The sequence below is a fragment of the Coffea eugenioides genome, chromosome 10 (genome assembly GCF_003713205.1).
Source record: "Coffea eugenioides isolate CCC68of chromosome 10, Ceug_1.0, whole genome shotgun sequence".
NCBI classification, from domain to species: domain Eukaryota; kingdom Viridiplantae; phylum Streptophyta; class Magnoliopsida; order Gentianales; family Rubiaceae; genus Coffea; species Coffea eugenioides.
The window spans coordinates 28,371,825-28,443,913 of record NC_040044.1 but is presented as its reverse complement, the minus strand read 5'-3'; the positions used below and the strand labels follow the sequence as shown (position 1 = coordinate 28,443,913).

The 72,089-nt window shown below is 35.4% G+C and overlaps 3 protein-coding genes across 4 annotated transcripts; 2 read left to right on the top strand and 1 right to left on the bottom strand.

Moving 5' to 3' along the window:
- Positions 1-36,284: 36,284 nt before the first annotated feature.
- Positions 36,285-38,783, top strand: LOC113750615 (G-type lectin S-receptor-like serine/threonine-protein kinase SD2-5). The gene has a single exon (XM_027294573.1). The coding sequence runs from the start codon at positions 36,285-36,287 to the stop codon at positions 38,781-38,783; it is 2,499 nt and encodes an 832-aa protein (XP_027150374.1).
- A 4,619-nt stretch (positions 38,784-43,402) lies between these two features.
- On the top strand, positions 43,403-46,410 carry LOC113749710 (pathogenesis-related protein 5). The gene is made up of 3 exons (XM_027293537.1): positions 43,403-43,512; positions 43,947-44,610; positions 46,072-46,410. Exons 1-3 carry the CDS (start codon positions 43,452-43,454, stop codon positions 46,208-46,210), a joined length of 864 nt encoding a protein of 287 aa, XP_027149338.1. The 5' UTR covers positions 43,403-43,451; the 3' UTR covers positions 46,211-46,410.
- A 1,872-nt stretch (positions 46,411-48,282) lies between these two features.
- On the bottom strand, positions 48,283-53,186 carry LOC113750001 (splicing factor U2af large subunit B-like). 2 transcript variants are annotated; one of them, XM_027293898.1, is made up of 13 exons: positions 53,065-53,186; positions 52,311-52,555; positions 52,073-52,183; positions 51,287-51,363; positions 50,606-50,679; positions 50,479-50,523; positions 50,301-50,360; positions 50,115-50,175; positions 49,919-50,031; positions 49,289-49,735; positions 49,058-49,193; positions 48,797-48,864; positions 48,283-48,681 (listed from the first exon to the last, which is right to left on the bottom strand). In XM_027293898.1, exons 1-13 carry the CDS (start codon positions 53,128-53,130, stop codon positions 48,544-48,546), a joined length of 1,641 nt encoding a protein of 546 aa, XP_027149699.1. In that variant the 5' UTR covers positions 53,131-53,186; the 3' UTR covers positions 48,283-48,543. The 2 variants fall into 2 exon arrangements, with proteins under 2 accessions (XP_027149699.1, XP_027149700.1); XM_027293899.1 differs by lacking the exons at positions 51,287-51,363; positions 52,073-52,183; positions 52,311-52,555; positions 53,065-53,186 and adding an exon at positions 50,908-50,992.
- Positions 53,187-72,089: the final 18,903 nt, after the last annotated feature.

Below are 72,089 nucleotides of genomic sequence, written 5' to 3'. Positions count from 1 at the left end.
GGTAAGGGTGATATTAAATTGTCTCGGGAATGCATTACGGTGGCCTATTATCGAGGAAGACCTAAGAGAGCATTGGAGAGATAGTCCAATTCACAGAATTAGGATTTCATGTGATTTTCAAAGGACTTACTCGCGCCCAAATAATGGGGTGTTAACAGTGGTCGATCATTAAAAGTGGCTATTAGAGGAAATTAGGGTGATTTGAGGGGATAATCGAGAACTGAGGGTAATTGCGGCCTACTAGAATTTCTAAATGGAGATTGAGATACTTAAGGAGCGAGGAAAACAAAGGCCCCTTGTGAGAAGTTTTTTTTTTAAAAAAAAAAAAAAAAACTAAGAATCGACTTGTTAGGGTAGTGCCCGAAATTAAAGACAGGATAGATAAGTCGATGGTTGGGTGTGTTATCTTGGTTGATCAAGTGGAGAATGACAAGATATTCGATAAGGGACATGAGATCTAAAACTCCTAGTGCTGGAAATGAAAATGATCCTACGGAGGTAGTGAAGACTTTTGGCCCCGCCAATCACTAAGTTAGTGATTTAAACTATTTTAATAGTTCTGCCAAAGATAGACGGGGTGACGCTCGCTTAAAGGCCATTGCATCTTGTATCTTGTTTCACTATGTTTCCTATCTTTTGAGGCAATTAAACGTTACTTATGACATGCTTGACTTTACTGCTTTATGAATTCAAATCCATGATTGGGTTGTACACGTTTGCGATTATTTCGGTGTCTTCCCTTTTATTCTTTGTTTGGCGTGATAAAGGTGTCACTTTTCAAACTCCGTTTATGTGCACTCACTTTATGTCATGCCTTTAAATATGTTAAATTTATGGGTGACCAAAAGAGTGAAAAAGGATCGAGAGCGAGGGCTTAAGCAACTCCAAATTCAGGGGGGCAATTATAGAGCGACTGCTAGACCGAACCAAAACCCTAGAAATGAAGGAAAATAATCGCGTAGTTATTACTATTAACTAGATGATTGATGCCCTAGCATGATTAGTGGAGCACTAAAGCTCTAACCAATCAACCACTCTGGGGACCAAGAGAGATGTGAAAATGGAATGATTCTTGATGTCCGCCTATCTAGGTTTTACGGAGAACCTAATTTTGAAATAATAAGATTGATTTGAAAGGATACAATAAGGCACTAATGAGACTAAGAGATTATGATATCTTCTCGAACAACTTCATAGACAAGTATGGGAGAGAGAAGTAAGACATGAAAACCCTATATCAAGGAATAGAGTCCCCGTATCTAGTTGTATTCGTGAGTAATGGTAGTAATTTTATGGAGACTTAAGAGCTCACCCATGTTTAGCAGAGAAGAGCTAAGATTTATCTTTCGGGACGACCTCTAAGCGAAAGAATGAAAGAGTAATATGGCTTGAATTTTCATTATGAGCAGCTACTCATTTTGATCCTTTGATTTGCCTGGCAGGCTAGCATCTAAGCTAAGCCAACTGGTGAGATGACAACTTTGGAAGAAATGCGTAAGGAAATGGATATTCTTCGAAATGAGGTAGAATTTCAAAAGAAATTTGCTAACTATTGGGAAGGACGGTGGAAACAAGAATACGCAGAGAAAACTGAGCTGCTACGTAAAAATATAGAACTGGAGAAGGAATACAAGGAAAATTCTCAAACTGGTCAAGCCGTCACTTCTCACACAAAATGTGGATACTGTGGCAAGATGAACCACACTAAGGACAAGTGCTAGTTAAAGCAAGGAAAGTGTCTGTGGTACGGTAGTATCAAACATAAGATTTCGAATTGCCCCAACACATCTAAAAAGAGGAAATACTCAGTGGCTAGCTAGATTCGCCACAAAGTAATCGAGTGTCAGAAAAGAGGTCTAAGTGCTGGAAGTTTTCGAGTGGGGTTAGATAACTCCACTCGAGGAATAGAGATTGTAGCGTTACCCTAGACTAGACTAGCACTTTTGGGGATTTAATCTTTTGTATAAAGGAAAGTCTTTTGTTATTTTGTATCTTGGCAACTTGACACGTTTTGGTACAATCTTATTGTTTTTCTTTTTCTTTTGAAATGATTTGATAAACCTATCCCGAATTGATGCAACTATTACGATTTTTTCATGACATATGGAGATGTACCTTGTTTTTAATTAATCTCATGGTTTATATATATACAGTTACACTTTGCCCTACACCTTTAGACTGATAATAAGACATGAACAGTAGTAGACGTGATCGAGATTGTACATGAGAGGGTAGGCAAACTTGAGATCTTGGAGATGACCAGGGATCGTGACCAAATCGAGAACTTGGTGTTGAAGTTGAGACCCAATGTTTGATTGCCAATTTGATATATTAATACTGTGAGACTTGGGTTAGTGAAAAGAAATCCTTGGTAGATTTGATGAGCATAATGATTGAGGGAACGGATATCATATTTGGAATGGAAGCTTGAGGCTATATATATATTTATTTATATATATTTATATATAGATTAATCGAGACTTGAACGATGTGATCATTAAGAACAAATACTCCATTGTCACACATAGCCGGGGATTTTGACCAATGGTAAGGAGCCGTGATATTATTCAAGTTGAATCTAAAGTCGAACTATTGCCGGTTGAGGATCCTAAAAACTGATGTGTTTAAAATCACTTCCAATTCAAGATAGGGACACTTTGAACCTTCAATTACGCCGTTGGGTTGACCAATGCACTAGCAACAACAATGACCTGAATGCATCGGGATTTTAAATCGTAATTGGATTAACCTGTGATGGTATTTATCGATGATATGTCGGTATACTCTAGGGTTTGAGAAAATCATGAAAGACACTTGATGATAGTTTTACAAGTCTCGAGAAAGCACCAACTTTCATTAAATTCAATGAATGTGAGTTTGATTGAAAGAAATAGCCTTTTTAGGTTACACAATATCTAAGAAGGGAATTGTTATTGACTCAACTAAAGTGGAAGTTGTTTAAGAGGAAACGACTAGAGAATCCTACTGAAAGTTAGAGTTCTTCGAGGTGGTTGAATATTACCTTTGGCTTGATCAAGGACTTTTCTAAAAATGTAAGATTTGACAAGTTATTTAGAATTCCAAATGTGAGGAAGAATTTTAAAGGTGAAAAGTGTTTAACCAATGCACTTGTGTTAGCCCTACCGGGTGGAGGAGATAGTTTTGTGATTGATCCAGATGCTTCAAATGATGGTTTAGAATGTACACTAACGATACATGATGAGGTGATTGTGTATGCCTCTAGAAAGTTAAAACATCACGAGAGGGAGTAGCCAACTCATGATTTGGGCTTAGTGGCTGTAATAATAGCGTTAAAGAAGTGAAAACATTACCTATATGAGGTAGACATGAAGCCAATTAAATTGCTATATGACTTGGAAGTTAAATTGTCTATTAGAAAGAAATCAAGATTTGATTGCTAGTCGAATGAATCAAGATTGTGAAGAATGGGTTGGAGAACATAAGTTGGTGATTCATTTGGTAGACTGAACCATTTATTGTCCCAGGTGTGAATTTCGAGGACGAAATTCCTTTTAAGGAGGGGTGGATGTGAGGACCTGAAAATTTTCTTATTTTTATAGAATATTACTGGGTTATTTAAATAATTATTCACTCATTTTCTCTGAATTATTTATTTTCGACCATTTTAAATCCATTTATATGGAACAACGTCTCTTTTATAGTTTTAAAGCGTTTTGTTGGAAATTTTATTTTTGAAAATTCCTTTAGTTCGGAATAACGAGTGCACGTTTTCGAGGCTACACTTGGATCGAGAGTGTATCAATATTGGAGAATTAAGAATGATCAATAGTAGATCAAGAAAGATTAATTGAGGAATTAATACTAAACTCATGTGAGGACTCGTAAAATTCTTATTTTTAAAATCCTATTTTTGGCTCATTTAATTATTTATTTGGATATTTGCCCCGAATATTATTTTCTATCCTTATTAGATCTAAATACGTGGAATTATAGTTTCATTATATTTTTAAAGTGACTTGTTTCAAAAATTAATTTTTTGGAAACTCGTTTAATGAAAATAGGGAAAACATGTTTGGAAATTTTAGCCAATTGAGAGTACAATAAGCTCGAAAAATTTGAGACATGTACAATGGTCCTAAAATAGGCAATTTTAGGTTTAAGTACTCAAGTAATAGTTAGTGATACGATCGTTATAAGAATTTCTTGGAGGTTTCACTCTATCGCGCTTAAATTGGAGATCCGCGTTTTCACGCGCGCGATTTAATTGAGAGACTTTAGACCCTTATTTTGGGATAATTAAGAATGAATAATAATTATATGAATAAAAGTGCATTAGAGGTTTAGTGCACTAGTGAAATAAACTCGAGAGAAATCGAGTACAAAACGCGCGCGTACGCGCACTATTGCGGTTGACTTTTGTGCATCCAAACTCTTAGTCATTAAGCTTCCTTTGGAAGCCTTATTTCAGACCAATCTCTCTCTTCTCCCTCATCTGGCCGGCCACCTCCAAGAGCAAGAACCAAACTTGCTTCATCAATTTCTACTCCATTCCATGCACCAAATCCCAACCATTTCACACCAAAATTGAAGATCACTTAGTTTAACACTTGGAGAGTTCATCTAGCTACAAAAAAAAAGGGAGCTTTCCACGGTTTTCTTGGACCAAGGGAGGACCGAAATTTCTGCTTTGTTCATCAACCAAAGTAAGTAATGATCAAACCATCTAGTTTTGATTTATGGAAGTTGATTTACACTTATGAGCTTAGATATTCATGTGGGTGGCTTGTTATTGTTGAAAAATTTTGAATGTGGATTCTATGAACCCCCACTCTTGAATTGATGGCTGATGTGATGCTTGATGATGGATTTAATGTTGGTTTAGTGCTCAAATTGGTAGATTAATGGTGCATAGCTAGTATAAACTTCAAGGAGTGCATGGATGTAAGGTTTCCAATTCTGCCTCTGTTATGATCGTGCCTCTTTTTGCGGAATTTTGAGGTTTTAATGGCTTGTATATGATGTTTATATGTTGTATAGATGGTGTATAAAGTTCATCGGAAAATATTGAGGTTTGGTTGGCCAAATGGTTTAATTTCGCAAAGCTAGCAAACCTGGAAAAATTTCCCGTAATGCTCACACAGTCTTCTTGTTTCGTCCATAACTCTGTGCTCCGCCGTTGAAATCAAGTGCCGTTAGTGGCATTTGAAACTAGACATTCCCAGATTTCCAACGATATAAAATAAAATCCCTAATTCCACCCGAGTAACCCGTACCAACCGTTTAAAAATGACTGTCCTGTTTCTCTGTTTTCCTGGAACGAAGTTCAGAGCTGCAACTTGAGGCTCGAATTTGAGCTAGTTGTGTGCTGAATTTCAGAACGATTTCTTCTGTGAAATTATAGTTTTATGAATGTATTTTCCAACACCACCAACCATGCTAAATTCTGAGTTGAATTGAGCAATTTGTGATCAAAATACGAAACCTGCCCTTTTCTTGAAAACCCTAAATTTTGGGCAGAATTGATGCTAGACTTGTGTGGACTTGCCAATTGAGTTTCTTGGAGTTAAAACACTTACCAAATATACCATGAATGTTCCTTAGGCTTTTCCTACACAAATGAACCAGGTTTGAAGGATTTTTCTTGGCCAAATGTTTGGAATGGAAAACAAAAAAGCTCAAGGCAGTTTTGCCTTAGGATTTTTTGAAACTTTGGTTGTTTGATTGACTACCTTCCCGAAGGTATTTTTCCATGAAATTTGATAGAGGGATACCCTTTATATAGGAGTATTATACTGCCAAATTTGGTACCAATCCGAGTCCATTTCGCTGCTCGACTAAATTACCAAAGTTAAAGACTTGATTTTGGAAAACCCTTGTTTAACAAGGAAATTTGGGTAACTTTGAGCTACCATATCTTGGTGCTCAAAACTTCATTTCTCGTTCCACTTATTTTGTTGTAAACTTGGATTACAACACTAATATATTTGCAAATTTCAAAGGCTAGCTCCAATCAAGTGAATTTTGCCGAATTTTCAAAGTTGGCCAAAAACCAACTTAAATCTGCCTTATGAACCAAAACAGTGACTTTGAACTCATTTTTGAATGTTTTCCATTTGTAATCTTAGAAAAGTGTATTCTAAGTACTTTTATTACTTTGGAAGAGGTTTCCAACGGTACCAAGTTTTCCAATTTTGGACTTGTAAAGAGTGAGATACGATTTTTCCAAAATCTCGTATCAAAACTGAAAAATTTCCAAGCCTTAAGGAAATAGAGTTTTTCAAATTCTCCTCATTCCTTCGATGTTACTTGAACGTATTAAACTTGATTTCCAAGATGAAATCTCGTTTGCTTTTGTGCTTTAAAATCCCATCTTTGAACCCCGATTTACGAGTTATTGGGGTTCGTTTTCATGAAATTTTCTTAGATTGTGCACTAAGTACAATCTTCGTAATAATTGGGGGTTTATGAGTGATAAATCCTTATTAATTGCTCAGGCACACAAGAGGAACTTCAAGAGGATCCCATGGTGGACGCTTGAACTTCGAGTGTCGTTTCTTCTTGTTTACTTGGTGAGTGTCAAGTGCATGTTTACTTGAACTCCTGTGAACTCGATACGTGTTTACATGTTATTGATATTTGAGATTTTAAAATTCGAGACGATGGTGTATTTTATCGCACTCATTCTCGCTTGAAATAAATGACTCGTACTTGAAATGCTTGAATATCTCGATTGCTTGAATACGTCACATGCTTGTATGGCTTGAAATAGTATGTTATGACTACATACGTTGCTGGAGTGAATCTCCTCGACACACACGCATGTAAATAGGGGACGCCCAAACTCATTGGTCAACCTTGGAACTCGAGCCGGCATGGGCTTGGTTGGGAACCTCGGCGAGCCATGAGAATCACATGATAAGTTTGATCTATTGGAGAGATCTTGTTTGGTATACTCGTTGAAGTATTGCCTTAAACAAATGACAGGCGGACCCGATATAGGGGTATGTAAGGCAAAAAGGGGACAGGTTAAGTGGAGTTCTACGGACTAAACCTACCCGATTGACGGAGTGTCAATTCGTGGAGGTTCCTGATCGTGCCAGTGGAATATAGCTCCTGAGAGCTCCAGTATCCTTGAATTGTTTCTGTTTACTTTCAGTGAATCGTTAATTATTGATATATTATTGCTCTCCTTGTAAATTTTGGCTTGTTACTTGGACTATGTGCTTGCATGTGTGTTCTTGGCCTCGCGAGCGTTTCGCTCACCCTATAGATTTGTTTTCCTTAACAGGTTGGTCATGGAGTGAACTTGGAGAAATCCCCATTTTTGGCGTACTTTTGGTTTAGGGTTTCTAAGGTATTTTGGACTAGATTTCGTATCGGTTGTACTTTTGGGAACTTAATGTATGGATGGAATATTCGATGTATCCGGATGATGTACATTTTGGGATTTGATGTAACTTTTGAAAATCCGATGCAAGAATTGGATTATTATTATATATTGTTAAGATGAAAGTTTTTCGCACTTTGTTACTTTCTTTCGTGGATGGCTAGTAATATATTAAGTTTGGAACGAAAATTGACTTGAGTCCTGACGAGAGTTGGGCAGGCGTCCCGCGAATACCCTTTGGTTCGCCTTAGGGAGAAGTGGAGGCGTCACAGTTGGTATTAGAGCTTAGGTTTTAGATCCCTGTAGTGAATTCTAGGCTTAAAAGTTTAGGATGCCGGACTGTGGAATAGGTTAGGAAGTTAAGTGACAGCTTGTGAAAAAGAAAATTAGAACCCAGGTTTGAATTAGTGGATGACAAGGAGTCTTGATCTTGTGTAATACATGTGGGATAGTACGAAATGATCAGATCTAGTTTATTGAATATATCTGGACCTACATGAGCTTTTACTTTTAAGGGTAAGCTATGGGAGGTAAGGGTGATATTAAATTGTCTCGGGAATGCATTACGGTGGCCTATTATCGAGGAAGACCTAAGAGAGCATTGGAGAGATAGTCCAATTCACAGAATTAGGATTTCATGTGATTTTCAAAGGACTTACTCGCGCCCAAATAATGGGGTGTTAACAGTGGTCGATCATTAAAAGTGGCTATTAGAGGAAATTAGGGTGATTTGAGGGGATAATCGAGAACTGAGGGTAATTGCGGCCTACTAGAATTTCTTAAATGGAGATTGAGATACTTAAGGAGCGAGGAAAACAAAGGCCCCTTGTGAGAAGTTTTTTTTTTAAAAAAAAAAAAAAAAACTAAGAATCGACTTGTTAGGGTAGTGCCCGAAATTAAAGACAGGATAGATAAGTCGATGGTTGGGTGTGTTATCTTGGTTGATCAAGTGGAGAATGACAAGATATTCGATAAGGGACATGAGATCTAAAACTCCTAGTGCTGGAAATGAAAATGATCCTACGGAGGTAGTGAAGACTTTTGGCCCCGCCAATCACTAAGTTAGTGATTTAAACTATTTTAATAGTTCTGCCAAAGATAGACGGGGTGACGCTCGCTTAAAGGCCATTGCATCTTGTATCTTGTTTCACTATGTTTCCTATCTTTTGAGGCAATTAAACGTTACTTATGACATGCTTGACTTTACTGCTTTATGAATTCAAATCCATGATTGGGTTGTACACGTTTGCGATTATTTCGGTGTCTTCCCTTTTATTCTTTGTTTGGCGTGATAAAGGTGTCACTTTTCAAACTCCGTTTATGTGCACTCACTTTATGTCATGCCTTTAAATATGTTAAATTTATGGGTGACCAAAAGAGTGAAAAAGGATCGAGAGCGAGGGCTTAAGCAACTCCAAATTCAGGGGGGCAATTATAGAGCGACTGCTAGACCGAACCAAAACCCTAGAAATGAAGGAAAATAATCGCGTAGTTATTACTATTAACTAGATGATTGATGCCCTAGCATGATTAGTGGAGCACTAAAGCTCTAACCAATCAACCACTCTGGGGACCAAGAGAGATGTGAAAATGGAATGATTCTTGATGTCCGCCTATCTAGGTTTTACGGAGAACCTAATTTTGAAATAATAAGATTGATTTGAAAGGATACAATAAGGCACTAATGAGACTAAGAGATTATGATATCTTCTCGAACAACTTCATAGACAAGTATGGGAGAGAGAAGTAAGACATGAAAACCCTATATCAAGGAATAGAGTCCCCGTATCTAGTTGTATTCGTGAGTAATGGTAGTAATTTTATGGAGACTTAAGAGCTCACCCATGTTTAGCAGAGAAGAGCTAAGATTTATCTTTCGGGACGACCTCTAAGCGAAAGAATGAAAGAGTAATATGGCTTGAATTTTCATTATGAGCAGCTACTCATTTTGATCCTTTGATTTGCCTGGCAGGCTAGCATCTAAGCTAAGCCAACTGGTGAGATGACAACTTTGGAAGAAATGCGTAAGGAAATGGATATTCTTCGAAATGAGGTAGAATTTCAAAAGAAATTTGCTAACTATTGGGAAGGACGGTGGAAACAAGAATACGCAGAGAAAACTGAGCTGCTACGTAAAAATATAGAACTGGAGAAGGAATACAAGGAAAATTCTCAAACTGGTCAAGCCGTCACTTCTCACACAAAATGTGGATACTGTGGCAAGATGAACCACACTAAGGACAAGTGCTAGTTAAAGCAAGGAAAGTGTCTGTGGTACGGTAGTATCAAACATAAGATTTCGAATTGCCCCAACACATCTAAAAAGAGGAAATACTCAGTGGCTAGCTAGATTCGCCACAAAGTAATCGAGTGTCAGAAAAGAGGTCTAAGTGCTGGAAGTTTTCGAGTGGGGTTAGATAACTCCACTCGAGGAATAGAGATTGTAGCGTTACCCTAGACTAGACTAGCACTTTTGGGGATTTAATCTTTTGTATAAAGGAAAGTCTTTTGTTATTTTGTATCTTGGCAACTTGACACGTTTTGGTACAATCTTATTGTTTTTCTTTTTCTTTTGAAATGATTTGATAAACCTATCCCGAATTGATGCAACTATTACGATTTTTTCATGACATATGGAGATGTACCTTGTTTTTAATTAATCTCATGGTTTATATATATACAGTTACACTTTGCCCTACACCTTTAGACTGATAATAAGACATGAACAGTAGTAGACGTGATCGAGATTGTACATGAGAGGGTAGGCAAACTTGAGATCTTGGAGATGACCAGGGATCGTGACCAAATCGAGAACTTGGTGTTGAAGTTGAGACCCAATGTTTGATTGCCAATTTGATATATTAATACTGTGAGACTTGGGTTAGTGAAAAGAAATCCTTGGTAGATTTGATGAGCATAATGATTGAGGGAACGGATATCATATTTGGAATGGAAGCTTGAGGCTATATATATATTTATTTATATATATTTATATATAGATTAATCGAGACTTGAACGATGTGATCATTAAGAACAAATACTCCATTGTCACACATAGCCGGGGATTTTGACCAATGGTAAGGAGCCGTGATATTATTCAAGTTGAATCTAAAGTCGAACTATTGCCGGTTGAGGATCCTAAAAACTGATGTGTTTAAAATCACTTCCAATTCAAGATAGGGACACTTTGAACCTTCAATTACGCCGTTGGGTTGACCAATGCACTAGCAACAACAATGACCTGAATGCATCGGGATTTTAAATCGTAATTGGATTAACCTGTGATGGTATTTATCGATGATATGTCGGTATACTCTAGGGTTTGAGAAAATCATGAAAGACACTTGATGATAGTTTTACAAGTCTCGAGAAAGCACCAACTTTCATTAAATTCAATGAATGTGAGTTTGATTGAAAGAAATAGCCTTTTTAGGTTACACAATATCTAAGAAGGGAATTGTTATTGACTCAACTAAAGTGGAAGTTGTTTAAGAGGAAACGACTAGAGAATCCTACTGAAAGTTAGAGTTCTTCGAGGTGGTTGAATATTACCTTTGGCTTGATCAAGGACTTTTCTAAAAATGTAAGATTTGACAAGTTATTTAGAATTCCAAATGTGAGGAAGAATTTTAAAGGTGAAAAGTGTTTAACCAATGCACTTGTGTTAGCCCTACCGGGTGGAGGAGATAGTTTTGTGATTGATCCAGATGCTTCAAATGATGGTTTAGAATGTACACTAACGATACATGATGAGGTGATTGTGTATGCCTCTAGAAAGTTAAAACATCACGAGAGGGAGTAGCCAACTCATGATTTGGGCTTAGTGGCTGTAATAATAGCGTTAAAGAAGTGAAAACATTACCTATATGAGGTAGACATGAAGCCAATTAAATTGCTATATGACTTGGAAGTTAAATTGTCTATTAGAAAGAAATCAAGATTTGATTGCTAGTCGAATGAATCAAGATTGTGAAGAATGGGTTGGAGAACATAAGTTGGTGATTCATTTGGTAGACTGAACCATTTATTGTCCCAGGTGTGAATTTCGAGGACGAAATTCCTTTTAAGGAGGGGTGGATGTGAGGACCTGAAAATTTTCTTATTTTTATAGAATATTACTGGGTTATTTAAATAATTATTCACTCATTTTCTCTGAATTATTTATTTTCGACCATTTTAAATCCATTTATATGGAACAACGTCTCTTTTATAGTTTTAAAGCGTTTTGTTGGAAATTTTATTTTTGAAAATTCCTTTAGTTCGGAATAACGAGTGCACGTTTTCGAGGCTACACTTGGATCGAGAGTGTATCAATATTGGAGAATTAAGAATGATCAATAGTAGATCAAGAAAGATTAATTGAGGAATTAATACTAAACTCATGTGAGGACTCGTAAAATTCTTATTTTTAAAATCCTATTTTTGGCTCATTTAATTATTTATTTGGATATTTGCCCCGAATATTATTTTCTATCCTTATTAGATCTAAATACGTGGAATTATAGTTTCATTATATTTTTAAAGTGACTTGTTTCAAAAATTAATTTTTTGGAAACTCGTTTAATGAAAATAGGGAAAACATGTTTGGAAATTTTAGCCAATTGAGAGTACAATAAGCTCGAAAAATTTGAGACATGTACAATGGTCCTAAAATAGGCAATTTTAGGTTTAAGTACTCAAGTAATAGTTAGTGATACGATCGTTATAAGAATTTCTTGGAGGTTTCACTCTATCGCGCTTAAATTGGAGATCCGCGTTTTCACGCGCGCGATTTAATTGAGAGACTTTAGACCCTTATTTTGGGATAATTAAGAATGAATAATAATTATATGAATAAAAGTGCATTAGAGGTTTAGTGCACTAGTGAAATAAACTCGAGAGAAATCGAGTACAAAACGCGCGCGTACGCGCACTATTGCGGTTGACTTTTGTGCATCCAAACTCTTAGTCATTAAGCTTCCTTTGGAAGCCTTATTTCAGACCAATCTCTCTCTTCTCCCTCATCTGGCCGGCCACCTCCAAGAGCAAGAACCAAACTTGCTTCATCAATTTCTACTCCATTCCATGCACCAAATCCCAACCATTTCACACCAAAATTGAAGATCACTTAGTTTAACACTTGGAGAGTTCATCTAGCTACAAAAAAAAAGGGAGCTTTCCACGGTTTTCTTGGACCAAGGGAGGACCGAAATTTCTGCTTTGTTCATCAACCAAAGTAAGTAATGATCAAACCATCTAGTTTTGATTTATGGAAGTTGATTTACACTTATGAGCTTAGATATTCATGTGGGTGGCTTGTTATTGTTGAAAAATTTTGAATGTGGATTCTATGAACCCCCACTCTTGAATTGATGGCTGATGTGATGCTTGATGATGGATTTAATGTTGGTTTAGTGCTCAAATTGGTAGATTAATGGTGCATAGCTAGTATAAACTTCAAGGAGTGCATGGATGTAAGGTTTCCAATTCTGCCTCTGTTATGATCGTGCCTCTTTTTGCGGAATTTTGAGGTTTTAATGGCTTGTATATGATGTTTATATGTTGTATAGATGGTGTATAAAGTTCATCGGAAAATATTGAGGTTTGGTTGGCCAAATGGTTTAATTTCGCAAAGCTAGCAAACCTGGAAAAATTTCCCGTAATGCTCACACAGTCTTCTTGTTTCGTCCATAACTCTGTGCTCCGCCGTTGAAATCAAGTGCCGTTAGTGGCATTTGAAACTAGACATTCCCAGATTTCCAACGATATAAAATAAAATCCCTAATTCCACCCGAGTAACCCGTACCAACCGTTTAAAAATGACTGTCCTGTTTCTCTGTTTTCCTGGAACGAAGTTCAGAGCTGCAACTTGAGGCTCGAATTTGAGCTAGTTGTGTGCTGAATTTCAGAACGATTTCTTCTGTGAAATTATAGTTTTATGAATGTATTTTCCAACACCACCAACCATGCTAAATTCTGAGTTGAATTGAGCAATTTGTGATCAAAATACGAAACCTGCCCTTTTCTTGAAAACCCTAAATTTTGGGCAGAATTGATGCTAGACTTGTGTGGACTTGCCAATTGAGTTTCTTGGAGTTAAAACACTTACCAAATATACCATGAATGTTCCTTAGGCTTTTCCTACACAAATGAACCAGGTTTGAAGGATTTTTCTTGGCCAAATGTTTGGAATGGAAAACAAAAAAGCTCAAGGCAGTTTTGCCTTAGGATTTTTTGAAACTTTGGTTGTTTGATTGACTACCTTCCCGAAGGTATTTTTCCATGAAATTTGATAGAGGGATACCCTTTATATAGGAGTATTATACTGCCAAATTTGGTACCAATCCGAGTCCATTTCGCTGCTCGACTAAATTACCAAAGTTAAAGACTTGATTTTGGAAAACCCTTGTTTAACAAGGAAATTTGGGTAACTTTGAGCTACCATATCTTGGTGCTCAAAACTTCATTTCTCGTTCCACTTATTTTGTTGTAAACTTGGATTACAACACTAATATATTTGCAAATTTCAAAGGCTAGCTCCAATCAAGTGAATTTTGCCGAATTTTCAAAGTTGGCCAAAAACCAACTTAAATCTGCCTTATGAACCAAAACAGTGACTTTGAACTCATTTTTGAATGTTTTCCATTTGTAATCTTAGAAAAGTGTATTCTAAGTACTTTTATTACTTTGGAAGAGGTTTCCAACGGTACCAAGTTTTCCAATTTTGGACTTGTAAAGAGTGAGATACGATTTTTCCAAAATCTCGTATCAAAACTGAAAAATTTCCAAGCCTTAAGGAAATAGAGTTTTTCAAATTCTCCTCATTCCTTCGATGTTACTTGAACGTATTAAACTTGATTTCCAAGATGAAATCTCGTTTGCTTTTGTGCTTTAAAATCCCATCTTTGAACCCCGATTTACGAGTTATTGGGGTTCGTTTTCATGAAATTTTCTTAGATTGTGCACTAAGTACAATCTTCGTAATAATTGGGGGTTTATGAGTGATAAATCCTTATTAATTGCTCAGGCACACAAGAGGAACTTCAAGAGGATCCCATGGTGGACGCTTGAACTTCGAGTGTCGTTTCTTCTTGTTTACTTGGTGAGTGTCAAGTGCATGTTTACTTGAACTCCTGTGAACTCGATACGTGTTTACATGTTATTGATATTTGAGATTTTAAAATTCGAGACGATGGTGTATTTTATCGCACTCATTCTCGCTTGAAATAAATGACTCGTACTTGAAATGCTTGAATATCTCGATTGCTTGAATACGTCACATGCTTGTATGGCTTGAAATAGTATGTTATGACTACATACGTTGCTGGAGTGAATCTCCTCGACACACACGCATGTAAATAGGGGACGCCCAAACTCATTGGTCAACCTTGGAACTCGAGCCGGCATGGGCTTGGTTGGGAACCTCGGCGAGCCATGAGAATCACATGATAAGTTTGATCTATTGGAGAGATCTTGTTTGGTATACTCGTTGAAGTATTGCCTTAAACAAATGACAGGCGGACCCGATATAGGGGTATGTAAGGCAAAAAGGGGACAGGTTAAGTGGAGTTCTACGGACTAAACCTACCCGATTGACGGAGTGTCAATTCGTGGAGGTTCCTGATCGTGCCAGTGGAATATAGCTCCTGAGAGCTCCAGTATCCTTGAATTGTTTCTGTTTACTTTCAGTGAATCGTTAATTATTGATATATTATTGCTCTCCTTGTAAATTTTGGCTTGTTACTTGGACTATGTGCTTGCATGTGTGTTCTTGGCCTCGCGAGCGTTTCGCTCACCCTATAGATTTGTTTTCCTTAACAGGTTGGTCATGGAGTGAACTTGGAGAAATCCCCATTTTTGGCGTACTTTTGGTTTAGGGTTTCTAAGGTATTTTGGACTAGATTTCGTATCGGTTGTACTTTTGGGAACTTAATGTATGGATGGAATATTCGATGTATCCGGATGATGTACATTTTGGGATTTGATGTAACTTTTGAAAATCCGATGCAAGAATTGGATTATTATTATATATTGTTAAGATGAAAGTTTTTCGCACTTTGTTACTTTCTTTCGTGGATGGCTAGTAATATATTAAGTTTGGAACGAAAATTGACTTGAGTCCTGACGAGAGTTGGGCAGGCGTCCCGCGAATACCCTTTGGTTCGCCTTAGGGAGAAGTGGAGGCGTCACAGTTGGTATTAGAGCTTAGGTTTTAGATCCCTGTAGTGAATTCTAGGCTTAAAAGTTTAGGATGCCGGACTGTGGAATAGGTTAGGAAGTTAAGTGACAGCTTGTGAAAAAGAAAATTAGAACCCAGGTTTGAATTAGTGGATGACAAGGAGTCTTGATCTTGTGTAATACATGTGGGATAGTACGAAATGATCAGATCTAGTTTATTGAATATATCTGGACCTACATGAGCTTTTACTTTTAAGGGTAAGCTATGGGAGGTAAGGGTGATATTAAATTGTCTCGGGAATGCATTACGGTGGCCTATTATCGAGGAAGACCTAAGAGAGCATTGGAGAGATAGTCCAATTCACAGAATTAGGATTTCATGTGATTTTCAAAGGACTTACTCGCGCCCAAATAATGGGGTGTTAACAGTGGTCGATCATTAAAAGTGGCTATTAGAGGAAATTAGGGTGATTTGAGGGGATAATCGAGAACTGAGGGTAATTGCGGCCTACTAGAATTTCTTAAATGGAGATTGAGATACTTAAGGAGCGAGGAAAACAAAGGCCCCTTGTGAGAAGTTTTTTTTTTAAAAAAAAAAAAAAAAACTAAGAATCGACTTGTTAGGGTAGTGCCCGAAATTAAAGACAGGATAGATAAGTCGATGGTTGGGTGTGTTATCTTGGTTGATCAAGTGGAGAATGACAAGATATTCGATAAGGGACATGAGATCTAAAACTCCTAGTGCTGGAAATGAAAATGATCCTACGGAGGTAGTGAAGACTTTTGGCCCCGCCAATCACTAAGTTAGTGATTTAAACTATTTTAATAGTTCTGCCAAAGATAGACGGGGTGACGCTCGCTTAAAGGCCATTGCATCTTGTATCTTGTTTCACTATGTTTCCTATCTTTTGAGGCAATTAAACGTTACTTATGACATGCTTGACTTTACTGCTTTATGAATTCAAATCCATGATTGGGTTGTACACGTTTGCGATTATTTCGGTGTCTTCCCTTTTATTCTTTGTTTGGCGTGATAAAGGTGTCACTTTTCAAACTCCGTTTATGTGCACTCACTTTATGTCATGCCTTTAAATATGTTAAATTTATGGGTGACCAAAAGAGTGAAAAAGGATCGAGAGCGAGGGCTTAAGCAACTCCAAATTCAGGGGGGCAATTATAGAGCGACTGCTAGACCGAACCAAAACCCTAGAAATGAAGGAAAATAATCGCGTAGTTATTACTATTAACTAGATGATTGATGCCCTAGCATGATTAGTGGAGCACTAAAGCTCTAACCAATCAACCACTCTGGGGACCAAGAGAGATGTGAAAATGGAATGATTCTTGATGTCCGCCTATCTAGGTTTTACGGAGAACCTAATTTTGAAATAATAAGATTGATTTGAAAGGATACAATAAGGCACTAATGAGACTAAGAGATTATGATATCTTCTCGAACAACTTCATAGACAAGTATGGGAGAGAGAAGTAAGACATGAAAACCCTATATCAAGGAATAGAGTCCCCGTATCTAGTTGTATTCGTGAGTAATGGTAGTAATTTTATGGAGACTTAAGAGCTCACCCATGTTTAGCAGAGAAGAGCTAAGATTTATCTTTCGGGACGACCTCTAAGCGAAAGAATGAAAGAGTAATATGGCTTGAATTTTCATTATGAGCAGCTACTCATTTTGATCCTTTGATTTGCCTGGCAGGCTAGCATCTAAGCTAAGCCAACTGGTGAGATGACAACTTTGGAAGAAATGCGTAAGGAAATGGATATTCTTCGAAATGAGGTAGAATTTCAAAAGAAATTTGCTAACTATTGGGAAGGACGGTGGAAACAAGAATACGCAGAGAAAACTGAGCTGCTACGTAAAAATATAGAACTGGAGAAGGAATACAAGGAAAATTCTCAAACTGGTCAAGCCGTCACTTCTCACACAAAATGTGGATACTGTGGCAAGATGAACCACACTAAGGACAAGTGCTAGTTAAAGCAAGGAAAGTGTCTGTGGTACGGTAGTATCAAACATAAGATTTCGAATTGCCCCAACACATCTAAAAAGAGGAAATACTCAGTGGCTAGCTAGATTCGCCACAAAGTAATCGAGTGTCAGAAAAGAGGTCTAAGTGCTGGAAGTTTTCGAGTGGGGTTAGATAACTCCACTCGAGGAATAGAGATTGTAGCGTTACCCTAGACTAGACTAGCACTTTTGGGGATTTAATCTTTTGTATAAAGGAAAGTCTTTTGTTATTTTGTATCTTGGCAACTTGACACGTTTTGGTACAATCTTATTGTTTTTCTTTTTCTTTTGAAATGATTTGATAAACCTATCCCGAATTGATGCAACTATTACGATTTTTTCATGACATATGGAGATGTACCTTGTTTTTAATTAATCTCATGGTTTATATATATACAGTTACACTTTGCCCTACACCTTTAGACTGATAATAAGACATGAACAGTAGTAGACGTGATCGAGATTGTACATGAGAGGGTAGGCAAACTTGAGATCTTGGAGATGACCAGGGATCGTGACCAAATCGAGAACTTGGTGTTGAAGTTGAGACCCAATGTTTGATTGCCAATTTGATATATTAATACTGTGAGACTTGGGTTAGTGAAAAGAAATCCTTGGTAGATTTGATGAGCATAATGATTGAGGGAACGGATATCATATTTGGAATGGAAGCTTGAGGCTATATATATATTTATTTATATATATTTATATATAGATTAATCGAGACTTGAACGATGTGATCATTAAGAACAAATACTCCATTGTCACACATAGCCGGGGATTTTGACCAATGGTAAGGAGCCGTGATATTATTCAAGTTGAATCTAAAGTCGAACTATTGCCGGTTGAGGATCCTAAAAACTGATGTGTTTAAAATCACTTCCAATTCAAGATAGGGACACTTTGAACCTTCAATTACGCCGTTGGGTTGACCAATGCACTAGCAACAACAATGACCTGAATGCATCGGGATTTTAAATCGTAATTGGATTAACCTGTGATGGTATTTATCGATGATATGTCGGTATACTCTAGGGTTTGAGAAAATCATGAAAGACACTTGATGATAGTTTTACAAGTCTCGAGAAAGCACCAACTTTCATTAAATTCAATGAATGTGAGTTTGATTGAAAGAAATAGCCTTTTTAGGTTACACAATATCTAAGAAGGGAATTGTTATTGACTCAACTAAAGTGGAAGTTGTTTAAGAGGAAACGACTAGAGAATCCTACTGAAAGTTAGAGTTCTTCGAGGTGGTTGAATATTACCTTTGGCTTGATCAAGGACTTTTCTAAAAATGTAAGATTTGACAAGTTATTTAGAATTCCAAATGTGAGGAAGAATTTTAAAGGTGAAAAGTGTTTAACCAATGCACTTGTGTTAGCCCTACCGGGTGGAGGAGATAGTTTTGTGATTGATCCAGATGCTTCAAATGATGGTTTAGAATGTACACTAACGATACATGATGAGGTGATTGTGTATGCCTCTAGAAAGTTAAAACATCACGAGAGGGAGTAGCCAACTCATGATTTGGGCTTAGTGGCTGTAATAATAGCGTTAAAGAAGTGAAAACATTACCTATATGAGGTAGACATGAAGCCAATTAAATTGCTATATGACTTGGAAGTTAAATTGTCTATTAGAAAGAAATCAAGATTTGATTGCTAGTCGAATGAATCAAGATTGTGAAGAATGGGTTGGAGAACATAAGTTGGTGATTCATTTGGTAGACTGAACCATTTATTGTCCCAGGTGTGAATTTCGAGGACGAAATTCCTTTTAAGGAGGGGTGGATGTGAGGACCTGAAAATTTTCTTATTTTTATAGAATATTACTGGGTTATTTAAATAATTATTCACTCATTTTCTCTGAATTATTTATTTTCGACCATTTTAAATCCATTTATATGGAACAACGTCTCTTTTATAGTTTTAAAGCGTTTTGTTGGAAATTTTATTTTTGAAAATTCCTTTAGTTCGGAATAACGAGTGCACGTTTTCGAGGCTACACTTGGATCGAGAGTGTATCAATATTGGAGAATTAAGAATGATCAATAGTAGATCAAGAAAGATTAATTGAGGAATTAATACTAAACTCATGTGAGGACTCGTAAAATTCTTATTTTTAAAATCCTATTTTTGGCTCATTTAATTATTTATTTGGATATTTGCCCCGAATATTATTTTCTATCCTTATTAGATCTAAATACGTGGAATTATAGTTTCATTATATTTTTAAAGTGACTTGTTTCAAAAATTAATTTTTTGGAAACTCGTTTAATGAAAATAGGGAAAACATGTTTGGAAATTTTAGCCAATTGAGAGTACAATAAGCTCGAAAAATTTGAGACATGTACAATGGTCCTAAAATAGGCAATTTTAGGTTTAAGTACTCAAGTAATAGTTAGTGATACGATCGTTATAAGAATTTCTTGGAGGTTTCACTCTATCGCGCTTAAATTGGAGATACGCGTTTTCACGCGCGCGATTTAATTGAGAGACTTTAGACCCTTATTTTGGGATAATTAAGAATGAATAATAATTATATGAATAAAAGTGCATTAGAGGTTTAGTGCACTAGTGAAATAAACTCGAGAGAAATCGAGTACAAAACGCGCGCGTACGCGCACTATTGCGGTTGACTTTTGTGCATCCAAACTCTTAGTCATTAAGCTTCCTTTGGAAGCCTTATTTCAGACCAATCTCTCTCTTCTCCCTCATCTGGCCGGCCACCTCCAAGAGCAAGAACCAAACTTGCTTCATCAATTTCTACTCCATTCCATGCACCAAATCCCAACCATTTCACACCAAAATTGAAGATCACTTAGTTTAACACTTGGAGAGTTCATCTAGCTACAAAAAAAAAGGGAGCTTTCCACGGTTTTCTTGGACCAAGGGAGGACCGAAATTTCTGCTTTGTTCATCAACCAAAGTAAGTAATGATCAAACCATCTAGTTTTGATTTATGGAAGTTGATTTACACTTATGAGCTTAGATATTCATGTGGGTGGCTTGTTATTGTTGAAAAATTTTGAATGTGGATTCTATGAACCCCCACTCTTGAATTGATGGCTGATGTGATGCTTGATGATGGATTTAATGTTGGTTTAGTGCTCAAATTGGTAGATTAATGGTGCATAGCTAGTATAAACTTCAAGGAGTGCATGGATGTAAGGTTTCCAATTCTGCCTCTGTTATGATCGTGCCTCTTTTTGCGGAATTTTGAGGTTTTAATGGCTTGTATATGATGTTTATATGTTGTATAGATGGTGTATAAAGTTCATCGGAAAATATTGAGGTTTGGTTGGCCAAATGGTTTAATTTCGCAAAGCTAGCAAACCTGGAAAAATTTCCCGTAATGCTCACACAGTCTTCTTGTTTCGTCCATAACTCTGTGCTCCGCCGTTGAAATCAAGTGCCGTTAGTGGCATTTGAAACTAGACATTCCCAGATTTCCAACGATATAAAATAAAATCCCTAATTCCACCCGAGTAACCCGTACCAACCGTTTAAAAATGACTGTCCTGTTTCTCTGTTTTCCTGGAACGAAGTTCAGAGCTGCAACTTGAGGCTCGAATTTGAGCTAGTTGTGTGCTGAATTTCAGAACGATTTCTTCTGTGAAATTATAGTTTTATGAATGTATTTTCCAACACCACCAACCATGCTAAATTCTGAGTTGAATTGAGCAATTTGTGATCAAAATACGAAACCTGCCCTTTTCTTGAAAACCCTAAATTTTGGGCAGAATTGATGCTAGACTTGTGTGGACTTGCCAATTGAGTTTCTTGGAGTTAAAACACTTACCAAATATACCATGAATGTTCCTTAGGCTTTTCCTACACAAATGAACCAGGTTTGAAGGATTTTTCTTGGCCAAATGTTTGGAATGGAAAACAAAAAAGCTCAAGGCAGTTTTGCCTTAGGATTTTTTGAAACTTTGGTTGTTTGATTGACTACCTTCCCGAAGGTATTTTTCCATGAAATTTGATAGAGGGATACCCTTTATATAGGAGTATTATACTGCCAAATTTGGTACCAATCCGAGTCCATTTCGCTGCTCGACTAAATTACCAAAGTTAAAGACTTGATTTTGGAAAACCCTTGTTTAACAAGGAAATTTGGGTAACTTTGAGCTACCATATCTTGGTGCTCAAAACTTCATTTCTCGTTCCACTTATTTTGTTGTAAACTTGGATTACAACACTAATATATTTGCAAATTTCAAAGGCTAGCTCCAATCAAGTGAATTTTGCCGAATTTTCAAAGTTGGCCAAAAACCAACTTAAATCTGCCTTATGAACCAAAACAGTGACTTTGAACTCATTTTTGAATGTTTTCCATTTGTAATCTTAGAAAAGTGTATTCTAAGTACTTTTATTACTTTGGAAGAGGTTTCCAACGGTACCAAGTTTTCCAATTTTGGACTTGTAAAGAGTGAGATACGATTTTTCCAAAATCTCGTATCAAAACTGAAAAATTTCCAAGCCTTAAGGAAATAGAGTTTTTCAAATTCTCCTCATTCCTTCGATGTTACTTGAACGTATTAAACTTGATTTCCAAGATGAAACCTCGTTTGCTTTTGTGCTTTAAAATCCCATCTTTGAACCCCGATTTACGAGTTATTGGGGTTCGTTTTCATGAAATTTTCTTAGATTGTGCACTAAGTACAATCTTCGTAATAATTGGGGGTTTATGAGTGATAAATCCTTATTAATTGCTCAGGCACACAAGAGGAACTTCAAGAGGATCCCATGGTGGACGCTTGAACTTCGAGTGTCGTTTCTTCTTGTTTACTTGGTGAGTGTCAAGTGCATGTTTACTTGAACTCCTGTGAACTCGATACGTGTTTACATGTTATTGATATTTGAGATTTTAAAATTCGAGACGATGGTGTATTTTATCGCACTCATTCTCGCTTGAAATAAATGACTCGTACTTGAAATGCTTGAATATCTCGATTGCTTGAATACGTCACATGCTTGTATGGCTTGAAATAGTATGTTATGACTACATACGTTGCTGGAGTGAATCTCCTCGACACACACGCATGTAAATAGGGGACGCCCAAACTCATTGGTCAACCTTGGAACTCGAGCCGGCATGGGCTTGGTTGGGAACCTCGGCGAGCCATGAGAATCACATGATAAGTTTGATCTATTGGAGAGATCTTGTTTGGTATACTCGTTGAAGTATTGCCTTAAACAAATGACAGGCGGACCCGATATAGGGGTATGTAAGGCAAAAAGGGGACAGGTTAAGTGGAGTTCTACGGACTAAACCTACCCGATTGACGGAGTGTCAATTCGTGGAGGTTCCTGATCGTGCCAGTGGAATATAGCTCCTGAGAGCTCCAGTATCCTTGAATTGTTTCTGTTTACTTTCAGTGAATCGTTAATTATTGATATATTATTGCTCTCCTTGTAAATTTTGGCTTGTTACTTGGACTATGTGCTTGCATGTGTGTTCTTGGCCTCGCGAGCGTTTCGCTCACCCTATAGATTTGTTTTCCTTAACAGGTTGGTCATGGAGTGAACTTGGAGAAATCCCCATTTTTGGCGTACTTTTGGTTTATGGTTTCTAAGGTATTTTGGACTAGATTTCGTATCGGTTGTACTTTTGGGAACTTAATGTATGGATGGAATATTCGATGTATCCGGATGATGTACATTTTGGGATTTGATGTAACTTTTGAAAATCCGATGCAAGAATTGGATTATTATTATTATATATCGTTAAGATGAAAGTTTTTCGCACTTTGTTACTTTCTTTCGTGGATGGCTAGTAATATATTAAGTTTGGAACGAAAATTGACTTGAGTCCTGACGAGAGTTGGGCAGGCGTCCCGCGAATACCCTTTGGTTCGCCTTAGGGAGAAGTTGAGGCGTTACAAGTTGATCATGCATCCAAAACTTCATTTCACCTTCATTACATGCTCACTTCTTGTCCAATCATGTTCATACTTTGACTCTTCTGGGGCATCCTCCATGACCTCCAAGATTGAGTTTATTTTGTCTAATAAATCACTTAATTGAAGCTATTAGTATTTCAAATCATTATTTGTTATTCATCAAAATAAGACTTCATATTGACTATAGGATCTTTAATCTCCCCCTTTTTGATGATGATAAATCAATGGTGTGTTATGATACATTAAAACACAATCATACTATATAAACTCAAGTAATATTATTCTCATGAACTCAATAATCCATTCAAAGTAATTCGAGATTCATATAAATGACTATTAGTTTGTTATAATAAAAATTCGAAAGACAACAAAGGTAGTAGGGTTTTTAATCTTCCTCTTTTTGATGATGACAAATTAATGATGAATATATAAGACTCAAATCTCAACTATAATCCATTAAACCATATTGTCTTTCTTTTCCCCCTTTTGACATCATCAAAACATGTAGGCATGAAGGGACATTGTTCATGAAGAAAGAATTGTAAGTAGCTTCCCTTAAGATCAAGTCTATAATATTTTTAAGTGTCATACCAAAAAGACTCCTCATGAGTTAAAATGTTGGGCTCTCTCTTAATCAAGACAATATATCTAATATCAAAATTCCCTCTTATTTAAGGCAACATCATCTCTCATCAAATATCGTCCCTTTAAAATATGCATGTATTTCAAATAAGTGCAAAGGGATAAACCAAGTTTATATTATTTCTTCTCTTCAAAGACATATGTTCAAATAGGTACACAGAAATTCATGTAAAAGATCATCATCAGAGTAAGATTGCAGTATACAAAGCATTTTTGGCTCATTCTTTTTATAGTTCCTCGTAAAGTACTAAGGGTTTCATTTATAAAATATTATCAAAATAAGAGTTGATCAACAATGAAGCATACGTGATGCAATTCCTTGTAATTATGATTTATAAGGCTAAGAATGATTTTTTTGTACCTTATCTATCTAACCATGATTGAAAATATGAAATTTATTAGATGGATACATTTTTTTCCTTATGTAATATCAACATGTATAGATAAAGGCATCAAAGTATAAAATTGGCAAGTAATGTCACAATCATTCCACTCATACAAAATAATATGTTAAATTTAAATAAATTAAGGTAGAATACCCTCATTGTCAAGCAAGAACATACATCGTACCTAGTTGTTAAAATATGTCAAATTTAGATAATTAGTATAATCCAAGAACTTGCTTTTCGTGTAGTTGGGCTTAATTTATTTAATATATCAATTTCTAAAATCTATTTGGTTAAACTTACTTTTGCATTCTTGTTTAGTTTTTGATGTTAAAAACCCTTCTTATTCAAAAAATATATCTACTCCATGAAAGTCAAATTTGGTTGGAAGCTTTCACGTTGATTTATCAAGCAAAGAAAATTTCTTTTTTCTTGTAGTTTGACTTAATTTCTTTAAAACTATCAATTCCTAAAAAATATCTAGTTGAACTTATTTTGGATTCTTGTTTAGTTTTATTGGTTGATAACCCTTTGTTGCACCCTATTTTAAAAAAATAAATAAAATTACGAGTTATAAAATGAATTTTGATTAATTGCGAGTGAAAAATGAGTTTTGGTTTTTAGAGAATAAATAAAGAAAAAGGGCCTAAAATGGGACTTAAAAAAGTGCGACGGTTTTGGCCCAAAATAATAGTCCAAAAAGGATTTTTAAGAAAAATATGAGTCGCTACTTGGTATTGAGTTAAGGTGTACCAAGTCACTTAAAAATGAATTTTTTAAATAAAAAATAGAGAAAACTCTTTTTAGACGACTTCAAATTTTCAAAAAACGAGAGAAAAGTGCTCGGAAGTCACGGTTGAAGAAAGGGAAGGCAAGAATAAAATCCAAGATACCCTTTCAACCTAGCTAAGACTAGTTGCGTGATTTAGTTGAAAATTTTCTTAATTTAACCTATAAAACTTATCAGATTTAGATGTTACTATATGGATGCAAACCTAAACCTAATGGATATCGGAAGGGTCGAAATATCTTCTTAAAGTTTAATCGATGCAAATCACATTAATTGTGATGTTCAAAATGATTCTTAGAAAAGGCTATCAATATGCAAAGAGTGAGACTCGAAGAAAAGAAAAAATTATAATATATAAAAATACGTGGCCTAAAAAGAGGAATGCAACATAATGGGTAACGAGAACTAAGATTTGTGACTCAATTTTCTTTTTTATAGAGGAGATACGAGCGTGCTAAGGTTAAGAAGCCATACTCGTCCATTTCCCATATTTGAAGGGTACTCCCCTAATTCTTAGTCCAACAAATGAACTAACCTATGTCTAATTCCTAAATAGAATGCAAGTTTAAATGTCATATTTCACACATAAGGATAAGAGATATACATATAGAGGAAATATCATGCAAAATGATAAGAATTCTAAAAAGTAGAAAATATGCATGAAATGTAGTGCTTGTTACACAAACATGATCTAATGCGTGAACAGTTCCTAAGGGTTTAGTTTTGGACTAACCCATTTCTACAAGTCTTCACTAGCGTTGAACTAGTGAGAAAATTGGGAAAATAGACCACAACTAGTGTTAGACTAGTGTGGTGACGTCATGCATTTATTATAACTAAATAGATCATATAAAGTACAATTAAAGCAAGTAAACACATAATGCACATAGAACACATAACACATAAGTATAATATCTAGATGTAAAGATTCTAAAAAAGTGAGTAAACACATAAGCACACAAGCATGCAAACACACAAACAAATAAAAATAAATAGAGACCTAACTATTACATTCGGGACTCTAACTACAATCTAAGAGGGGGAAAGAATAAAATAATAACCTAACTATTACATTTATCTAACTAATTACACTTTTGGTAAGAATTAAACCTATCTATTACATAATCTATCTAAATACATGTCTTGAACCCCTATCTATTACAAGTTGGCATTCAAATGCCTCTCAAACAATCATCAACATTAAATTAAATATATGAAACTTAAAACAAATAAAACGAATAACTAAAAGAAAAATCACTCAAAAACATGCGATTACACACATAAAAACAAATAAGAGCACATAAGAGGATTTAAAATAACACAAAAAGATACCTCCCTTGAAGTAGTAGCTAATTAGGGGGTGGATTTGCCCTATTTAACTCCAAAATTAACAAAAATCATCAAGGCACCAATTTAATTAACAAATAAATCATAAAAAATGGAAATAAACATGAAACCTATCAATCTTAGCATTTAAATGAAACATAATTAATAATTAAAGAAGAAAAGTGACTTATATTTAAGAAATCAAAACAATTAGAGACCTAATTGCAAAAATAAGAAAGTTTTGGGAGTCCAATTGAATTATCACAAAGATATTGGGTCAAAATTAAAGAAAAATAAAGTTTATGGAGCAATTTGCAATTACATTAGGGAACTACTTGAAAGAAAATTAAAGTTTTTAGGGCCATATAATAATCACTTAAAAGTATAGGGACTGTTATGCAAATTTCGTGACTAGATTCTTAGCCAAACTGGCCATTGGCCCATTCTATTACTTTTCTTGGGTCAAAGCCAATTCGGCCCAATGAAAATCTAACAAAGAAAAGCGGGCCGACCCATTATTCTTGACCAAACTAACCCAACCAATTGCTTGGTCTTTTATCCTCCATGCCCATGTCAGAATCCAACCAAAATACACTAACCCATTCCCCTAAACCCAAACAAAAAATAACCTTTAACCCAAACTAACCTATTTTATTGAAACCCAATCAAAATTATAAATCTATCAAAATTATAAACCTTAAATTTCATCCTTAAATTCATAAATAATCTACTCAAAAAATCATATTAAAACATGCCAAAGAAAATTAAAATTTAAAGGGGCAAAATTGGTTCCATTTCAGAAATTTCTGAGCCATACTAGAATTATACAGAACTTGAGAGGCTAAAGTGAAATTTCCACAATATTTCATGCATCCTCCCCGAAGGTTTCTGCAGTTCCTGCATTCTTTCTGCAACTTTTGCTGGGTTTTCATTTTTCGTCAAGAAACTCTACCAAGTATGCAAGTCCAGAAGCAAAAATGAAAAAATAATGAAAACCCCAACATCATTCAAGTCTCATTTACTCAAACACCACATTTAATCACAAGCCAACATGGGGAATCTTCATCCCACTGTTCATGAATAGAAACAGCAAGAGCAAACAACAGCAACGACCAAGAAACCCAAGAACACGACCCAACAATGAATGAAAATGAAAGGAACTAAGACATCAATCTAGGAGAGTGCCTGATGAAGCTTTTTGGATCAAAATCAGGACAGGAAACTACGTGAAAAAGCTGCTGGAGTTGCTCCGTTGCGGCTTCGAACCGGCACCAGTGAAACGAAGCAGCGGGATTTGGGGCTGAATTCGGGAGCCCTCTCAACGTTATTTGCAAAAGTAAGGTGAACAAAATTCCTTCTCTAACTACCTAGTGTTCGCAGAAACAGAAATCTACCCGAATCAAGCTAAAATGAAAGAGATAAAATTCGTCACAAAATGGCGGAAAATCAGCCCTTTTCTGAAAAAATTTCTGCAGAAAATCTTTTTTCTTTTCCTCTCTTTTTTCTCTCTTTCTTCCTTTTCTGATCTCAGCCGCCACCCTCTCTCAATTTTTTTCTCTTTTTTCCTTGCCCCGAAGCTCCCTTTTTTCTTCCTTTCTATCTTGTTTTTTCTTTTTTTTGATATCTGCCGAAGCCTCTCTAGTTTTTCCTCTTTGTTCCAGGTTTTTCCAAACTCCACACCAGTCCTTGCCACCTAATTTTTGGCATGTGTTATGCAAAAAAACAAAAACACATGGCTAATATTCACTCAATCCACCTAGTTATCTTGCATGCATTCCACCTATTTTCTTGTTTTTATTTTATTTTTCAAAGGAAATTTAAGATAAACAAAAATGTTAAATTCCTATTTGAGATTGCCTTGCAAATTTTCATTTTATTTTGAAGAAATTGAATTTGAAAAGATTGAAAATAAATTTTTGTGAGAATTTTCTTTTTTGGAAATTATTTTTTAAAGAAAGTGAACCTAATTCAATAAAAGTAGCTAACTATCATTTTGCGAACTTTGGTGAAATAAAAATAAAAATAAAATGAAATAATGTCTACACCCTTCTTATTACTTAAAGTAAAATTTGTACCATGACATTGGTTTGGAACCTCACATTAGTTTATCAGGCCGCGAAATTGTCTTTTATTGTAACTTGACTTAATTCCTTAAAATTATCAATTTCTAAAAGCCATCTGGAAGAAGTTATTTTTGCATTTTTTTTAATTTTTGATGTTGAAAACCCTTCTTATTTTACAAAAATAAATATCTCACAAAAATAATACAACCATTTTGGTTTTTTTTTTTTTGTTTTGGTAAGTGGGAGGTTTTGAACCCAAAACCTAATACTTATAATTCCTCCCACTTTATTGTCCAATCTAACCGTCCCCCCTAATACATCCATTTTGGTGTTAGACAAATAGTCTGCAGAATATAGAAATGGCAGAAAGTAAGGTTATTTACTTCAATAAATCATATTCCTAAAAATAAATCATCAATTAGTTTCTCAAGAAAATTACCATTCTTTTTTTTCCTAACAGAGAAAGAGTGTGATTTAAGAAACGGGGAGGGACTAGGACCCAAGACCTCTAATTTCTAAAATCTTAACTTTAGCCACCAAACCAAAACCTCAACCTTACAATTTATTCACAAGAAAATTTGCAATTTTGCACCAAAAATTCATTGCTCTCGGGATTAAATAAAAAATTTTCTTCAACTATTTATCTCTATTTTCTTTATTCAAGAAAATACTTCAAACCTTATAAGAAAAATGGAATAAAAAAGGAAGGCTTAAAAGTGGATTCAGAGACCTCACGGTTATGGGTCTTGAGGACTTCTCCAGTTTTCTAAAACATTGTCACAAAAATTTCCATAACGCTTCCAGGCAATTACATTCCAATTTAAGATTTGAATAAAATTAAATCAAATTCAACAATATTTGAAAGGAAAAAAAAATCATGTTTGAAGCAGACCAAAGTCATCGAAATCTATTGTGAGACTATTATTGAAAAGAAAATCGAATGCATTAATTCAAAGTCCAGTATAGATAGATACATAGATAGAGAGAGATCTCAACTTGAGAAACGTAAAATGAACCTCCTCTATGATAAAGGTCCCTTTATGCCAGGAACCCATTGACCGTTCCTACTGTAGGTAGTGGGAGGACAGATCACCACATGTGACTGTCACAAATGCAAGGCACATGCGGCTGAATTTCAAGATGGAAGGCACATGCGCATGAATAATATACAAGCAGGGAAGCTGTCAGGGAAGAGGAAAAAGTTAATAAAATATGCATGAGGTGAGTGAGGAACTAGAGTGGAAAATACCCAGGAACTAGCCTCTTTTTTCGTGCATTTGCACGAGCACCTTTTATGTTTTATAATTTATACTTTTTTGCAAAAAATTGTTATAAAAGAACCTAAAATATTTTTTTATAAAATTTAATATACTAATTGTAAGACAAATGTTAAAATTAAGTATATTAAAAATGGCTATTTTATAACAACTTAATAATTAGTTTCAATCGAATCTTGTCCCGTAATTCAATTATGTTTACTCTAATTAATGATAGCAAGTCAATATATGAATGAAGAAGATATATCGGGAAATAAGTGCAATTAAATATTTGATTCTTTCACAACTAAAAAGAATTTTAAAAGCAAACTAGTAGATGAAAAGAACTTATTATTTGTTCAAATTATTAATTTGGGAAAACTTTTACAATCCTGTATTTATATGAATACTACTTTGGTCAAATTTGAATGGAGAGAGTATAAAAATTAATATAATATTTTAAAAAAGAATGTCTATTTATACAGTTCAAATGGACTTGTATGAGTAATATATTGAAATTGTGTAATATAAATTCATTAAAATATGAAAATTATCAAAACTTTAGAATTGTAAATAAATAATCAAGTATAATAATAGAGATAGAGTGAATGTAATTGAAAAAAAATTAAGAAAAGAAAAATTGTGCATTAATTGATACAAAAAGAAATATATAATAAATATAAATGTATATAAAGTAGGGAATTAATGGATTGAAATTTACTACAAATAAAGAAGCACAGAATGATAAAAAAAATAAAAGTTTCTTCTTATTTTAGTTATGGTAATAAATAATAAATGTAACCGTACATAAAGTATGGAATTAATAAATTGAAGTTTACTATAAATAAGGAAGTATAGATTAATAGGAAAAAATGAAAGTTTTTCCAAATTTCAGTAATGGTAATAAATTATCAATCCAATAATAGGAATAGAAAATGTGGTTGTAGAGAATTATACTTGAAAAACTATTGACAAAAAAATTAAGGCATAAATTATAAAACTGTATATAAAATAGGTAATTAATAGAATTTTAAAATTTACTATAAATAAAGGAGTACAAAAGGACTGTGATTTACTGTTATAAAAAATAAATAAATAAATAAATAATAAAATCTGCCAAGAAACATAAGCAAATACAACTTTTTTTCCATATGGCAAAAAGATAAAATTGTCATTTGACAAAATACAGCTAATTTAGCAATTTACTAGAATGAAAAGTGAATAGAGAATTAGTATATGTCTATATATTAATAAATATATATATACACACACACATATGTGTGTGTATGCATTTATGTATGTATGCCTTTGAATCTTCTAAAGATGAAGGTGTACGGAAAAACTATCTATGTGAATGAGTATTAACATAGCATACTTTATCCAAATTTTAGTACCAATAAAAAATACTCAAACCAATGTTATGAATAAGGGATAATATCAAAAACCTCTCCTGGAGTTTCTCTTAATATCACTTGATACCCCTAAGGTTTTTAAAAAAATCACTTATCTCCCTTTCTTTTGTTATTTGTGTAGCAAAATTTTTGAAAATCCTAAACTACCCTTCTACTTGCTAAATAAAAATACTCCTAAATTACTTTATTTTTTTCAAGAAAACCATCACCTAAAAAACAATCTCTAGTAGTACTACCATATCATAATGCTATAGTCCATAAAAATATAAATTTGAAAAATAAAAAAAAATTTGTAAATAAATACACTTAACTAATTTAACTCTACATGATCAAAATCGATTTCTTATGAACTTTATATTTTTTTCCAACTTCTTCTCAACCCGTGTCCAATTAAAATTGTACTAATCACTATACAAATCAACTCAAAATAACCAAATAAATCATATCCCACTCTATCACAATCATAAAATGTAAAAGATAAGCAAAATTCAATTTATTATAATTTACAAATAAAAAATTGCATAGTCATCCAAAAAATGAGTAAGAGAGAATATTGGAGAAAAGGAAAAGAGGAAAAAGTGACTTTTATTTCTTTGTTTAATTTTTGAGTTCCATTTATTTGATATGTGAATTGTGTATTAAGTAAATATATCTAGTCTTTCGCAATTACTAGAGGAGATAAGTGAAATTTTTAAAACCTCAAGGGTGCCAAGTGATATTAGGAGAAACCTTAAGGAAGGTTTATGATATTATCCCTATGAATAAAGAACATGATTGAAAATTATTAGAAAAGGAAAGATATGAGTTGATTGACAAAACAAAATAAAGAAGGTACAATTAATACAAATTTATATAAGATAAGTCATTAACAAATTTGTGAAATTGACTGAAAATAAGAAACCATGCTATAAATAAGGAAGGGAATTAATTGTTACCAAAAAAATAAAAAATAAAAATAAGAAACACAAACATTAAAGACTTATATAAAAGATAGATAATCAACTTGGTAGAAGCTTAGAATAGCTAACTCAACAACCTATTAAAATCGGAACTGAATATTATATGTGTGTGTGTGTGTGAATGATATACAATACTGTATGTGGGGGATTGGTTAGATATATATAGAAAAAAGATGTGCAATTTGATAGGGTTTTAATGAAAATTTATTCTATTAAGATATATTATGATTTTTACTTTACCTCCTAACATTTATTTTTTGTCACTTAACCCCTTAAGAGACAAAAATATCCCTCTATTATGCTAAGATTTTATTTTTAAATTTTTTACTTCCTTTAATCATTGAACTTTAACCTGCGATGCGATTTGACTTTGACCACCATTCTAATTGATGATGATAACACATGAGATGAGTACATTTTTTGGGGAATATACTAATAATTGATTATTTTTAAATAAGGACAAAAAAGATCCTAATAAGCACGAACTTGTTATAGGAAAAATAACAACAAAAAGTCCAGTGCTGACATGTAAATGTGTGATCGTAAAAATGGATAATTGACTATGAATAGTACAATTACAAGGAAATATAATAAATTTTTGTTGCTTAATTTGTTAAATTGGAAAATAGACGAAATTGATTTGTAAAAAAAATATATAGTTTTTTTAATTTTATAAATTAGAGAATGGACATCCCAAATTTTTTGTTAGAGGAATTTTTTAGTTTCTTAGAAATAAAAATTTGATAATAGAAAACAAATTTGGAATAAAAAAGAGAGGAGAGAAGAAAAAGGAAAAAAAAATTGCATAGTAGAGGGGTATTTTTATCTCTCAAAGGGTTAAGTGACATCTAGGGGGGTAAAGTGAGAATCAAGGTATATCATAAGGTAATAAATTGCAATTAACCCTTTAGTAGGAATAGGTTGCAAATATAAAGAGTGCGTGACAGTTTAATAAAATATCATATTAAAAGAATGTAATATTGAGAAAAAGTATTGAAAATAAAAAAAATCATTAATTTAGTGTGAGGAATAAAATCTTGAACTAGAAGGGAATTGTTTGGAAAATATGAATTGTTAGGAAGATTGTCGAAAGTTAAAGTCCATTAGGCGTCAACTGATGTTTCAGTGTGATCTTTCTTGCAAATAAATAGTTCCAACAAATAGTAACTGCAATTTGTGAGTACTACATAATGTTGTCATAAAGATATTTTCACAAAAAATTTGGCTATTTTTTTGAGGAATAAAATGTTGAAGTGGAAGGAAATTGTTATGTAGGGTAGTCTATCCATTGAGATGGGACACTGTGCTGGGATGGCCTAATAAAACTAAACAGAAAAGCCGAAAAAAAAAAAGAAATGTGATAGGGAGAATTTATAACTTGAATTAACTTAGAGAAATATACAAAATATTTTCGTATATTTCCTAATACAAGAAAATATTAAGGTCCACAATACAACATGATTAATAGGTTAGAGCATGAAAAAGGTGACATGAAACAATCCAACTGAAATACTAAACAGAAAAGCCGAAAAAAAAAGAAATGTGATAGGGAGAATTTATAACTTGAATTAACTTAGAGAAATATACAAAATATTTTCGTATATTTCCTAATACAAGAAAATATTAAGGTCCACAATACAACATGATTAATAGGTTAGAGCATGAAAAAGGTGACATGAAACAATCCAACTGAAATACGTTAATTTTTTTTTAAAAAAAAAGTACAAAGAATAGTGGAACAAAAGTCGCAATACTGGTTTTGTCACAGAGACATTAAGTAAGAATGAATATGTGAACGAGTTTATTGATCAATATTTAGAGTAAACCTGATAACGATGTGGTTGTGCTTAGCATACCATTAAGAGTTGGGATTACGACAAGGTTGTCTCCTACCAATTTTTTGCCAATTTTACCTACACATTTTAAAATATCCAAAACACGCAAAAAAAATTCCCTTCCTGGCTTCCTCCTTTCTTCTTCTTCCTCCCCGACTTCAACCCACCACCACCTTCGGCGTCGATCACCTCTTCCGATGCCGGCCATCTCTTTTGGCAAGGGCGCCGGCACCGACAGAGGCAGAGGTAATTTTTTTCTCTTCTCCCTCTCCCTCTCCCTCCCCCACTACCCTTCCCCTCCCCCCTGTGCAGTCTGGCCTTCTAACCACATCTGGTCGTGCGCCCAGATAGTGCAACCATATTTGGTCGCACGATTTGCTCAAGAGGGGGAGGGGGAGGGGAAGAGAGGGAGAGGGAGAGAGGAAAAAGCAAAAAAAAAAAAATAGAGAGAGGAAAGCTACTACTGCCAGTGGGGGAGGGAGAGGTGGCGGGGGAGGGGGAGGGAAGGAAAGAGGGAGATGGAGAGGGGGAAGAGAGGGAGAAAGAAAAATGCAAAACAAAAAAAAAATGTTTCTGCTGTTGGTTACTACAACTTCCGGCTAGGGGAAGGGGAGAAAGAGGAGGAGGGGAAGGGAAGAAAAAGACGAGAGGGAAGAAAGAAAAAGAAAAAAAAAGTTTTTCAACTATCAAATTTTTCCTACAACTTTTACAGAGTTACAGTAAATAACCAAAAAACTCATTTATTTACTAAACGAGGCCAATATTCTAAAAGTTTATTATTGAATACTTACTGTTCAAGACGCGTTGTGAGTGTTTGATAGGCCAAGTCGTTTCAGACCACAAAGGCAGGCACATTTTTCCTCGTCTCACGTGTCCGTGTAATGTTTGGACACGCAAGACTTCATATGGTAGAAATCGTCAACGCGTATATACCACAAATAAATCATTGTTTGACTTGCCTGCTGTCATCATGGAATTTTTCCTCTCCTCATATCAGTCAAGTTCTACAAGAAAAGGAGTGAAGGACTTTAAGAAATTTGGGATAGTTTCAGAAATCTCTACGGAGGTTTCTTATAATTAATATTACTCAATTCTTTTGATGTTTTTAAAATCTCACTTACCTTTTCTGAATTAACATTCTTGTAATACTTTAACCCTTTTGGAGGAGATATAAGAAAGATAAAACTTTTTTCCAATACTACCCTTATGTTATTCTACTTATGAAATTTATAACAATAATAAAAAATAAAATAAGGTTAAATTTTTATAAGGTGTGAATTTCTTGAGGTAAACTATTTATTTTAATTGTATTGGAACAAAAACAAAATTTACCCCTTGGAAAATTTACACATATGAAGAGATTATTTTGGTTTTCAATAGAACTTAAACTATACCATGAATTAAAACATATTTTTCCAAAAAAGATCTTAACTTCCTTAATTATAACTTAATTGTGCATGAAATTTTTTATGGTATTAATTAGTCACCAAAATCCTCCTAAGTGGTTGATTTTGATTAGATTTAATTTATCCACGTCCTTTATTATCCTACCACGACCCCAATGTAAAGAAATATGGACCATTATTAATTAGCAATTTATTTTTTTTAATTTACATTTTTTGGTTTTAAAATTTTATTTTGTTTTGGCTTTTTGGTTAAATAGTTATTAAGAGCAAGGGTAATGTTGTCAATTTGTGACCTTTGATAGGAATATTAGTCTTATCAAGTTGATAACGGCGGTAAGTGAGATTTTAAAATTTTCAAGGTAATTGAGTGATATTATGACAAACCTCAGGGGAGGTTTCTGAAATTATCCCAAGAAATTTCGGTGCTCCAGAGGAATTAAAAGATGCCCAATCCATACGTTAACGCACGACTTTGCATTCACAGTATAGCCTATCATTGTTTAGTCTAAGTAAACTCCAAAGAAAGTCAAGCTTGGCCAGTTCTAAGGTAATACTAGCAAATATCTATCCATCTGACTCATGAAAATCAAGGCAGATCACAACCAAATGGAGAATCCATTTATATATGACGAGAAAAGAGAATGTCTATCCTAACTTGGCTCAATTTCTATTCTAAGCCAAGACAAACCTTTTTCCATATTATCTTTTTGCAAGTTTAAAAAACCAGAAAAAACTCTCTAAGCCAAGCTATGGATGTAGAGCAGAGATTACTTTTTGCCATTTTTCTTTCTAGTTTGCTTCTGTCTTCCTTGCCATCTTTGACAGCCCAAAAAGAAAATTACAATTCAACTGCCTATCTTCCTGCTTCCTGGATCAACCTGGCCTCTGAGTCCCTGATGATCAATAGCACAGGTAGTATTATAGTGATACCCGTCCTTCTGAGAGGAAGTGAAGGACCAAGGTATGTGTGCGGCTTCTACTGTAATACGGAAGGTAATCAATGCCTCTTTGGAGTCCTCATTTCTCAAAGCAGGTGGAGTAATGATGAATATCTGCAGTCCCCGGAATTAGTCTGGTCTGCTAACAGGAATAATCCAGTTCAGAGTAATGCAACATTGCAACTTAGGCAAGATGGAGATCTGGTCCTGGCAAATTCTGATGGCACCTTAATATGGTCCAGCAGTACAAGAGGAAAGCCGGTTTCTGGATTGAAGTTGACAGAAATGGGAAACCTTGTGCTATTTGGCTCCAAGAATGAATCCATTTGGGAGTCTTTTGATCATCCCACCGACTCGTTACTTCTGGGACAGAAGTTGGGTCCTGGGCAGAAGCTGAGAGCTAGCGATTCAGCAACCAATTGGAGTCAAGGTCGGCTTTCTCTTGCTGTTGGCTCTGATGGTTTATCAGCTTATATAGAGTCTGATCCGCCACAAAGATACTATGTGTCTGGCATGAACAGCTATCCTTATTATGAGTTCCGAAATGGAAGCTTAAACGACTTGACAATTCCTCCTGCATCAGGAGCGCAATTCATAAAGTTTGAGCCTGATGGGCATTTAAAGGTATATCAGTGGAGAGAGATAAGATTTATGGAGGTTATTGATCTTTTGGACCCATATGTTGGTGATTGTGGATATCCAATGGTCTGTGGCAACTATGGTGTCTGTTCAAAGGGTCAATGTGGTTGTATTGAAACAACCAATGACCAAGAGAAAAGCTATTTCAGCCAAATAAATTTCAGACAACCCAATCTTGGATGCTCACGGATCACTCCAATTTCCTGTGATGACTCCCGTGATCAAACTCTTCTGGAGCTATCAAATACATCTTACTTTGCGGTTGATTCAAGCTTAGACAAAGCAAATATGGGAATGGAGGACTGCAAAAGTAAGTGTCTAAGCAACTGTTCATGCAAAGCAGCTGTCTTTTATTATACAGATCAAAGGGATAGTGTTCTAGAAAGCAACGGCAATTGCTTATTGCTAAATGAAGTTTTCTCTATTATTAACAATGAGGATAATAGAGGACCTTCTTATAATACAACTCTCCTTGTTAAGGTGCAAGATGTTTACGTCCACTCCTCGTCATCATCGTCGTCGTCGTCGGATATTAAACTAACCATACTGGGATGTACATTTGCGGTTTTGGCTTGTGTAGTAAGTTTAATCTGCTATTGCCTGCTTCTTTTAAGGAGAATATTAGAGGATTCCGAAGAACCTGAGGGGCATTTTCTGAACCAGGTACCAGGAATGCCTACAAGATACTCCTATGAGAAGTTGAAATCAATGACAGAAGATTTTAGCAAAAAACTTGGGGAAGGAGGATTTGGTTCAGTTTATGAAGGGGTACTAAGTAATGGCACGAAGATAGCAGTCAAGTGTCTTGATGGTTCGGGTCAAGTGAAGGACTCATTTTTAGCGGAAGTGCAGATAATTGGTAGCATCCACCATGTCAACTTGGTAAAACTCATTGGTTTTTGTTTTCATAAATTGCACCGGCTTTTGGTTTATCAATACATGGCTAACGGATCTTTGGATAAATGGATCTGTGGTGGAAAGAACAACCAATCTCTTCCATGGAATGCAAGGAGAAGAATCATCACAGACATTGCTAAGGGATTGGCTTATCTCCATGAAGACTGCAGTCAGAAAATAATTCATTTTGACATAAAACCGCAAAACATCCTTTTAGATCAAAATTTCAATGCAAAAGTTGCTGATTTTGGATTGTCAAAGCTAGTCGAAAAGGATCAGAGCAGAGTTATTACAAGGATGAGAGGAACACCAGGGTATTTGGCTCCTGAATGGTTGAGCTCAGTGATCACGGAAAAAGTGGATGTTTATAGCTTTGGCATCGTTATGCTGGAAATCATTTGTGGGCGGAAGAATGTGGATTGGTCTAAGATCGAGGAAGACAAGCATTTGCTTAGTATTTTCAAGAGGAAAGCAGGAGAAGAAAGACTTCAAGACATGGTCGACAAGAATAATATGGACATGCTAATCCACGTTCAAGAAGCTGTGGAGATGATGGAGATTGCTGCATGGTGTCTGCAGAGCGATTTCACCAAGAGGCCTTCAATGTCATTGCTTGTTAAGGTACTGGATGGTTTGGTAGCACCTGAAACCAATCTGGATTATGACTTCACAAAGCCATCCGTAGTTGAAACAGGAGCAGCTGGTCATCTAGTAATTGAAGCTGAAAATATTGCTAGTCAGCTGTTGCCTTCAGCTTTATCTGGACCGAGGTAGTTGAAAAACTTCAATTTTTTCAACTGGAATGGGAGTTAGCATATAACTTCTTCTTGTAACTCTTAATAGCGATTTGTTCTTAAAGATGAACAGGCGTTATGCTTTGGTCTTGAAATTTGTTTGGAAAAGGGATTTCTCCGATTGCAGGCTGAAGTTGATACCCAAATTTTGGTTCATTTGTTGCAACCTCATGTCTCCTCCGGGCGGCCTTTGTGCTATGTCTCGGCAAGGATTCGAGCTCTTCTACAGCAGTTACATGCTTCGGTACACCATATTTATCGTGAAGCAAATTCAGCTGCAGACTCTTTTGCTACTTTTTCCCTTCAAGGATTTCATATGTTTTCCTATGATAATGGCCAGATTAAGACTAGGTCTATTATTTAAGTTTCCCATGTGTGAGATTAATATTTGTAAGGGACTAGTACTCCTTATTTATTTTTAAGTTATTCCTGGTGCTAGAAGTCAGGCCTATATTCGCTCCTAGTTCTATTTATTTTCATTAATAAAAAAAGGGAGTAAAAAGTAATCTACATGTTTTACATCATTACATGATTTTATGGTTTTAACCTTAAAACATCATTTAAATGGTTCCTTTTGCTGCCATCTTTAAATTCTTTTGTAGGCACTTTCTTCCAATTTTTTGGTATTTAGCTTTTGATACTTCATTTGTTTTTTATTGGGTTTAAGGCATTATCATTAAGCCTAACACTCAGCAAGCCCTTTAATCAATCATATTGAAATATAACTTATTTGAAATTCTTAAAAAAAAAATCAAAATTTAAGTAAACTAAACAGTACACCACTGATACTGCGATACTAATCAATACATTGTCGTTCAACATTCAATCAATTAATCCTAGATGACTATGGGTTTGACCTGTAGTCAATCTTCAACTCAAACTTGTGTAGTGGGCGATCCAGAGTCTTTTTGACGCAAGAAATTTAGCCAGCTTTCATTGCACAAGTCTTTGAACAACTCCTAGTCCTAGCCATGTTTTTAAGTTATAATGGAACTTGAATTGGCAGAAAAATACACTTTTATAGGCTAGATTTTTCAATTGTTAACCTAGGAAAGTTTCAATAACCAGAACAGAAAAGCTAAAAAGTTTATTTCAAGAGAAGAGAAGCATAAAAATTTTATTATGTTGGGAATGGTTCCCTATCACCTCACCAACTATTCTATAGTCATCTCTATCCACATATTTGCCTCTTCTTTGATTCTTTAAGTGGTGACACATCTAAAATATTAATAAGTACTTGATCATTGAATTTAATTAACAAGATTTAGAATCAAAAAATGGTGATTCTCTGCATTTTTTAAGATATTGTAAAGCCAAAAAATCCAATCCACCAAACAGTATATGACTATGTATATTTACCTCCATATAACTATTTAAATTTGCATTATACAAAGCTACAGAGAAATTCCATGCGAAAGAGACAATCTATTTTCTTTTAAGGTCTGACTAACGAGTGCCTATTGAACACATTAAGATATATTTCAGATATAATATTTTTAAAAATATAAGATTAATTAGAGAAATTAAATAAATACAAGAGAGGGTAGGTAAGATTAAATAGGCAAGTATATAAATCTAAGGGAGGATTATAATTACTATTATATGCATACACATGATAGGTTAAATGAATTTTAGGTGTGTTAACAAGTGCATATTGGGCACCCATCAGAGAAATCGTTTTCTTTTATTAATTTCGCTTATATCCAATGAAGAAGCATACCTATTTCCCATCTGATTCTATTCCAAAAAGAAGTACACGATTTGTTTCTATTTTTTTTTTCAATGCACATTTCATTTCACAATTTGTGCATCTGGTTATTTGGACTATACCTACCCATTTTAGATACGTGTTTTTACTTAAAAAGAATTTTTTTTTTCTGGTGACAAAACTTCACCGGAAAAAAAAAAAAGGAATAAGCCTGGAGTATAGATGTTTAGTCTATGAAAGCATTCGAATTTTGCTACTTAATTAACTGCCTCATTTTATATAGAAATCCAAAGGCATTATTATTACCATCACTAAAGTGGGATTCGAGTTACTTTTTATGTGTTTTATAGACTACTCTCACGTTTCTTCCTCATTAAATATTTCTTATAACAAATGTACCGAGGAGGAAACACTAAACCATGATTACTTCTAATAAGTTCCATCTCTTTTTCTTTTAGTCTGTGCAACACCAAGTACCCAAAAAAAAACTACAAAAAAAAAGTCTGTGCAATACCGGATTTACCTTTCCCACTAGTCATATCGTATGTCTATTACCTCTAGCGAATGCATGGAAACATAATAGACTTCCTTTACAAAAATTTTCAGACAAAATTTTCTTTTTTCTTCCAAGCAATTATTCATGCTATTAGTTTTCCTTTCAGAAACTAATTGTTATGTAATTAATTTTTTTTCTTTTTTTACCTCTCCATTACTGTTGTTAGACTCATAATTCGAACTCTAGACCTAGCAATGAAGAGGATTAACAGCTATTCCTTGATCACTTAGCAACCTAATAAACATGTAGTTAAATGTGCAAAGTTTTTGCCCATTTTGTTTTAATGGTTTTTGTTCCGCAATTTTCTCTTAAAGAGCTGATTTTACCTAGCTATGTACTACATTGACATTCTTTTCTCCTACGAATATTTGTTTATGTTAGACCGTAGGATAAGTTACAGTAACTTCCAAATAGAAGCAATATTAGCAGTAAAGAATCAAGACCATGGGTTAAGTATCAATCTCTGCCACCACATGGATAGAGTTATGGTGTAGTTAAAGTCAATGGATATCTATGTTACATGTACCTTTTCTTTTTCTAAGTTTAATTTGCTTTCAAGTTCATATTCTGATTAACATTTGAAGTGAAAATCTTTCAAATAATATTCAAGTTCAAAAAGTGTTACAGTAATTATTCTAAATAATATTTTAAATAATACTCTATCCAAACACACTCTTTCTTTCTCTTTGAGTTTAGAAACTTTGAAAGAATTTGCCTCTTAACTAATTTTAAGTACGTCCAAAATTCTTTTGAAAGCAACTCTACATGTTTTTGAAACTGTTTACGGGACAATATAGAATAGAGGAATAGAGAATTTTATAAAATTTAAGGGTTTTTTAGGGGAGGGGGGAGGGGGATGAGTGATTACAATTGATTTTGTATCAATTTCAGGAGGATGAGTGCTTAGATGGCAAAGTATCTCCATTTCCACAGGTAAGCAATATGGTGCCCGTGATGACATTGACAGTTCATTTTCCCCATTTTTTCTTCAGATTAACTTCTTAAAAGATATTTTCTAATCTAATGCTATATCATACTTCATTTTGCAACAAGGGGTACAAAAGTAATGCTGAATATAAGGAGAGATACCTAAACACATCAGGGACAGAAAACTCTGCAAGTAGTGTATAGTTGTGTTTTTGCTACTGATTATCATGATAATCAGATTCTCTAGCCAATAAAAAGCGACCAAATCTCATAAAAAATGCATGAAATTTATCTAAAGAAAGTCATTAGTTCTTGTTTGAAGGCCATTTATATCTTTACATGAAATCTTTCAGACCTTGTTGTACTAAAAGGACAGAAAACAGATTTCAGAGTTTCAGGTCATACCAGACCTCCAATGGATTGGATTGTTTATTTCGAATGCCAACTAAAATTTTGAAAAAGTTTAATTTGAAGAGAATACTGATACTTGTGAATGTTCCTATGTGACAAAGTAATTTTAAGGGTTAATTCGACTTTACACCCTTCAACTATACTTGAATTTCTAAACTTTAAAATTAGATATTTTAGTCCCTAAAGTTTGAAATTCTATCCCAGTTTAATTCATAAAGTATAAAATCTATATCACTTTAATCCTCAAAAAATAAAATTTGTCCCATCAATCCATAAAGTTAAAAATTTGCCCCACTTCCATCAATGATTTTACTTAAGTGCGATAAACTCTTTGTAGGGACTAAACTATTCCATTTTGAAGCTTAAAAATTAAAGTAAAAATGCAGGGATAGTTGAAGGGTACAAATTGAAATTAACCCTAATTTTAACAGCCAAAAATACACATTGACAATATATGATACCAAAATATATGTAGATGTCATATGTCACAATTTGAAGGGCAGGACCGGCAGCTTCTTCAATTGTCTTCACTATAGGCTTGCTGTTTCATTACAAAAACAAAAAGAAGATTTGAAGGGCACTATTAATACTTCAAAAAGAGATAATTGTTTTCTTTTTTTTTTTTCCAATAAAGGAGGAATGATACTTAAAAAGCAGGAAGGGATAGAGAGATTTGAATTCAATACCTTTAATTCTTAGAGTCTCAACTTTTGAAAAGAAATAATTGATATGACACGTAACCGTTCAATATTCAAGAGAAATATGTCGATAGTTTTCTATCATTTATACTAAACATACTTGGACAGCCTTCAACCTTGCTACCAAGTGTACAAAAATGGGATGGAATCTTCTAATCTTCATCAAGTCCGCTAGGAAAAGTATCAGCAAGTCCATGCAAAGAGAAACTTTCTAAAGTGGTCAGCACTTTATTCCTCGTGTGCCTTCTACCCATATATGAACTTAATTTCAACAAGAAATCAATTCCAGCCCTCTTCAATCCCAATAATCAAACAAAGTCTGGTAAAAGAAAACTAGAAGAGACAACAATGGCAGCTCGATATCAAAATCGTGATTTATTGGTTATCTTGATGTTTCTTCTTTCAGTAGGTACTTCATTTCTTTCCTACCTAAAATAATTGCTTAGTGCACCCAAAAACGTGTGTATATCTTTGGCATCTCTTGATTATCAATTTCTTTACTTGATTCGGTCAATCCCATTCATATAGGCAATTCAAGTTTAAACATTTATCCTACTGCAATCTACACCAAGGAATTCAGTTTTCATTAAACTAGATTTCTGGGGAGTAAAGCAATTCTTGAAAGTATCGAATTTTCATATACGTTCACAATTTTCCAAAATGAAATATGGGATTAGATGCATGCATGGAGTTCAACATTTTATTGTCCCCAAGGAAATCCCAAAAAAAATGTTTTTTTCCCTATTTGGAAAAGTCATAGCTTAAAGTTGATCATAAATCATAATGGGCTTTGCCTTCACTCCCTACCTGCACTTACCCAAAAACTTCACTCCCTACCTGCAGGGCCTAAATATTCAGAGTCAGCAAGAGTTTTCACCATAATAAACAACTGCAAAGAGACAATCTGGCCTGGTGTCACACCAGGAGAGAACTTCAACGGTGGAGGCTTCTCATTAAAGCCCGGCGAATCCAAGATTTTCACAGCTCCTGTAAGTTGGTCAGGCAGAATATGGGGCAGAACAGGATGCAACTTCGACAGAAACGGCAATGGAACATGTCAAACCGGCAGCTGTGGCACAACCCTCAAATGTTCAGCCTCCGGAAAACCACCAGCCTCACTTGCTGAATTCACTCTCACAGCACAAGATTTCTATGACGTTAGCCTCGTCGATGGATTCAATTTGCCAATCGTCGTGACACCGATTAATGGTAGTGGAAATTGCAGCATTGCAGGATGTGACAATGATTTAAGGCCTAATTGCCCTCAAGAGCTCTCTGTTAAGGCAAATGGGAAAACTGTGGCGTGCAGGAGTGCTTGTGATGTGTTTAATACAGATGAATATTGTTGCCGGGGAGTTTTTGGGAATCCAGTAACTTGCCAACCTACATTTTACTCCAAGAGATTTAAGCAGGCATGCCCTGCAGCTTATAGTTATGCATACGATGATCCAACCAGTATATTTACCTGCTCTGGGACGGATTATGTGGTTGCATTTTGCTCATCAAGGTACGTTATGTATTAGACTGCCATTTCCCTTTTGTTTTTCACTTTTTTTTTAAATGGCAAAATTCGTAGACGGGGGAGACATATCAGCCCTTAATTTTATTAAAATAAATCAAAGTTACAAGGGGGGAACCAAACCCGAACTCCAGCGTACAAAAGAAAAGCCATAAAATTTTTTTAATTTGTTTTCAACAGAATAGAAAAAGTTTTATGCATTGTTTCAAAAGTAGGAAGTTGTTAGAGCTTCTGAAGAAATATTGGAAAAAGCCCGCTATCACAAGGATTTATTTTTTAAATGAAAACTGTCAGAAAGATTAAACATCTTTGTTTGGCAGCTAACTTTACTTTCTTTGCAGGCTTAATTATAGCAAACCCCTTGTAATTAGGGGGAAGTTGAACTCGACTCCCTAAGTTCATTTTTGGGTGAATTACTTATTACTCCTTTTGATTTTGCAGAATGTCAAATGAACCCCCCCTAAGGTTTTAAAATAATCACATAACCACCCTGTGGTTTTATGTAAAGTGAAAATGGACAGAATGCACAATGAATTATAGCGTTTATACCAAACGCGCTTTAAAAGCGTATGTGATGAAATCTTAATATCCATATAACCCCCTTATGATTTGTATAACTATTGACTTTTTTTCCTGTGATTTTTACATTTATTCACGTATTTTTTTATATTTTTATATAAGGTGGTTAAGTCATCGATTAATTTAACATTTAAGTAAATGCACTATTAGTATTTCAGCTGACAACATTGCTATTTTCCGTCAAATTTCAATTTATGTAAAATAATAGAGGGTGAAGTGGATATTTTGAAACATTAAGGGGGTGATGTGGCAATAAATGAAACCACAGGAGGGATATATGTAATTTACCCTTTATTTTATCAACACCTTGCAGCTTTTGATAAATAGTAAAAAAATATTTTTTGTTACTTTGTGTATCCAAAAGGATAGTATAGTGTTCTTCATATTGTGATCCGGTGTTGATACCATTGAAATTAACTCATTCTAGCATAGTGTTCTTTGTATTTTGAACAAAAAAACATTTGTAAGACTTTAGGGTATTTAGTTCATATCATATATTTTATTCAAGTTGTTCAAGAAAATGTATGGAATTGACAAAATATCAACTAAAATACATTTTAAGGACTAATATGGTACAGAAGTTTAGTTTTAGTATGTTTGAGAAATATGTAAAACCAGTGTTTGGCACGCGTACAACTTCTTCAAATGGTTAATATCACATGCTTTGAGGCCTCCAAAAATCATTACATGCCACAAACGACTTCTTATTTCCACATATCTCAACTTAGTTGTATCTCAATATAGTATGTATGTCCTATAAAGACAGCTTGACTTCACTAAATTTTTGCTCAAACTATTGATTTCCATTTTCTGCATCATCTTTCTTATCCAATATAAACTTGCTAATTTGGGTGTCCATGTTGATTGTAGGCGTCAGCCTGTTTGCACCTATCACAACCACAAACTCGTTTGCAGTGATTCAAAGGGTATAAAAGGATTGATAGGTATGCAGTGGATGATGATTTTTGGAATAGCAATATTGACAACAAATTTGTGGTTATATCTTTGAACATACAATTCGTCATCGGTTCATCTTCGACCTTTTAATGATTGTATAGCTAGATAGTCACCTTGTTCTTTGCTTGTTTGTACCCTCCTACTTTTCTTGAGCCTTAAGGGATGATGCCCGGATTCTTTACTTGTAAATGGTATATCTCGATCTATTAGAAAGTTATTTGTGCATGAAAATATATTCACATCTTCTTTGCATCCACAGGTGTTGACATGTATATCTCCTCCACTATGTTCTCTTTTTTTTCACCATTTGTTTAATGAGTTATATATTGGCTTTATTAGTTTAGGGCTGGCTATATTGCCAAAGCAGAAATTGGCTGCCAAAGAATATTTATACCAAAGTAAAACTTTATTAATAATTTATTAATTTTCAATAACTCTACTAAATATTTTTTTGGATCCCACAACAAATTTTCCTTCCTTTCCCTCCCCTCCAGAATCCTTCCACTCCTTGGAAAATAATCTTAAAAGGATGCCATTATCCTCCAGGAACTATTATTGATGCTATGTTCTTGTTGACTGACCAACATACAATAGTGCAATAATTGACGATAATTTACATCAGAAATTATACAAGTTTTACCACATCCTAAAAATTCAAAAAGAAAAGAAAAAGGTTCCTTTACGTCTTAATTTGTGAATCAAGATTTCATGTGTTTCAAGAGCCCTATATGCTTGATAATCATCAATTAGTCCTTTTCTACATTTTTGTTGCAGAAAGTTGGCCCCAGAGCCCTCCAGAGAACTATGTAAATTTGACATAGGACACCAAAAGACAAAAGCTCAAGTAATATTGTTGCACCATATGTGCCTTGAAGCCTTTAGATGATGATATCATGCAACAGTTACTAGTCTTTATTATTTTAAAAGACTAATTTCACTTTGAGCCCCTAAACTTATGATTTATTCTGGTTTCACACATTCAATTTCACTTTTGAACACATTAAATCCAAAATTTTGAGATCCTTCCTATTGTAGTCACAATTGTAATTAGTGATAAGAAAATTAGTGGAATTTTTGCACGTGCCCACAATGCACTTATTAGTCAGTAAGCTAAACTTCATTTTGTAGCTAACTTGTTATCCCTTATTACTTTGCACCCCCCAACTGTAATATTTGGACGAGTTCCCTCCCCCCCCCCCCCCCACCAACTCCAAAAAAAAAAAAAAATGCTTATCAGCATACCTCATCGCCATCAAATTTGCAAAACTATTTTCTTTTTGGTTTTTTAAAATTATTTTTGTTTATTGTTCAATGTACATTTAATCAACATACAATTGTGCTATCCATAATGGATTATGCTAGTTAAAACGATACTAGTATGATGTAGTATATCGAGTTATAAATTGTATGAATATTTTATTCATGGGTAAATAAATCATTTATAAAAAAAAATTATTGCCCATTACTTTTGACAACATTTATGATAAAATCATTATTTTTGTTTCGGCAAATCCCATAAAACGATGGAGCGATGCCAGCCCCATTTGAAGTCCAATAGTAACTTGTGGCACATCATTCACAATCTTTTACCAACTAGGCGGACGATGTACTCTTGGGCGTAGCAAGAGGAGAGGGGAGAGGCATAGTTAGGGCAGACGTATGAGTTGTGATTTGGCTCGGGAAGTGTCAATTTTAGATAGCTTTGTGGAGGTGGCAGTAGAAGCCACTACTGCTTCAGCGGCTATGGAGGCAGCGGCAGCAGCAGAAGTTGAAAGGTGGCGAGGGTGGTGAATGGCGACGAGAGGACATCTTCTAGGTTTTTAGCGGCTTTGTGTAGCTTGACTGATCTTTAGATTGGATGCATCTTGCATTTTGCATTGGATGCAACTCATACTCCTTGAACAATACTTTGTCAACTCAAGAATGACAGACATGATTTTGTTAATGGGAAAAAGGTCTAATTTAACCGATTTGTTTAACTTACCGTTAACGCGTTTCTTCCAGGTATCTAATTCTGTAACTACAAATGCTTCTCACCAGTGAAAAAGCAAGATTGGTGGTTTAGGGTTTAGAATTTAGAGAAACCTAATTTTGTATGATTTCTGTCACTGTTGCAGAAACACCTAATCAAACATTAAACGGAGCTTAACAAACAAACACAGAAAGATCCAAGGTGACACTCAAAAGTCTAAATCGAAGTTCGACAATCTTTCTACAATCCCAAGTACAAATGCAAACCTAAAATCCAAGAGATAAATCTTTAGTACAAAGCTTAAACCATTCATGTATCACTTCCTAATATGAATTATAGGATAGCACATATCACGCCCATGGCAGTGGTTGAGCAACTCTCGGGTTAGCAACAAAACCAGTAGCGGCCACTGCTTAGCCATCATAATCACCTTGAGAGAACCTATTCTCTGGGTAAAACACAGCCACCGCTTGATTTCCATCATATTTTCTTCCATGCAATCCTTGACGAGCTTTTGCAGCACTCTCAACATCAGCATACTCCAAAAACACCTGCCAAAAAGGGAATGTTCCATGACAATTGTAAATGGGGGAAAATTTTCAAATCGACTTCAAGTAGAAGTGATTCCACATTTGTGTGTGAGATCAGCATGCAACTCAAACTAACCTTTCCAACACCTGGTGTCGGGTCGCCATTTGGATTTGGCCGTGGGATAACCAGGTTAAGCAAGGTACCTGCAACAAGTAAATAAAAAAATAAAAATAAAAATTAGCATCAAGTCTATAAAGACAGGGCTAAAAATTCCAACAGCAAGGGATAGAGGATGAAATCCTCACAGCATATCAGTTTTTCTAATAAGCACAATGAAAGGACTGTCAACAAAACAGAAATAGAAAAGGGCAATTGGATTTGAGGCACAGCACACACCAAATTTTCCACATTCCAATCTCATGTCTTCCAATATATCTGCATAGTCCTCATCACCTCTCAGCTCATCGGCAGTAACCACTTGTGTCAGGCATAAAACCTTTGTGGCCGCTGTCCCAGGCTGTAACATGAGTTTCTGCAAAAGAGAGTGCTCAATAAAATCTATAACCAACCAAAACAGAGACTCAAAATATGTCACCCACGAATAAGAAAGAAAACAAAAAAATTTACCTGCAAAGCTATGTGTTGCTGCACTTGCAATAAAACACTTTCTTGCTCAGGTTTAGGTTGTGCAGTACTCTGGCTTGCACGCTTAACAGTCAGAACTTTATCGCCCATCTTAATCCCATTAAGTGCTGCACAAGCAATATCAGTCACTGATAAATCCTGATAAACACAAAATGCATAGCCCTTAGAGTTTCCAGTCTCTCTATCTTTCACCAGATCAAAACCACGAAGAGGCCCAAAGGACTCCAGCAGCTCTCTGATCTGCCCTTCCGTGAAATAATAGGGAAGACCACCCACGAAAATACGGTCAGGACCATCAAGCCCACCAGCAGAACCCGGGTTCAGTCCAACAGCATTAAGGTTTAGATTTGGGTTAGGTTGGCTTGGACCAAGAGTAGCAGCTAATGAGGGATTGTAGTCTGTGGGTCTTTTCACCTTAACTGGTGCTCCCTGGGAGGTTAATTGAAGTAAGTACTATGGAGCAAAAACTTGTAGAAAGATATGCACATATTACAAATAAAACACTATCAGTTGACAAATTCAGAATGACAGGAAATCAAATAGATGAAATGTAGAGGAAATTTTTTGGAAGTTAATTGAAAGATTTAAAGAATTGATCATGTGTTAGATTACCTCAAAAATAATGCCATCCAATGCCATAGCATTACTGGCCTCTTCAACGGACCTCATCTCCACAAAAGCAAATTTCTTCTCGTGGTTGATGTAAACATTTACAACAGCATCCCCTGAATTTTAGACCAAGAATACTCTTAGATTATGAAACCTAAGCCAAAAACTCTGATAATAAAGGCAAGATACATAGACTAACCTGGACCAGCAGTGTTTCCTCCAATTGCCGACATCACATGACTGAAGAAGGTCGCAATAGACTGAATAATTCAAAGTAAACAGATGAGCATCCTCAGTAAGTATAGAATACGTGACACATTCAACAGGTGAAATTAATTTCCGAATTTGAACCATCTTAAATTAAGTCAAAGAATGGGGCCAGTACCTGTTCATTAGCTGTTGGAGGAAGTCCGCCAACATATATCCGTCGAGCATGTCTAGTGGCCTGATCAAATGAAGTTTAGAAAACACAGTAAAGCAGAGAACCAAGATAGAACTCGACAAGTAGAAAGCAAAGTGTGGGAGAGAGAAAAGCCAGAACTTAGACACAGTAAAATAACAACCTGTTGAGTCATAGCGTGAATGGGCATAACAGGTAAAGCTCCAAGCTGCCACGAGTTCAAAAATAAAATTAAAGATAAAAAAGTAATACTGCATTACAAACATTAAGCATAGAAAGCAGATAATTACCTGTCCAGTTGGCAATGAAAACATGTTGGGAAGGACTCCAGGAACAGCTGAAGCAGCAGCAGCAGGTACCTGACCTGTAAAGACAAAGAATTACGTCTCAGAAAATAAAATTGAAAGCCATTATCTTAAGAATTCTGAGAGCATATTTCCAGCAAATGATCTTTAAGAGTACTCCTAATTAAGTTAAATCAAATTTGTTGTTCCAATAAATGAAAAAATAACAAAAATGGATACTGAACATAGTGCGGAGAAAATCTATGAAACTACCAAACATGCATATCCTGGTTGAAGATGAAGAAGACCTGATTGTATCTTCCTTGTAATGAAAGCTACTGAAGTCGGCTCATGCCCAGTGTCAGCACAGTGGGGCTACTAGCCCAACATTGCCTTCTTAGATATTAAGACCAAGACATACAAAACAAACAAACAAACAACAAACACAGCAAAACAAAAATCCTCTCAGTTTCAGAATATTTTTACCAAGTATAAGCAATAAAAAGGATGAAACTAAACAGCGGATCTAGGGCCCAAACGTTATATCAACGCAGGTGCAGATTAAAGAATAAGGGACGCTTACCAAAATGAAACCATGAATGTTAGAAACTTTTCCACACTATGTCAATGACAGAGAAAGGAAAAGTTATCAAAATTAAATAGAAAACTAATCAACAGAACATGTACCTGGGAGAGGCAGAGAGGTAGCACCATGCATCAAAGTATCAGGAGGAGGTGCCATGTCAAAGCCACTGATCCTTTTGCTGTAAAGATACTTCGTTAATACCAAAGAAATAGAAAAGAAACAGGATGAAGGTGTTAAGATCAATCTATACACAATGCTAGTTAGCTAGTTAGATTAACCTAAAAAAATGCCCTAATAACTTTGCTAAGTTCCCATCAAGGATTGGTGGAAAAGAGGTTCATTAAACCATTCCACAAGCTAGTTTGGGAATTAACCAGCATATATGCTATTACAGTTTCCATTAGAAGGAAATAAGCCACAAAAGGGTTTTAAATGCAACCCAATTTTGCCACAACATTCCTTTCCAACCTTGGCAACTATTTAAAACCATGAGATTTAAATCACTGCACCTAAACCACAAATGTACATGTAAAACGATCAGCTAACTAAATGGACAGTTTCTGTGACACATGCATCACACCATCCCAAAAATTTCACTCCAAAGCTTCAAAGTCCGACTACAACACACTTCCCTAAAAGCAAAAGGTGAAAGGACAACATCACACTTATCACAAATGTAATCTGTTCCCTGCATCTTCTACTCTCATTATCTCATCTTATATCTATAGAGTGATTAAGTACAGTTAGGCAGGGTGACTTAGTTTGTACCACAAAAATCTAAGTTACAACCCAACAGGAGACGTGTTATGCAACTTACAGACTCCGACTATGATAATCTATAGAAAAGGACATGCATTAGCAACAAGGAAAATGCCCCTGGAACCTACCTTTTGGAGCGTGATCGAGACCGTGACCTTGATCGGTGGTCTGATCTCCCCCCTCGAGATCTGGACCTATGTCTGTGCCTCTCCTCCCTATCTCTGTCATAATCTCTTCGCCTTTAATAAAGACAACATGAGTGATTTCAGAGGACTTCCTCAATTTAAAAAAGTTCCAAAACACCTATTCATGACACAAATGTACAGATTAGGATCAACATAGAATAAAGCAATTGATTTTTCTAACCTGTCATAATCCCGACTCCGGTGGTAATCGTCATCATCTCTGTCTCGAGTCCTCTCCCTCTCTCTTCTATCACTTCGATCCCGGTGTAGATCTCGATCCCTATGGTGACGATCCTTATCCCTATCATGTTCCCTATACCTGTCTCTGCTCCGCTCACCTTCACGGTCCCTGTCTCTCTGCCTTTCCCTTTCCCTCTCCCTGCTTCTAGAAGACCCTCTTTCTCTATTATCACCATCATGCGAATGCTGTTAGAGATATAAAAAAAAAATGTATTAGCCCATTGCCAGAGCAAAAGACAGTAAAGCCATTATATTAAAGTGAACAGAGAAAAATGTTGTCAATTAAATAAGCCACACCATCGAGTAAACCTCTCAAGAAAATTGTATATTACGAATTTTTATTGTTATAATTCCTCAATTGAAACATCAAAAACATAAGTCCCCTAGTTAATTTCAGTAATAAGTATATAATACAAGATGCACTCAGAAGGACATCAGCAAAACCCTATTTGTGCAATAATCCAATAAATCGCAAAAAAAAAAAAAGTGATTCTCAGGGCAGCCAATTGCTGAATAAAATACATGATTAGTCGCAATTTCAAGTGAACAATTGCAATTAAAGAATATAGAAAAACCCAAGCAAAAAGCGCAAAAACAATTCCGATAACAAAAGTAGTCTGCTCCGTTCCGTGCTTTCGTATATACACATCAGAAAGAAAAAGAAAAGATGAAATTGCATAAGAATTCGAAAGTACTAGAGATCTGGAGTCGTTGAAATCATCGGCACCGCCATCTCCGCCGTTGCTTTGGTAATCCAGCATCTTTATCTGTTAGTTTTGTTTCCCAGTCAACGATTATTTGATTTTTTTTTGCCCCTTTCCTCAACTGCACGAGTCCTGGGGCTTGCATCGCAAGGGTTTATATAGCGTAGCCAATATCCAACTTAGAAAATGGAAAGGGAAAATACAATCGATTAAGTTTTAGGATAATATCAGAAACCTCCCCTGAGGTTTCTAATAATTTCACTTAGTTCCCCTAAGATTTCAAAATTATTCATATCCCCTTATTCATTTAAAATGACAATACTAACCTCATTTAAAATAACATTCTGACGAGATTCCCTTGTTTGCCATGCCCCTATGAAAGATGAGTTTTATAACTTTCTCCCCTTTTTCCTTCATATTCATTTCTCTTTATATTTCATCAAAAAGTCAAAAGAACTATCGATATTGTCCTTAAAGTCTATCCGAAGAAACATCAAATTAGTAGATTTTTTTAAGATAATTTTAATATCATCGAATTTTTTTGTAACTCTTTTTTTGGGTATCAAAATAAAAAAAAAAATCAACAATAACCAAAAAAAATGCCTAAAATCACTACTAAACTATGGTAGTTCCACCATTGAACTAATCCACAATCTTTTAAAAAAAATCAAGATAACGCTTTATTCTTCGTTTTAAAAAGAATCTATGTCCCAATTAAGCACTATGAAAAGTAGTTTATTATAGTGATAGATTTGTTATTATAGTTGATCAGCAAACAATAAATATTGGCTTGAAACACTTGACACTTATTCCTTTTGTAATTATGCCAAAGTACTTTATAATTGTTTAGAAGGATAAATTATTATAATTATGCCAAAGTTGACACTCATTCCTTGCTATAGGGTTTTTCGCAAACCAGTCTACAAAGTTGACACTCATTCCAAATATGACACTCATTATTGTTACTTTATAATTGTTTAAAAGAATAAATTATTATAATTATGCCAAACCTTGTTACAGAGTCTCGCAAACTAGTCTACAAAGTTGATTTATTATTGCAATTAGTAATCACTGAATAATTGCTAATATTGCTATTCTACTATTAAGGTGTATATAATCTACACTTATTCTATTATTGATTCATTAGTCAGTTAGATGATAGCACGTTGTCCTCCCGACTGCCTCCCCCAGAAGATGAGTTTAAAAAAAAAAAAAAAAAGGTCCACTCCAAGCTCCTCTTCTCCCACTTCCCGCGAATCCTCTTAATAACATACACTCTCGTGTTCGACATAACGAAGACGATGACAAATAGGTCAATCATAGACAACACCTTATTCTGCTCATAGCAGTGCTTCACTTGGCATGATTTTATGGCATTTTTTAGTATTAAGCATCGAACGCAAAAAACGAACATGTAAGTGACAAATTGTAGGTAGTTCTTCCATCCACAACGGCGAAGAGGCCTTTAAGAATACATCTCGAATAAGGTTTAGCTTGCCATCGATATTACCTCCCATTTAGGCACAAAGATGAGATCATTATCCAATTTCTCCTTGGTGAAACAAATGCTAGCCATCAAAATGGCCCAACCCACACCACTCAAACCAACAAACTAGATGACAAAAAGATTCCTACTAGAAACTACGAACATGATGAAGACCAATAGAATATCTCTAAAGATGGAATTGTAGACTTGGTGCCATAAGACTTCAAGTTAGTGGCAGCAATGGGAAAAGCAGCATCTCTGAGGTGGCAAGGGCACAAGAGGCAGGGGAATGTCATTTATAGAGGTGGTGGTAATAGTGAGGATGACTAGGATGTAAAAGGTGAGGAAGAGGCACTACTAGAATAGAAAGGTGAGAAGATGAGATGTGGTGGCTACGGTGAGGATGACCAGGATGTGAGGGATGAGGAAGAGGCACTAGAAGAATAGAGAAACAGGAGATAAAAGGTGAAAAGTAATAGCAATAGTAGTAGTAAGGATGACTGTGAGGACCCGAAATTTTCTTTTACTGACTTATCTATTTATTTATTTGCTCCAATTAATTTATTTCATTCATTTTAATTACATCTGCATAGTACATTGCCTCATTTTATATTTTTAACACGTTTGCTCTTAAACTTAATTTTTCTGTCGCCCAATTAGTAAAAATTTGAGAAAACACATTTTTCGAGGCAATAGTTGATCTGAGAGTGCAGTAGTCTTGGAGAGTTAAGAATGATCAATTATAGACTAAGAAAAGTTAATTGAGGGATTAGAGGTGAGTGATTTGAATTAAACTCAATTAAGAGCATTAATGGACCACTATTCCAGTGTTAACTTTTGCACCACCAAAAGTAGTTTTATGTCACTTCTTTCTTTCATCCTCTCACATTACAAAAATCAAACAAAACCACTCTCTCTTCCTCTTTCTCATGGCTGAACCCTTCCTTCCCCTTTAGCCAAGAAAATTTTCATCTTCATCCTCTCCATTTTGCTCACTAAACTTGCTCCAACCTTGCTCACACCTTGGATCATTTTCAAACTTGATGGAAGACTTGGTGGAGGGAAGATTTTTGGAGGTTTAGTGCTTGGTTTCTTGAGATTTTGCTTACTACCCTTGGAGGAAGGTAACCTCTCCAAGCTCCAATTTTTCTTCCATCCTTTAGCTAATTTTAGCTAGATAAACTTTGGGTTGTTGAAAGGTTCTATGAACCTTGACATTAGGTAGCATGCCTTGAGGATATTTTTGCTTTCTTGACTTGCTCTTAGGAAGATGCCTTGAGAAGGATTATTACGTAGTGGACTTGAGGATTTCTTGTCTGTTGGTTGTTGGTTGTTGTTATGGTGAATTCTTACTTGGTTTTGGTGTGAGAGTTTAGGAGAAGAATTTGGAAAGAAAGAAGTAGGGCTGCTGTCCAATTTTTGCTAGAGTGTTTCCCTTGTTTTAATTTCAAAATTTGTGGTTAAATTGATGCAAAAATGCTTGCTACATGTTGGGTTATGTATGTGTAAATTATCTTCCAAAAATTATTTCATTTGAATGAGTTAAAGAGGAAAACAAACCTGAAAAATTTTGAGCAGGGCAGCCGACCAGTGTGTACTAAACAGAACGTAATTTTTCGTACAAGAGTCGAATCAAATGCCATTTGTGGCATGAGAAACTATACTCTGAGGGTTTTCTAATGGTATAAAATACACATGCTAGTTCATTTTTTATGAGTTGCAGTGAACCGGCAAAATTGGCTGTTTTCTCTTACAGTTTTAACCGCGAGACAAGAACAGTTGCAGTTTGTAACTCGATTTCACTCCCCTTACCAAATGAATTTGAAGACAGTTTTTTCTAGTGATTTTTAGCATTTTGAATCTAATTTTCAATGCCATAAACTACGCTAATTTTGGACTTGTGTAGCCTTAGTTATGACCTGAATTAGAAACTGCGTCGGGTGTTCCAAAACTGGAATTTCATGTTTCAGGTTTCAAAAATTAGCTTTCGAAAAACTGTTGTATCTTAGTGTAGAAAAATACAAATTGAGTTCTGTTTATTGCGTTTGAAACTAGATTTAAATTTCTTTCAGTGGTATAAATTTCAGGGGCTAGTTCGATTCCTATGAATTTTAATAAATTTTCAAAATTCACTGAAATTTAAGACTATTTTGTCCTATTTTTACGGAGGAAGCGATTTGGAACTAAAATTTGACTGGTTTCTGATTTGAATTTGGCAGAAGTGTCTTCTAGAGAGTTTTATTCATTGAGTTTATTTTCCAACAGTATAAGATTTATAATTTTTGGACTTATGAAACTCAAGTTATGATTTTTCAAAAAACGTTGCAAAAACTGAAATTCTTATCAAGTGGCAAAAGCTCCAAAGTGGTTTGGAAACATTTTCTAGATTTCAAACCTAACCTTCTTGATCATTTACACTTCATTTCATACTTGGGAAATGGATTTCACCGATCACATGAAATTTCTCTTGACTTGGATCGGAAAGCTTGATTGTTTGGAAATTGGCCAAGTTTCAAGCGAAACTAGTTTGTTTCCTTTGGCTCCGAAATAAGATTTTTCCCTCCTAGTCTTATGCCCTCGGTTTCCGTGAAAATGAACTCTAAATTGAGCGTTTTATTTAGAATAATTCTTGAGAAATTTCACTAACTTTATATTTGAAACTTGGAGGTTTTAGCTCCAATATTTACTATGAAATAAGTGACGCTTTTGATGGATTTTGACTTCATAAGTTTAAAAAATGTGAACGCTCATTTGTATTCTAAAACTTGGACATAGGATTAGAAATTTTAAAATATGAAAACAAATTTTCCTTTCTTCGATTTTCGTGTCAAAAATTAAGCGTGGTACTTCTCTTTTGAAATCGAAATTTCTTGCCACGACTTGATTCGAAAATGAAACTTTTGAACCCTCCTTGAGTATTATTTTAGTGATTAAGTGAGATAGTTTCTCTTTTAATATGACTTGAGTTTGAGACTCTTGAGTGTGGGTAGTAAGGAAATTTTATTTCTTATTAGTTTTGGTCGAATACCTAGGTAACCGTGATTGTGCATGTCTCATGTGATCACGTGGACACCGAGGAGCTTGTTTGATCTCTTGCTTTTGCTCTTGACTTTTGGTGAGTGTCAAGTACATGTTTCATGTTGTTATGATTGAAATGATACTTGTACAAGTGCTATGTGATTCTGGTGATTGTGAACTTGTCGAGACGATGGCGTACTTTATCGCTTTCGTCCTTTCCCTCTTGAATATTTGCTACTTGTTATATGAATTTGTGTGACTTGCACTTGTACTCGAACATGTTTTTAACTTATGAGCACTGAGCGGCAGCATGTACCATACCCTATTCGAGTGGGAGGTGCCTCTCATCCCGACTCAGTGCTATGATCGATTCTAAATCGATTGGAGCGTTGTCTCATCGACCAATTGTACTTGTGGGGACGCCCCAACCTATTGGTTAACCTCGTAACTTGAGCCGACAGGGGCTTGATCGAGAAGTTTGGTGAACCATGGGAAATCATATAGTTTGATCTTTTGAAATCTTGCTTGGCATACTCGAATAGTATTGCCACCTCGTGCTTATTTGGTTTCGGATCCGAAAGTGTGATATGCTGGATGAAAGAAGTAAGAGGAGTTCTACGGACATGTTGCTACTCGAGTTGACGGAGGGTCAACCAAAACTGGTTTGAACCGGCCGAGATGTGGGAATAGTTCGTGTGAGTTTCTGTATCCTTTCTACTTGTGTTGTACTTTCTACTTGTTCAGTTATATGAAATTCATGTTAAGTCACTTTTAAGTGTGTTATTCGATTTAGTTTGTGCTACTTGCTTGCTTGCTTTATTTTTTTGACCTCATTGAGCGTTAACTCACCTTAAGTTGTTATTTCTTAACAGATTTCGGAAGTGGAAGTTGAGAACTCTAGACTAGCGATTTTTGGCTGAAACTAGGAAATTTTTTGTATGATATTAGAGGCATTTGAAATGTAAACTTTGTTATATTTGAGTTTTTGGATTGTAATTGTAAATGGTAGTTTTAGAAGAATTTGGCTTGTAAATTTGAAGTATTCTTTTAATCCTAAATCTATGGTTGACTTGTAGATCTCTATTAAGTTAGAATGAATGCGTGAGTCCTGACGAGAGTTGGACAGGCGTCCCGCTGATACCCTAGGGAGAGGTAGGGGCGTCATAGTTGGTATCAGAGCGCTAAATTTGAAATATCTGGAATAGTGTTAGGAGTTCTTAGTCGTGAACTTTTGGTCATAGAAATTCGTGATAACCCTTAAATTAGATCTTTGAGTGGCATCGGTGATTTTAAGGATCTAACCTTGAATCTTGTAGGTTGTTTGTAAGAAATGGACAGTGACAGCGACCGTAATAGGATCGAGGGACCTCCCCCAGTGATTCGATTTCGGATTCGGTGGTCACCTGTCCAGCGGGTTAGGACGTGTCCGTGCCATGAGAGGTTCCCCTACCCTAACCACGTGGTGTTAGGGATAGTTGAGGAGGGAAGACAGTTGACCCATGACCTCAAGGTAGTTCGAGCAGAAAGGAAGGTGATGAGGGCCACTATGGAGGCCCAAGTCGCCAGAATTCAGGAGTTGGAGACTAGAGTTCTCGAGAAGCGTCAGAGAGCTGACGCCTCCCACGCTCAGATTCAGGCGACCGATGGGCGCTTTATTCGAATTGTAGAGGAGGTGAAAGACCGTATGAATGGCATTCTGGAGGAGTGTGGGACCATGACCGATCACATAGAGGAGATCATGGGTGAAGGAGGACCTGGGGATGCTGCCCCCTAATGATGAGGTGGAAATAGAACCTATAGAGGCGAAACCCGAGGAGATCCTTCTGAGGATGTGGGGTCTATTAGTTCGGTCCACTTAGACTAGTGATTTTCTGATCTTTTGATTTTAGTTAAGGATTTAGAAGGGGTAATCCTCGCCTTGAGGCCTTTTGTATCTTGTTGCATGTACCCTTATATTTTTGAGGCACTTGGTTGCCTATGTCCTGTACTTGACATTATTGACTTGTTTTATGAACCCTTGACTTGTAACATGACTTTTAGTTTATGTAAAGAATTATACTTTAATTTCAAGTGTTCTTACAACTTACATATGTTTTTAAATTTCTATGCTTATTTACCATCTTTTAATTATGTGTTTAGACTCTCGTTAAAAGAAAATGGATCGGCGAGGACGTGGACGGGATCGTAGGCGTGGGGTTCAACAACCCTGCATTCTCGAGAGAGATGAGGGATCAGCGATCGGTCCGAACCAAAACTCTAGAAATGAAGGGGGTGATCAAGTTTCTACGGCTCTTAACCGTATAACTGATGTTCTTGAGCGTTTAACTGAACGCCAAGACCCTGAGTCAGTCAACCCGCCTAGAAACCACAAAAGGGGTGAGGATAGAACCCTAGAGCGGTTCCTGAAGTTCGCCCTATCTAAATTTCACGGAGGACCTGATCCCGAAGTGGCAGAAAATTAGTTTGAGAGAATGGTAGAGATCTTTGCCACCTTAGATTATGCTGAGAAGAGGCAGGTGAACTTCACCATTTTCCAGTTCGAGGGAGCGGCGCGCTCATGGTGGAATGTTGTTAGGGCGAAATGGGAGAAAGAACAAACCTCCTGAACTTGGGTAAACTTTGAGACAGAGTTTAACGCCAAGTTCCTCCCATCAATGATACAAGAAAAGAGGAAGGACGACTTTATTATGTTGAAACAAGGGTTGTTAAGTGTAGCGGAGTATGAGGAACGATTCACCAAATTTTCTAAATTTGCCCCTGAACTAGTGGTCACAAAGTGCAAAAGGATAAGGAGATTCATTCAAGAATTAAATGTCAAAATTCAAGAGTCCCTAGCAGCAGCCCAGATCACCACTTTTACGGATGTCTTGGATAAGACACAGAGGGTAGAGAATACTAAATCCCAATCCAAAACCTTTTATACTAAAAAGAGGGGTAACCCAAGTAATGCCCCTGGACTATCCGAGAAGTCTACCCGACTCCTTAAGATGGGAAGAGGGGTTGGAGGAGTGAGAATGCCCAAAAAATCAGGAGTTCCATTAAGAGGAGCCCCACCAAAAGGAAATCAGAGTGGACGAGATCAGTTAAAAGGAAATTCTCAAACTGGTCAGGCCGTGAATTTTCGTGTGACTTGTGGATATTGTGACAAAACTAATCACACCGAAACCGAGTGCTGAAAAAAGTAAGAAAAGTGTCTACTCTACGGTAGTGCCGAGTATCAGATCTCGAGTTGCCCCTAATGCCTCTAAAGAAGGAGGGAATACTCAACAGCCTACTAGATCCGTTTCAAAGCAGTCGAGTGCCGTAGGGAGTCGACCAAAAATGTTAACTAGGGTTTATACCTTAGACAACCAGCAAATCACTAACCTGATCGAAGTGGTGGAAGGTATGATCCCCATTTTTCATCGCCTAGTTAGGGTTTTAATTGATTTCGGGGCAACCAATTTATTCGTAGATCCTAACTTTTTGAATGGTATAGATGTAAAGTGTGATTTTTTCCTTTTGATTTGGATGTTAAGACTCTTACAGGGGACCAATGCCTAATTGCTAATAAGGTTTATAGAAATTGTGAGATTTGGGTTGGTAAGAGAAAATTGGTGGCAGATTTAATGAGCCTAGCAAATAAGGGATATGATATGATATTTGGGATGGATTGATTAGTTCGATACCATGCTCAATTGGATTGTAAAATGAAATTAGTAGAATTGTGCATTTCAGGGGAAGCAACTTTGAGGTTAGATGTGAGGGATAGACTAGCATCGTCTGTTCTAATTTCGGGGATTCAAGTTAGGAAATTGTTGAATAGTGGGGTTAAAGCATATCTAACCTTTCTTATAAATATATCTGGGGATAAGGTGAAGTTGGAAAACGTACCAGTAGTAAAGGAATTTCCTGATATTTTTTCCTAAAAATTAGAGATGTTGCCTTCGGAAAGAGAAATAGTGTTTAAGATTGATGTAACTCCGGGGACAGCACCTGTCTTTAACACGCCTTATAGGATGGCTCCAACTGAATTAAAAGAATTGAAGTTGCAGTTGCAAGACTTATTAGAAAGAGAATTTATTAAAGAAAGATTCACCGTGGGGAGTTCCAGTGCTCTTTGTTAAGAAAAAAGATGAAAATTTAAGGCAATGCATAGACTATCGAGATTTGAATGATGTGACATTTGCCTCACATAGATGAGTTATTTGATCAACTGCAAGGGACCGTGGTATTTTTCAAGTTGGATTTGAGGTAGGCTATTACCAGTTGAGGATCTTAAAAGCGGATGTGCCTAAAATCGCTTTCAATTCGAGATATAGGCACTTTGAATTTGTAGTTATGCCTTTTGAATTAACTAATGCGCCAGTAGCATTTATGGACTTGATGCATTGGGTCTTTAAGTCGTATTTGGATCAATTTATGGAGGTATTCATAGATGACATATTGGTATACTCTAAGTCTTGAAAAGATCATGAATGGCACCTGAGGATAGTCTTGCAAATTCTAAGAGAGCACCAACTTTTTGCTAAATTTAATAAGTGTGAGTTTTGGTTGGAAGAAATAGCTTTTCTAAGTCATATAATCTCTAAAGAAGGGATTACTGTGGATCCAGTTAAGGTAGAAACTGTTTTTAAGTGGAAACAATCAGAAAACCCTACCGAAATTCGGAGTTTCTTAGGATTAGCGGGGTATTATCGCCAGTTTATCCAGAACTTTTCTAAGATCGCGAAACCCTTAACCGAATTGACTAAGAAGTATGGCAAGTTCATATGGGATTCTAAATGCGAGAAAGGGTTCCAAAAGTTGAAAAAGTGTTTGATCGAGACACCTGTATTAGCATTGAGAATGGAGGAGATGGTTTCATGATTTATACAGATATTTCAAATGATGGTTTAGGATATGTGTTAATGCAAAATGAAAAAGTAATTGTGTACGCCTCTCGTAAGTTGAAAAATCTCATGAGCAGAATTATTCAACCCATGACTTGGAGTTAGCGGTAGTGGTGTTTGTCTTGAAAAAGTGGAGACATTATCTATATGGGATGACTTTTGAGGTTTTCACTGATCACAAGAGTCTTAAATATTTATTCTCCTAAAAGGAGTTGAATTTGAAACAACGTAGATGGGTGAAATTTTTGGAAGATTATGACTGTACACTTAACTACCACCCTGAAAAAGATAATGTAGTGGCGGATACCCTCAATCGTAAGGTACAAGTGGCCAGTCTAATGGTGAGAGAATGACACGTGTTAGAGGAATTTAGCGTTTGGAACCCCCGTCTTGAACCACAGGAGGTGATTTTTTAGAATATCATCGTGAAATCTATCTTGTTAGATCGAGTTAAAGAAACTCAAAAAATAGACCCTAAGGTGCAAAAATGGATTGAGAAAATTTAAAAGAGAAAAAAAACTAGATTTCAATTTGGGGATCGATGGAGTGTTAAAATTTAAAAATCACCTTGTGGTGCCAAAAGATGAAGAGCTAAAAAAGAAAATTTTGGACGAAACTCACCGTTCCAAGTATACGGTGTACTCTGGAGGTAATAAAATGTATCAGAATTTGAAGAGTCTCTATTGGTGAAAAAATATGAAAAGAGAAATTGTCCAATTTGTTCGGGTCTGTCTCACTTGCCAACAAGTTAAGGCCGAGTATCAGAAGTTGTCTGTGTTATTACAGCCCTTGGAGATACCTGAGTGGAAGTGGGAGAATATCACTATGGATTTCGTATCAAAGCTACTAAGGACTTAGAGAGGTCACGAAACCATTTGGGTAATAGTGGATCCGTTGACCAAGTCTGCTCACTTTTTGCCGATTAGTATGAAGTACTCCTTGAAAAAATTGGTTAAATTGTACTTGGATGAAATTATAATGTTGCATGGGATACCGGTGAGTATAGTATCAGATTGGGACCCTAGGTTTATGTCTCGATTTTGACAAAAGATTCAAGAGAGCCTAGGGACTAAATTGAATTTTAGTACCACCTACCACCCGCAGACAGATGGACAATCGGAAAGGACGATCCAAACTCTAGAGGACATGTTGAGGTCTTGTACTTTGAATTTTGGAAAAAATTGGAGTCAGTACCTTACGTTGGTGGAATTTGCTTATAGCAACAGTTTTCATTTCTCAATATAAATGGCTCCTTACGAAGGCCTTTATGGTCGAAAATGTCGGTTTTCGAATCATTGGGACGAAATTGGAGAAAATAAGATTTTGAACCCGACTACCGTGTCTTGGATTGAGGAAGCTTTTGACAAGGTGAAATTGATACGTCAAAAGATCCGAACTGCTCAAAGTCGCCAAAAGAACTATGTGGATAATCGGAGGAAAGATTTGGAGTTTGACATTGGAGATAAAGTGTTCCTTAAGATTACACTTTTGAAAGCAAACCTAATGGTGGGAAAAGGAAAGAAATTACAACCGAGATTTGTAGGATCCTATAAAGTTATCCAGCGCGTAGGGAATATAGCTTACAAGTTGGAATTACCCTTGAATTTATCCATAATTCATGATGTCTTCCATGTCTCCATACTTAAGAAATATCATCCCGAAATTTTCTTTTACTGGTTTATCTATTTATTTATTTATTCATTTGCTCCAATTAATTTATTTTATTCATTTTAATTGCATCTGCATAGTACATTGCCTCATTTTATATTTTTAACACGTTTACTCTTAAAAATAATTTTTCTGTCACCTAATTTGTGAAAATTTGAGAAAACATGTTTTTCGAGACAATAGTTGGTCTGAGAGTGCAGTGGTGTTGGAGAGTTAAGGATGATCAATTGTAGACTAAGAAAAGTTAATTGAGAAATTAGAGGTGAGTGATTTGAATTAATCTAAATTAGGAGTATTAATGGAGCACTATTCAAGTTTTGACTTTTGCACCACCAAGAGTAGCTTTATGTCACTTCTTTCTTTCATTCTCTCACATCACAAAAATCAAACAAAATCACTTTCTCTTCGACCCTCTCATGGCCGAACCCTTCCTCCCCCTTTAGCCAAGAAAAATTTCATCTTTATCCTTTCCATTTTGCTCACTCAACTTGCTCCAACCTTGCTCACATCTTGGATCATCTTCAAACTTAGTAGAAGACTTGGTGGAGGGAAGATTCTTGGAGGTTTAGTACTTGATTTCTTGAAGTTTTGCTTACTACCTTTGGAGGAAGGTAACCTCTCCAAACTCCAATTTTTCTTCCATCCTTTAGTTAATTTTAACTAGATAAGCTTTGGGTTGTTAAAGGGTTCTATGAACCTTGACATTAGGTAGCATGCCTTGAGGATATTTTTGCTTTCTTGACTTGCTCTTAGGAAGATGCCTTGAGGAGGATTATTGGGTAATGGACTTGAGGATTTCTTGTTTGTTGGTTGTTGTTAGGGTGAATTCTTGCTTGGTTTTGGTGTGAGAGTTTAGGAGAAAAATTTGGAAAGAAAGAAGTAGGGCTGTTGTCCGATTTTTGCTGAAGTGTTTCCCTTGTTTTAATTTCGAAATTTGTGGTTAAATTGATGTAAAATGCTTGCTACATGTTGGATTATGTGTGTATAAATTATCTTGCAAAAATCACTTCATTTGAATGAGTTAAAGTTAAGCTTTAAGGAGGAAAACAAACCTAGAAAATTTTAAGCAGGGCAGTCGATCAGTGTGCACTAAATAGAACGTAATTTTTCGTACAGGGGTTAAAATCAAGTACCATTTGCAGCATGTGAAACTAGACTCCGAGAACTTTTTAATAGTATAAAATACACATGCTAATTCATTTTCTATGAATCGCAGTGAACTGGAAAATTTGGTTGTTTTCTCTTACTGTTTTAACCGCAAGACAAGAACAGTTACAGTTTGTAACTTGGTTTTACTCCTCTTACCAAATGAATTTGAAGATAGTTTCTTCTAGTGATTTTTAGTATTTTGAATCTAGTTTCCAAAGCCGTAAACCACGCTAATTTTGGACTTGTGTAGCCTTAGTTATGACCTGAATTAGAAACTACATCGTGTGTTCCAAAGCTAGAATTTCGTGTTTCAGGTTTCAAAAATCAGCTTTCGAAAAACTATTTTATCTTGGTGTAGAAAAATCAAAATTGAGTTCTATTTATTGCGTTTGAAACTAGACTTGAAGTTCTTTTAGTGGTATAAATTTCAGGGGTTAGTTCGATTCTTATGAATTTTGATAAATTTTCAAAATTCACCAAAATTCAAGATTGTTTTGTCCAATTTTTATGGTAGCAGCAATTTGGAACTAAAATTTGACCAATTTCTGATTTGAATCTGGCAGAAGTGTCTTCTAGATAGTTTTAGTACATTGAGTCTATTTTCTAACGGTATAAGATTTACAATTTTTAGACTTATAAAACTCAAGTTATGATTTTTCAAATAATATTGCAAGAACTAAAATTTTCCTTATAAAGTGGCAAAAGCTCCAAAGTGGGTTGGAAACATTTTCTAGGTTTCAACCCTAACCTTCTTGATCATTTGCACTTCATTTCATACTTGGGAAATGGATTTCACTGATCACATGAGATTTCTCTTGATTTGGATCGGAAAGCTTGATTGTTTGGAAGTTAGCCAAGCTTCAAGCGAAACTAGTTTGTTTCCTTTGGCTCCGAAATAAGATTTTCCCCTCCTAGTCTTATGCCCTCGGTTTCCATGAAAATGAACTCTAAATTGAGCATTTTAACTAGAGTAATTCTTGAGAAATTTCACTAACTTTATATTTGAAACTTGGAGCTTTTAGCTCCAATATTTACTATGAAATAAGTGACATTTTTGATGGATTTTGACTTCATAAGTTTAGAAAATGTGAACACTCATTTGTATTTTAAAACTTGGATATAGGATTAGAAGTTTTAAAATATGAAAACAATTTTTTCTTTCCTCGATTTTCGTGTCAAAAATTAAGCGTGGTACTTCTCTTTTGAAATCAAAATTTCTTGCCACGACTTGATTTGAATATGGAACTTGTGAGTCCTTCTTGAGTATTATTTTAGTGATTAAGTGAGATAGTTTCTCTTTTAATATGACTTGAGTTTGAGGCTCTTGAGTGTGGGTAGCAAGAGAATTTTATTTCTTATTAGTCTTGGTCGAATACCTAGGTAACCGTGATTGTGCATGTCTCAGATGATCACGTGGACACCGAGGAGCTCGTTTGACCTCTTGCTTTTGCTCTCGTTTTTGCTCTTGACTTTTAATGAGTGTCAAGTGCATGATTCATGTTGCTATGATTGAATGATACTTGTACAAGTGCTATGTGATTCTTGTGATTGTGAACTTACCGAGCGAGGGTGTGCTTTATCGCTATCCCTCTTGAATACTTGCTACTTGTTATATGAATTTGTGTGATTTGTACTTGTACTCGAACATGCTTTTAACTTGTGAGTATTGAGCGGCAGCATATACCACACCCTATTCAGATGGGAGCTGCTTCTCATCTCGACTCAGTGCTATGATCGATTCTAAGTCGATCGGAGTGTTGTCTCATCGACCAATTGTACTTGTGGGGACGTCCCAACCCATTGGTTAACCTCGTAACTCAAGCCAGTTGGGGTTTAATCGAGAAGTTTGGTGAACCATGAGAAATAATATAGTTTGATCTTTTGAGATCTTGCTTGGCATATTCGAATAGTATTGCCACCTCGTGCTTGTTTGGTTCCGAATCCGAGACGGTGATATGGTAGATAGTGAAAGTAAGTAGAGCTCTATGGACATGTTGCTACTTGAGTTGATGGAGAATCAACCAAAGATGGTTTGAACCGGCCGAGATGTGGGAATAACTCATGAGAGCTCCTTTATCCTTTTTACTTGTGTTATACTTCCTACTTGCTCACTTATATGAAATTCATGTTAAGTCGCTTTTAAGTGTGCTATTCGATTTAGATCGTGTTACTTGCTTACTTGCTTGATTTTTTTGTCCTCACTGAGCGTTAGATCACCCTAAGTTGTTATTCCTTAATAGGTTTCGAAAGTGAAAGTTGAGAACTCTAGACTAGCGATTTTTGGCTGAAACTAGTAAATCTTTTGTATGATATTGGAGACATTTGAAGTGTAAACTTTGTTATATTTGGTTTTTTGGAGTGTAATTGTAAATGGTAGTTTTAGAAGAATTTGACTTGTAAATTCGAAATATTCCTTTAATTCTAAATCTATGGTTGCCTTGTGGATCTCTATTAAGCTAGAATGAGTGCGTGAATCCTGACGAGAGTTGGGCATGCACCCCACTGATACCCTAGAGAGAGGTGGGAGCGTTTACAGTTGGTATCAGAGGTAAGAGGTGAGGAAAAGGCACTGGTAGAAGATAGAGTCGAGAAAGTAAGAGATGGTAGTGGTAAAGACCCAATGTGAAGGGTGAGAAGGATACTGAGATAAAGAGTAGTGGAAGAAAGTTGGAAGAGGAAAAAGGAGTGAAGAAAGGAATGTGAGAGGAAAAGAATAGAAGAAGGACGGTTTGAGGAAGAAAGTGAAAAATAGTATCCCATGACTGAGGAGGGAGAGTTGAGAAGGAAGAACGGAGGTAGAGAAAAATAATGGCAATCAGAGTGTGCTTTTTTTTCAAGAAAAATTTGTTAATAAGGTGAATGAATTAGATCCATTGCTATAAATATAACTTAAAATTGGTATGGAAAACATTAAACTATTTTCCAATAGTCATCAAGTATATAGCATTTAGCCATGAAGAAAGCAACAATTAAATTTGCTTTTATTTTAGTTATAGTCATTATACAAGGTCTCATTTTAGTTATAGTCATTATACAAGGTTGCATCAATAAAATTTTATAAGTTTGAAAATGCAACTACAAGTTGGACATTACACATTAGATCTCTTCCTAATTTAAACTTTCTTGCATACATTTCTTCCAACCAATATATTTTAATTACTAGTCTGCTCATATTGATCTTTCAATTTAAGTGGTTTTCAAAATGAAATAATAGATAGTGAATATATGAACATCACCATAATCTCAGAATAAAAAAACACTCACAATCTCACTTTGCACAAGAGATGTATAGCTACCTGAGTCATGATAATAGTCATCATCATAGATGCACTAGCCAATATAATGGACTCCAAAAGACTGCAACTTTTAAGAAGTCATTTCGAATTCAATCATGAGAGATTTATAGCAATTGAAACTTAAGAAATGAGAAGGGACCACATTAAAAAGAGTATAGGTAATATGATAGCTTCCACCAAATTAATATTACAAGTGAGAAGTTGACATACATGATATACTAAAAGAGAGAAATAGACAAAATGCAAATGCGTAATATCATGTTGAGATCCAGATGTCAAACAAACTACTATTGAGATATCAAATATACAATAATTTAATAATAAACTAGCCATAAATATAAAAATAAATAACACACAAGATTTAATACCTGTTCTTTATTAGAAAAAAACCCCATATAAAAATACAAATTGAATCTAATTCCAACCCTTCTATAATTTTTCTCACCTTCCAAGAACTCTATTTCATCCTATGTATAAGGTTATATACCCTTTGTATGCCACTTTATAGTATATTAACCCTTACCTAATTATAAGTTACATTACTTGACCAATACCCAAGTAATAACAGAAAATAACTACTAATTTCCATTATTATACAGAATAGAAAATAACTCTTAATTTCTAAATTTATACAAAACGGAAATTTCTTGACTACTATTTCAAGAAACTAAAACAATAAGGAAACTTATTACTTCCATACAAAATAAGAAATTTGCTTAAAAGAAATCAAGCCAATTTTCTAAAAATCTCCATCTTGGCGAATATTTTTTATAGAAACAATTTACCTTTAACTACCAAATAATATGATAAGAAACTACACATCTGAATCAATACAGTCCTACCACTTAATTGATTTAATTAGCAAATGAACATGTATAGTTATCCTAAGTCTAACTTCCAGTTGACTCGCTAGAAAGAGCCTCATTTCACCGTCTCTCTTTGCAGGATTTCTTTTCACCACCACTTGTAACTCAAGATTCCTTTTGGTTAGATTTATTTTGAATTATTGCAGTAATTAAGTGATAAAATCACCCTACTTCTTCTTATCCTCAGGATCATCTCGCCATATGTAGTTTCAAGGTTCTACCTACAACAAAAAATTCATAACTGTCAAAGTCTTCTGACAATTGAAAATTAGATCCCTTTATTTTTTTGGGACATATAAGCCACACCAACCAAAGAACATAACCCAAAACTAAAAACCATTAGAATGAATTATCAATCGTTGGAGTTGTGATAGCGTCTCCACCAATTCACATCTAAAATCAATATTGGATTCCATCTTTTCCTTGATCCTTGAATCGCCTATCTAAATTAACATTGTCAAGTATCCCCATACTTTTCGATTTTTCATCCTTCATTTTTAATGCTTCTTGTCAAGTCCTTAAAACAAAGATGTCTTTACTCATTAAATTGTAAATTGGTAATAGCTACTAACCCACTTGATCTCAATAATCAATCAGGATCCAAATATGAACCCCCATTATGATATCAGTTTATTGGAATCTAGACACGAAATAAACTATTTTTGAGACATCAAGTACATAATAATTTAATGACAAAGAATCCACAAGTACGAAAGAGAAACAACATACAAGATTTCACAAAAAATAAACACTTCAAGAGAAGAGATGACCTTTGGTTTGTTAGGGAGAAATACTTTTAGAGAGTCCATCAAAGAGACACAATATGCAAGTCAAAACTCAATTTTGACCCAAAAACTTAAACTGTAAGGTTTTAAGTCCTTACTTACATATTAACTATTCTTTCTCTATCTCTTAAATTAACATGGCACACAATTCTTTACTCGTAAACCTAATAATCTCTCCCTTCATGAGCAATTCCTTACATTGAATCTAAATTTACAAGTTCTTTTTCGAACTCAATTTAATACTCAATGTAAGTCCATCTTAACACCTAATATTGCTTCTTCTCCTAAATCATGGACTCACTCTTTTTCAAGTCTAAATCATATTTTAGATCCAAGCTAACTCTTAGTTTCTTGGTCTAATACCAACTAGATCCCCTACTAACTCCTAACGTACCTAGTTCAATACTAGGAAAATTGATCCTAAGAGTCTACTAAAGAGGTCTAATATGTAAGTTAGACATAATTGATAGACATAATTGATAATCATGTAAGGAACCATCTTCCTACTAGTATAAAGAGAAATTTTTTGCACAATACTAGTTGCTACCCTTTGTTATAGTTTAATACAATAATGACAACCATATTGAGTCACAACCAACCAACAAGATGATATTTGTAATAAATTTAAACAAAAAGCCTATAAAAATGCAAAAATTTGGCCATATGTAACTAGTAATTAACATCAAAAAGTGGACACTATTACATGCTATGTGCAATGTATGTGCAAATTATGTGCAAATTATGTGTGTCTTCCTAGTTATATACAATAAAAAAATTTAAAATTTATGGATATGAAAAGATTTGTGTTAATCCTACTATTCCATACAATGAAATTATTAATAGTTATCAATATTGGCCAAACTCACATGGGTTTACATAATGATCATCTTTAGTTTTTTTTTTTTTTCCAAAAAACTCTCGAACTTTTATTCAATTAAAAAGGAGTGTTACACATTGGAATTCCGGCGCAAGGGCCTACATCTACAAAAGGAGGGAAAAGCCAATATGTCTAAACGATAAGCACCCTTGGCTAAGAATGGGAGGTTCGCGAAGGTGTCATACATACAAATCCTCTGATCGATATGGGCACAGCCTACATTAGACAGCACATCTGCCACCGTATTAGCTTCCCTGTAGCAGTGAACGACCTGAACCCCTCTACGAGCTAGATGTAAAATCTTCTCCACCTCCCCATCGATGGACCAAGGACAACGGGACTCTTGCCAGAGAGTTCGTACTAGCATCAACGAATCTGATTCAACAATTAGATTCTCCAAGAAGCCACGTTACACACATAATTGCAGCCCAAGCAGCAAAGCCTTGGCCTCCGCCTGTGAGCTGGTACATTGCCCCAAGAACCCCGAGAACGCAAATAGCAACCTACCCTCAGAGTTCCGAAGAATCCCACCTCCACCACTCACCCCAGGGTTACCTTTCGAGCATCTATCTATGTTCATCTTGACAAAACGAGGCGGAGGAGAGTACCAACGGATCAATTTCATTCGGAAGACAACAAGCCGTTGCTTCACCCTGTCGAAGAACGTAGGCCAATCCCACACTTGTTGCAACTCCATAAATTCCAGACCATAGGCATCCTTAAGATCCCGAAAAATAGCCCGACAAATAATAACCGAGTTCATCCCGATCCTTTGGAATTGCGCCTTATTCCTAGACTTCCAGATGTGCCAGCAGATAAGACTAGGCAAGAGTCGGAAGATGAATTTGAATCTCTCCGATTTGACCCGCTTGAGCCACCAACTCCCGAAGACCCCTCGAACGTTACCTGCATTAAGGGAAACCCCATAAATTGAACCAAAAAACTTCCAAACTACAACCGTTAGACCCCCCCTCTGAGAACAAATGTCCCACTGACTTAG

Excerpts from the sequence above, each read along its gene's own strand:
- LOC113750615 (XM_027294573.1), top strand. The coding sequence starts at position 36,285 with ATGGATGTAGAGCAGAGATTACTTTTTGCCATTTTTCTTTCTAGTTTG.
- LOC113750001 (XM_027293898.1), bottom strand. The coding sequence starts at position 53,130 with ATGCTGGATTACCAAAGCAACGGCGGAGATGGCGGTGCCGATGATTTC. Across the intron at positions 50,361-50,478 it reads TTCACGCTATGACTCAACAG|GCCACTAGACATGCTCGACG; the intron begins GTTGTTATTTTA and ends TCATTTGATCAG. Across the intron at positions 50,032-50,114 it reads AGGAAACACTGCTGGTCCAG|GGGATGCTGTTGTAAATGTT; the intron begins GTTAGTCTATGT and ends TCTAAAATTCAG.
- LOC113749710 (XM_027293537.1), top strand. The coding sequence starts at position 43,452 with ATGGCAGCTCGATATCAAAATCGTGATTTATTGGTTATCTTGATGTTT. Across the intron at positions 43,513-43,946 it reads GATGTTTCTTCTTTCAGTAG|GGCCTAAATATTCAGAGTCA; the intron begins GTACTTCATTTC and ends CCCTACCTGCAG. Across the intron at positions 44,611-46,071 it reads GTTGCATTTTGCTCATCAAG|GCGTCAGCCTGTTTGCACCT; the intron begins GTACGTTATGTA and ends TGTTGATTGTAG.